Below are 72,089 nucleotides of genomic sequence, written 5' to 3' on the forward strand. Positions count from 1 at the left end.
ACCGGTTTACCTGTCCATGCCTCTTCTGGAACTCCCCCATCCAATGCCGTTGAGGGTGACCGATTGATTAAGTACACAGACGTACTTACAGCTTCCGCCCAAAGCTCAAGCGGTAGGCCTGCATGTAGCCGCATGCTTCGTGCTTGTTCCATGATTGTCCTGTTCATCCTTTCCGAAATCCCATTTTGTTGAGGTGTCCTTGGGGTTTTCCTTTGCCTCCGAATGCCATTGCTAGCACAAAAGCTTTCAAAAGCTTGGCTGCAATATTCGCCTCCATTGTCGGATATGAGGCATTTAACCTTGGTACCTGTTTCATTCTCCACAAAGGCTTTCCAGCTTTGAAATATGGAAAATACATCGGATTTATTCTTCATGACATAAACCCATGTTTTTCTAGTCGCATCGTCTATGAATGTTACATAGTACAATGAGCCACCAAGTGATGGTGTACTTGCAGGACCCCAAACATCAGAATGAACCAACTCAAGTTTTTAATTTTTTCTTTCATTTCCTGATTTTTGAAATTTTACCCTCTTTTGTTTACCATAAACACAATCTTCACAGAACTCTAAGTCCACTTCTTTCAAACCTGGTAGAAGCTTCTTTGTTTGAAGGATTTGCATTCCTTTGGCACTCATATGCCCAAGTCGGTAGTGCCACACCGCACTGTCAACTTCTGTAGTTGCTGCACAAGCTGAAGGTTGCGTGCTAACAGTACACAAGTAAAGTGTACCGACTTTTTCACCCTTGGCAACCACCAAAGATCCCTTTGAGATCTTCCACCGTTTGTTTCCGAATGCAATGTTGTGACCTTCATCGTCCAATTGTCCTGTAGAGATCAAATTTTTGCGAAGAGAAGGAACATGCCTAACATCTTTAAGCTTCCATTCATTTCCGTTAGCAGTTTTGACAGAAACTGTACCTTTGCCAACAATCTCACAAGCTTCATCATCTCCCAAGTATACATACCCAAAATTACCTTTGGTGTAGTCTTGGAAATGTTGCTTGTGTGGTGTCGCATGGAATGAAGCCCCGAAATCTACTATCCAGGAATTAGACACATTGTCTAATGAGAGAATTAGAGCATCTTGCTCTACTTTACCTGCCACATTGGCCTCCGATGTTGGCTTGTTGTCTTGAGACTCTGTCTCCTTCTTCTTCTTCTTGGACCAGCAATCCTTCTTTACGTGGCCCTTCTTGCCGCAGTTCCAACATTCAAGAATTGACTTTGTGCGTGACTTGCTCCGCCTTGAGCGATCACGACCCTTTTGGTTTTTGAACCTCTCCTTAAGCCTTCCTCTTGTTTCCACTGATAGTGCAACACTTGATGATTCTCCTGTGCTTCTCCTTCGCATTTCCTCGCTTAGGAGAACACCCACAACATCATCAAACTTAAGAGTATTTGTGCCAGAGATAGAATTACTTACAGCCATCACAAGGCTGTCCCAACTATCCGGTAGAGATGATAGTATAAGGAGAGCTCGCACTTCGTCATCGAAATTGATTTTCACTGATCGAAGTTGACTTATGTTTGTGTTAAAGTCATTTAGGTGTTCTGCAACTGAACCATTCTCTGCCATCTTTAGATTGAACAAGCGCTTCATAAGAAATACCTTATTGGATGCCGATGGTTTCTCATAGAAGTCGTCAAGTGACTTCATCAAGTCCTCCGTGGTCTTCATCTCCGAAACATTGAAGGCCACCTTTGAGGCCAAGCTTAACTGGATTGTTCCCAGTTCCTTTCGATCAAGGACAATCCATGCTTCATCTGCCATTGTTGCGGGCTTCTTCGCAAGACTGCCTAGTGGCAAATAGAGGTCCTTCTGGTAGAGATAGTCTTCAATCTGCATCTTCCAATATTGGTAGTTTTTGCCGTTGAACTTCTCAATCTTGAGCTTCCCTTCCTCCACCATAACTCCCACTCAATTCAAGGAATTCTTTCCTTGAGATAATTTAGCTACGAGCAAACCTTGCTCTGATACCAGTTGTTAGGATATAAAACGTAGCTAAATAGATAATTGAGTAGATTACTTAATGGAGAGAGACAGATTTATATACACGAGATTATAGAGTAGAGAGAGAAAGAGAGAGAGAGTACACACGATATACGTGGTTCACCCAATGTGGGCTACGTCCACGGGAAAGCAGCCATTCAATGGCTTTAGTACTTTAAAACAAGAAGTAGTTTACAAAGGGATTATACCCTTAATGGAGCTCCCGCCTTGCTTCACTCTCACCACCTCACACTCACCTTGTTGAATCAACTTCACACTATGAAATGTGTGTAGAAATGGCCTCCTTTTATAGGCCAAAAGGGTTGCCCTCTCTTATGAGAGACAGCCATGTGTAGCCGCCCTTGTGCGAATAAGTCCAAATCGGACCCTCCAATCCGCCCATGTGTGGCCGCCCTTGAGAAGACAAGTCCGCTTTTGAATTCGGCCACCGGCCATTGACTTCCGACCACCGGCCACCGGCCATTGACTTCCGACCACCGGCCATTGGCCATTGACTACCGGCCACCGGCCAACGGACCGATTGTTTTCCGACCACTTTCCGGCCGCCGTCCGGCCATAATATTCCGGCGAAAAAAAAAGTCTCGGAGGCCTTTAAAGTTGCCCCTGATTCTTGTCCGTGAAAATTTTGGTTTCCTGTGAGTGATTTTCCTTCACGCACGATGGCTTCTCCTCATAATGGGGGCCTTACAAATGTGCGCTTTTACCACAAAAAATTACAAGGGTAAATCAGGCTCCATACTTAACAGATATACCGGTTTGATTTGTCCCCAATGGTCTTCCATATGGTACATGGGACACTCCTCAAGCATGTCGACTCCATAGGTGATACTAGGGTCTATGTCCCCTTCGCAATCTACATAAGTACTAGATGACTCACAACCTATTCGGTTCATAGGTGTAACTCTTGGATGAGGGGGTTGCGGTCCTAGCACTGGAGGTGGCAACGGTGTGGTTTGGACCACATTTTGGGTTCTAGGGACCATGCGCTGTAACGGCAACTGTTGCTCCATGGGTGGGGTAGGCATCAATGCAGGAACTCGTGGTGAGTCTGCCCAATCTATAGGCGGTCTATTTTCCATGATGCGTTTAAGCATTAGGCAATCCTTCGCTTGATGGCCATACCTACCACACGCGTTACAAGTCCCGTTAAACTTTACTCTGAAAGTAGAGCATTCACTCCTAGTATGTGGGCCCAAGCAAATTGAGCACCATTGTTGCTCCGTTCTTGGATACATATGAGTGTTTTGTGGAGCACGATTACCCCTAAGGCTTTCTTGGATGGCCTTGGTGAGATCTGCCAGAGTCATCTCAGATATTGTTTGCTCTTTCACGATTGGCTTTATCTTCATTGGCTCATGCCCTGATGCTTGCGAGCTACTTGACTTCGGCTCGGCAGACACTCTTTCTCCTGCAATCATTAAATTATCCTCCAATTGGATTGCATTCATGGTGACTGCTTCCCAAGTAGTGATACCTCTAATGACTAGGCCATTATAGATACTTTCATGTCGTAGTCCCCTAATGAATCTATCGAGCAATTGGTTGTTGTTGAATCGCTCGTTTGGATTGCATCGAGAATTCAAATTCTTTAGGCGACTAATGAAGTCTCTCACGGATTCACCTTCTTCTCGTTGGGCTTTCTGGAGCTGAGAGGCTACACCCCAAAGTACTCCCTCTTGTATGTATTCTTTTAAGAACAGTCTCCTAAGAGTAGAGTAGATCGTTTTCTCTTCTACTCTTAAGGTTCTATACCAATCTCCAGCCTTTCCGCTTAGAGTCAAACTCAAAGCCTTACACTTATGTAGCTCATTGTGCTCTTCCAAGGAATCGCACACATGTTCAAAGACTTTCATATGCTTTCTAGCATCTCCGTCTCCACTGAATTTCTGTGTGAGCTTAGCTACTTGAACTGCCTTGCTCCTAGGCTCTCTATCAGGTGCACTACGCATGTTTTCCGCAATAGAGCAATCGATAGTTTGAGCAAATGCTGCCAAATCTCCTATTTGAGCAGGTATAATGGGTGTATGTGCTCCTGGAACCACATGTGAGATGGGAGTTGGCCTTGGCCTTGGCATACGCGCGGCTCTTGGGTCTCAAATTTCGTATGGTGGTGTACCAGACGGTGGTCCAAAGTTTACAGGCGTGGCCCTAGGCATAGGGGGTGCCTAATATGGCATGTTATTATTAAATGGCATGGCTCCACTTATATAAGAGCTTGGATAATTCCATTGTGGATTGTAAGCTCTTGGAATAATCGGAGGTGTAGGAGCTACATGAGGCTGAGGTACGACAGGTGCACATGATTGATACATACATGTAGGTATAGTTGGGGGCACTGTGCTACTAGGCATCGGCACCGTGTTAACAAATGAACTCCATGGTGTACTTCTTGTCATGCTCACCATTGGGATATGCATGGTAGCCGTAGTGTCATTAAGAGAAAGATGAGCTAGATCTGGGAAGGTAAAGCTGCCACTTGTGGGCTCAGATTGTACTGAGGCTCCTGGCGAAACAACATATGGAGGATCAATGGGGCTCACTGAGGGAGTCTCCATTTGTGACAGGGTTGGTTGGTTGGCCTTTCCCGTATCCACGAATCTCATTAGGCCTGTTGAAGGCATGTTGATCCCTGTGTTCTGTCTTTCTAACTCGACAATCCTATGGAGGACATCACAGACTTTCTGTTGTTGCTCATCTATGCTAGTAGCACCCGATGTGGATTGTAGAACATCTAACCAACCCACATGATAGGTGTGTCCTGTGTACCGATCAGTTAAAGCTTCTGCCTGGCGTGCTGGAGGTTTCCCTTGAAGTGGAAGCATTATTACTCCCCATAGCTTGCCCCTCCGTGACTGCTACCTTGGGAGCACTTGGTTGCTCGGCTAGCATGATTGTTGTCATAGGAGCCTTTGCTTTCAGGGCTCGACTTTGTTTTAGCCTTCGTAGGTTCTCAATTTCCCTCTCCCTTGTTGCTTGCATATAACGTTCGATCTCTTGTACTTCGGTAAGACTCCTACCATCGGGTAGTAAAACCTCAGAGGGAGATAGTCCTAAAGGATCAGGAGGTGCAGTGGATGGAACATTCACATGCACACTCTCAAGAAGCATAGGGTCCATTTTAGGCATGAATGACAAATTTACTTCCCCACTCCCTTCATTTATTTCATTAACCGCATGTTCGGAGCGAGTAGCTCTATTAAGGATCTCTTTTAAGCGGCTAAACACGCTGGACCCGGGCCGTGGGCCCATGGCATGCATGTCTTGACTTGAACTATCAGGGTTTGGTGTAGGATACCCCTCCATGACTTCGTAGTTAGAGGAAGAATCACTAGACGCGATATGAGGATCTTGGGTCCCACTACCTTGAGTCCCGGCCGAAGGTCCAGAACCTAGGGTGGAGGAATAATTGGTGCCCGTGTAGATGGAGGCACTACCAATATGCTCGTGCTCTAACACTCGTCCAGAGCGTAGGTTCATATGACTTGGATCCCCTAGAAGTGTCAGTGAGGGCCCGTGAAGGCTGCTCACCTAGTAATTTTGGGTGTTTTGCAACCCAAGTCTTTTCTTATTTATTTATTTTTTGATTTTTTGGTCTTTTTTTTTCTGACCCAGCTATAGAATAGAACGTATGATAGCTCAAAACGAGCGTCTCGATCAGAGGGACGTGCCGTGCTTTACAGCCCTCCGTTTGGTCACTTTATGCCCTCGGAATCCCTAAAACCGTCAATTTCTAGTAGGAAACTAGGCCCAAATTAGAAAGTCTAAGGGTGCAAGTGGGAAGAGAAGGGAGGAGAGTGGAGGACTTGCCCCATATGCTCTCATTCCCTCTTGAGGGGGTAGGGTATATATATAAGAGTGAGTCTAGTATATATCGTAGGACTGAGGCTTGGGCTTGGGCTTGGGGAAAATGATCCTGATCCCGATCAAAATTTTAGTGTAGCCCCCCAGTCACTCACGCTTAAATATTTTCAGTTTTTTTTTTTTTGGCAATGACCGTGCGCGGTTTAGGTGACCCTTTCTTGGCCACACACACTCTCGCCTACCTAACCTCCCAGTCAACAGCTCACAGACAGCTCACTACCTTATCTACTTACTAACAGTGCTGCTAACCACTGACTAATCTGTTAACTGCTTACTGACAGTGAGCTAACTGTCCACCTACTTCCTCTCTCACTACCTTGCTGTGCAAAGACTGTGGGCAGCCAAACTTTGACAAAAAACTGTGTACAGACTGTGTGCAAACAGAAATTGCTAACTGCCTTCCTACTTATTCATTCACTGCAAACAAGCTAACGACTACTAATTGTGCAAAGACTGTGTGCAAACAGAAAACACAACATTATGCAGAAATCACAGAACTTGCAGACAACACAGAAATTAACAACTTACAGAAAAACAATTCATTCCTCTTCCTCTTCCTCTTCTTTCCTACTACAAACAACTCATAGGAGAAGCACAAAGTGCCTCTTGGGCTTAGTGCAGGGCCATTCCCCGACAGCGGCGCCAAAAATGTGCGCTCCTTGCCACACTGTCAAAGCAAGGGACTTGCCGATACACCGTGTGCGAGCCACAAATGGCTCCAAGCACACAACAAGACTAATCTAGCAAGCTCAAGAGAGCAAAGGGTGCGTCACTCACCGCTCTACGCTCGCCTTCCTGGTGGATTCCTCGCCGCGATGAAGAAGAAGCTACAGTCGTGCCGCGCTCAACCGCTTCACCGCCGTCGTGCCTTCGTAATGCTCGATCGCACACACACTCTCCCTCTCTCTCTCTCACACATACACACACACACACACACGAGGAGGTGAAGAAGAAGAAGATGGAGATGGAGATGGAGCAAGAGCACTCTTCTATTGCACAAATGAGAGAATAAGTGAATTTTAGGTTTAGTTAGCTTTTATATGAGCTCACCCCATTCACACTTGGGCGCCCATGCTTAGCCAACTAATCCCTTGAATGTCCCAGTTAGAGTGCGCCTCTCATCGGCGATCACTCTTACCCTTTTCCTATTGGTCCGACAAGCCCGGTACCTGACTCTACCAAATACATAATACACATCCGTCGTAGGTGATGGGGTGTCCGTGAGCCGTGAGGGTTAACATCTCTCAAATAGCAGGACCACTACATGACTTAACTAAGAAGAACGTTAAGTATGTATAAAGAGCAAAATGCTTTTGATAAGCTCAAGGAGAAGCTTACCTCCCAGCCAGTCCTCATGCTTTCGGATCTCTCAAAACCATTTGAGGTCCAATGTGATGCTTGTGGTGATTGCCTTGGAGCAGTTTTGCTTCAAGAAGGGCATGCCATAGCATATGAAAGCCGATGACTCAACACTGATGAACGAGTCTTGGGCATTTATGAGAAAGACCTTTTAGCTGTTCTACATGCCCTAGACACATGGAAGCACTACCTATTGGGGACTCCATTTATTATGCGAACCGACCACCAAAGTCTCAAGCATTTCATGACGCAAACTAAGCTCTCCGACAAACAAATGAGGTGGATAAATTTTCTTTCTCAATTTAATTTTCATATTGCTCACATTGCTAGTAAGCACAATCAAGTGGCTGATGCACTTTCACGACGACCAAAAGTTAATGCAGTGTCTATTGCTACTCACAATGACCTATCTTCTATGATAGACGAGTATGCTACCGACCCTGATTTTGGAGACATAATATCAGCTCTTGCTTTGGGGAAGAAAGAGGAACCATTCACTTTGCAGGATGGTTATCTTCTCCATGGCAATAGGCTATGTGTCACACATTCCCTTCGTGACAAAGTTATGTATGAATCCCATGCTCCTCCATATGCGGGGCATAGAGGTATTCAACCTCTCTCAGAGGAGTAGAGACATACTTCTATTGGCCTACCATGAAAGTGGACATACAAGAGTATGTTTCAAAATGTGTAGTATGCCAAAAGACCAAATATGATAGAGGAAAGCAACCTGGATTACTCCAACCATTGCTTATCCCAAATTCACCATGGGAGAGTATATCCATGGATTTCATCTTTGGATTACCCAAGTCTATCCATGAATATAGGAATATGGACAATAGTCGACAAGTTTAGCAAACAAGCACACTTTATTCCCGTCAAAAAGACTATTAAGGCACATCAAATGGCAACTCTCTTCATATCTCATATTTTCAAGCACCATGGATTACCCATATCCATCATGTCAGATAGAGATCCTAGAATGACCAGTAATTTGTGGAAAGGTCTCTTTGAAAATCTAGGAACAAGATTGAACTTCTCTTCGGCCTATCACCCACAAACGGATGGCCAAAGTGAGATAGCCAATCTTACAATACTTGATCTACTAAAGACTTATGTCACAGAAGTAGATCAATGCTCACAATGAAAAAAGTACTTACCACTTGTAGAGTATGCTTACAATAATACTGTACATACTTCTATGGGAAAGGCACCTTTTGAGATCATTGAGGGAAGATCAAAAAGTCCCTTGCTACTTAAAGTACATGGGAAGATCTTCGCCGCCGATGAGTATAGCCGTGACCTACAAGAATCTTTTCAAAAGATTAAGGAGGCTATATCCATCTCTCAACAAAGGCAAAAAGCTGTTGCTGATAAGCACAGAAGGGCCTTAACATTCCAAGAAAATGATTGGGTCTTACTTAAGTTTCCTAAGGCTCGATTAAGGCAAACGATGGGCAAAAATCCTATGGGCCATTGAAAGTATTATGCTAAGCTAGCAAAAAGATACTACGGTCCTTTCCAAATCTTGAAGCCTATCAATCAGACGACTTAACAACTCAAATTGCCCAACCATTGGCTCATACACAATGCTTTTTATGTGAGCCTACTTAAGCCCTACAAAGGAGAGCCACCAAGTGAACCAATTATTGAAGATCCACCCGAAGTTAAAGACCAAGAAGAGGTGCTACGACCCGAAGCTATCCTTCGGCATGAAGACAAGGTACTAAGACATGGTGAGATTATCCGACAGTATCTTATTAAATTCAAAAATTATCCTTTTGAAGATGCTAGATGGATGCAAGGAATACAGCTTAAGGATAGTATGAACCTTGTCAATGCTTACAATGCTACATTAGAGTAAGCAAATGTACAATTTTTTTTTGAATGACTCATATTTTTGTCTTAGAAGACTGATTCTCTTTTTATTGTGCACAAATTTAAATAGTATGCATGCTTAGAATCATGTTTGTGAGGACGACGTCTCTCAAACACCAAGTAGAATTTGTCACTCTACTCTGGGAGAATGAAATGGACTAAAGAGCAGACATGCTTGTGGAAGCTATAACTCCCAAGCACCAAATGGATTAGTCATCCATCTTGGAAAGATGTCGTAGGGTAAAAAGGGATCCTCTACCTGCTAAGTAAAATTGACTAATGACTACGACTTTATCTCTTCTACCTCATAGTCGAGGACGACTATGATTTCAAGAGAGAGGTAATGTCATAAAATCTAATATCTAACCAACCCAAATGATTTTCTCATATTAAACTGATCACTTAATGTGGGAGAATAAACGGGAACAAGGGTTAAGATATAGATGTGCTTATAGATCTATTTCAGCATGGGGCCAATGGTAAAGGGGCCCAAATGAGAAAAGGTCTATCAAAGAGCAAGGTTAACCAATGGAGCAAAAGACCTTAGGGTTGTCTTCATTAAAGCCTCCAAAGGTAAGTGTTAAAATCCTTAAGGACATAGTCTTTAATTTGTACTCTTTAGTCACTAAGGTCCAAGCAGGAAAGGGGACAGCTTGCTTAAGCTAGGGCTGTGCTTAAGCAGGGGGCCTGCCTGCTTACCAAGTTCAAAGTACTTGCTACTAATGAGGAGGCGAACCCTACAAAGGAGGGAGGTGGATAGTATGAGAGCACCTCACCAATGACCCATACTCTTATGAAAGGAAAGGGGCCACATGTCAAGTGTAGAGGCACATTACTCAAGCAGGCAATGGGGCAGCTTGGTTAAGCAAGGGCTGTGCTTAAGCAAGGGGGGTGCTAGCTTAACCTCACAAGAGAGAAAGAAGAAAACTTGTCAAGAGATTACACATCTTGCCCCAAAGGGAGCCAAGCTCTCATTGGCTAGAGGGCTACATGGCCCAATAAACTTCAAGGAAAGCCTAGGGAAGGGGGTCGACCTAGCTAGCTCTCTCTCTCATTTGAACATCCCACGAGCTCTCTCACTGTCATTCTTCGCTTCACACACTCTTGTGAAGCAAGAACTCCATCTCCTTCTCCAAGCTTGAGAAGTTGAGTGCCTACTACCACAAGCTCTTGGCTATGGATGCAAATCCACACAAGAGAATACTTATGCTTGCTTATTAATCTCTTTAATCTCCATTAATACTATGCTAAGCTATGCTACAAGAGCTATGAGTGATTATGTGCAAGGGGTTATTGCTTTCTCGTAGAGCTACTTCTACTTCTCTCTTCTTCCTCACTCCCTGCCAGCTCTCCTCACCTTTCATGGTGTTTGAGGTCTTGGGATTGAGGCTGGGCATTTTCCAAGTTCATGCTAATCATGTTTATTGTTGTTACCATGTTAATGCTTGGTGAGTGAAGCTTACCATCTTCATCTCATCAAGAAGGTCTCAAGGAACACAAACAATTGTATTGTAAACAAGTCTTCCATCGTGGAAGAATCTATAATACAAATGCCTATTGGAGGGGGGACCAACTCCAACTAATCCGGTCCTCTATTGGTGTCAATTTCTCTAAACTCTCACTCTCTTTTACAAGTATTGCTCATGCCATGTTAATGAAGTAATGTGTTACTGTTTCTCTCTTCATCCAAGCACTTTCTTTCTCACTATACATCTACACATGAAAGAATGCTCAAGGAAATGCTCAATATGTTATTTACTTTCCACTCCAACTCAAGTTAAAAGGATGATTCCATTACAGTTAACCTGTTGCACACGGTTATTGGAGATTTTTTTTGGGGGTTTGCCCCGACTGCTTATCTTGGAGATATAATTTTTTGGATGTGGTGTTACAAATCATTGGGCGGATACAGTATTTTGTTTTTTGGATTATGGTAAATCGAGGCTTGGTTCGACTGCATACAATTATTAGATGGTGTTTTATGGTTGGACTCAAGGTCTGCAAAGGGCTCATTGCCACTTAATTTACTAAAGAGACATATAAGGTAAGTATTGGGGGATGATTTGAAGCCATATACCACGACGGGCTTAAACTATATCTGACCTAAAACTAGAACGGGCTTGATGCTTTGAAGAACTATAAATGGAATTAAAAAAAACTTCTTTTAAAACTCATATGGTGGAGCTTTTATAACTTATAAACTGATAAAAGTATCAATGGATGTTTCAGACTCTTGGATTAGAAGGGGTGATGGCCTTCTAATCAAAATGATCTTCTTTTACTAGAGACTTTGGTTTTTTCATATATTAAAAAAGAGAAACATTTCTTAAATACTTTGGACTCAGCTTGTAAAGTTAATTTTTTTTTTGTAAGATGGATATGGATAACAACTGATATGATCCATTGATACCTGTAAAACACATTCAAGGCTAACTGAATTGTTGTTTTGTTTGGATGGATGCAGGGAAGGACTTTATCTTATCTTGGAGGTTTTTTTTTGACTTTGGCAAGCTATCCTACACTGGATGAAACATCCACTTATGATTTGGGAAGTTCTTTTACTATCTATGTACTGAAAAGGGATCTCTTTTTACAAATATTGTACTTAAATGATTCTAATACTGAATTGTTTTTGTACTTATTTGCTCCTTGTTCCATTGCCAGCTGTCCTTTGAATGTAAAAGTTCAATTATGTTTTATTATCTAAGATTAAAACAACTACACACATACACACACACACACACACACATATAGATATATATATAAGAGAGAGAGAGAGAGAGAGAGAGAGAGAGAGAGAGAGAGAGAGATTTCTTAGCACAATAGGCTCCCAAAATGTAGAGCACATGTAGTTTTTGGTCGGGTTGCGAAACACAGAGATTAGCTTGTCTGGGTACTTGGTTTTTTTCCAAACTTGAGACTTTTGTCTTTTCCATGTGAAATTTTCTCCTAGCGGGTTTGAAAAACACTCCTAGGTGAACAAAGTAGTCAAAGGTGGCCTTCCATTCTCAACAATCTAACAACTTGTTTTGTCTTTATGATATCAGGATCAGGATGGAATTTGAAGGCCTATAAAGTTTTTCTCAGTGAAGGCCATTCTTAGATTTGACCTTTTTGTTGAAAATCAAAAGCGTCCTTCCATTTTCAGCAAATTAGAAGTTAGAATCTTGAAGGCGCAAAATCAAAGGGGGACTGATGGAGAGAGAGAGAGAGAGAGAGAGAGAGAGAGAGAGAGGATCCAGCAATTTTTCAAATCAAAGCTTTTAGAGCGCGAGGGGGTCGTGACAGCGCCGTAATTCATTAGCTGAACACACTGCAGTGAAGCACCCCACGACTCCACGAGAGAGAGAGAGAGAGAAGAGATCTATGTTCGAGACAATGGAGGCAGAGACGCAAGGAGATTGGGTTGCTATGGTGACCGCAAGGGCACCCACCAACATAGCTGTGATCAAGTACTGGGGCAAGCGCAACCAGAAGCTCATCCTCCCCATCAACTCCAGCATCAGCATCACTCTCAACCCCCATGACCTCTCTGCCACCACCACCGTGGCGGTTAGCCCTTCCTTCACTGCAGATCGCCTCTGGCTCAATGGCAAGGTACCTTTTCTGCCCCTTCTATGTGCCCACTACATTGAAACATATTTGCACAAGCCTTCTGTCCTGCATGCATACCCAGAGCTCATTGAACATTTGCTCATTTTTGTCAAAAATATGTCATGGATGTCTTTCCCAACCTTTTCCAAGAATAGCTTACTATTTATTGGTGGAATTGCACCCAGGATGAGTGCTTGTTTGGAAAACTTAGCAAAGTAAGGGCTTAATGAACAGGGAAAGAAGACTTTAGAGTAAGTGCAGGTTCAAGTATTCTTATTGAAGCTGTTGCCACACTGCTCCTTTGTTAGCATTTCCATATTTGGGCATTTAAGGTTCAGTTCTTCTGTTTATTAATACATTTGCACTTTAGAAGTCATCATGCTTTTTTTGTGATCTTTCCAAAATTACACATCGTTGGTGCTACCTTCTCTTAGCCTTGGTGGAAACAGATACTTTATGAAGCTAGATTTCCTAAAATTGGAAGTTGAAGCCCATGATTGAATTATTTTGTGTGGATTATAAAAGATTATCATAGAGGTGTAGTGCAATGGCCACAGCTTTACTTTCCATGAGCGATTGAGATTCTTCAATTTGTTTAGTTGATTGATATTACCAAAGAGTCACTGAGAGTAAATTTAGGTGCTGAGGATCTGTGATTCACTTTTTTTCACATCGAGAGGATATTGCTGTTGTTTGTTGCAATACAAATAATTGCCAAGGATTAGGCTCATGAAGCTTTGAGAGGATCTGGATATTTGGGTAAGATCTGCATTTACTCAAAGGAACACTTGTTATTCAATTCCAGGCTGAATGCTGAAATCTTCGAGTGCTTTTGTTATTAAATACCAATTTTTTACTATCTTGGTGATTTTGTTGAAGTATTTTCCGTTTCTTGTTGTTTTCAATTCATGATATGTGTTACCTAAAGTATGGTGTTTTAACGCGTCAAGCTTTATCAGCGTTTTGTATCATTGTATTGGTAGGAAGTTTCTATAGAAGGTGATCGGTATCAGAATTGCCTACGAGAGATCCGATCAAGGGCAACAGAGGTTACAGATCCAAAAACTAGCAGGATTATAACAAAGAAAGATTGGGAGAGCCTACATGTGCACATTGTTTCAAAGAACAATTTCCCCACAGCTGCAGGTTTGGCATCTTCAGCAGCAGGTTTCGCATGTTTAGGTATGCCAAAGGTGTCAAGTTTAGTCGCTTTTATTGCATGGTATTGTCTTCGGCTTATTTTGTCATGATCGCTTTAAATAGTTCACATGCTGTCTAGTTCTCCTTTTGTCTCATTTTATTCTTTGACCAAGGAAACAAGTCCTTTAAATAATCAATAACGTGTTGCTTGTGCTGTAAGAACTAGTCTGAAATGCTAAGTTAGTATGACGTGCAAGGTACCAAGGTATTTACTTTTGGTAGATCGTGTTACTGCTCGTCTTACTCATCTTACATAAAAGAGCATATAACTTAGGAGTCTCTTTAAACTAATATGCAGATAATAACTGTTATGAGCACATCCGGCACTAGTGGAAAGTTTTTGTTTGTAATAAGAAAGCCCCCTGACTGGCATAGCTAACGTGGAAATCTTGTGAGCTGGGAGAATGATCCTTGACAGCCTTTGTTGGATAGGATTGTGTGACATGCATACAAGTGAAGTAATTTGGGTTTACATATCTTCGTGAATAAGACTTTGCTTTGCTAACATGTGGCAATTATTGCATAAGCAAGTAGTATATATTTGATTTACATCTATATCTGAGTGAGGTATTTCCTTTGGAATAATAATAACACATAATAATTAGTCAAGTCACTGTCAAAGGCTAATCTTGACGCCCATAGCAACCTCAAGGTCAAGCTTGCTCCTTCTTGACTCCTTTTTTTTGAGGCCAAGTTTGCTTCGACTCCAAATTTTTCTGAGACTGATTTTTTGATTAAGGTAGTAATGATCTTGACCATGGTGGATTTCAAATTTACAGTAGCTGTATTGGTCATGGCTCGAATGCACTTGCCTTTACGTGGATCAGTTTCTAATTGACGTGATTGTATTTGATAACAGTGTATGCTCTTGCACAATTGATGGGAGTACGAGAAAGATATAAAGGAGAGATTTCATCAATCGCAAGGTGCAATATATTTATGGACTGTGTTTTCTTTCTTGTTGAAACTTCAGAGCAGTGATTCTGGTTGAATAGAGTCAAGCCTCAGGAGTGTGTTGATTTAAGTTCCCAAAGAACAATTGCGCAAGCAGCTGCATGCAATGTGTTGTGCATTTTGCTATGCATAATATCAGTGCACTTTTGCTTGAAAGAGGGGTTTTTCGTTTTGCTTGATGAAACATTTCCTGAAGCTTTTTGCTTGCAAGCAGGATTGGATCTGGTAGTGCCTGCCGGAGTCTGTATGGTGGATTTGTAGAGTGGGACATGGGAAAGGTAGAATTTTGTTTATGACCTTTTAGTGATCTTTGAAGTATTGATATACATCAAATAAGATAATTTTGAGCTGTTTTATAAAATGTAGGATGATGATGGTAAGGACAGCATTGCTATCCAGCTTGCAGAAGAGAAGCATTGGGAAGATCTTGTAGTCATAATCGCAGTGGTATGTGTTGCTCATTCTTGGAGGGCCATTTGCCCCTTTTGCATGCAAATGCCATCTGTTTTGCTAAAGCTGTTGTGTTATAGACGTTCATACAGCTGGTGCCTTTTTCACGACATTGGTTGTGTGAGGTCATTCAAGGCATGGTGGCGGTCTCTGCTTGTGGTTTAGTCTATTGGCTTGCTTGTGGTTAGGTCTTACTTTACATGTGCAAGGTGTCTCAATATTATAGACTTGGTTGTATATGTCTGTCAAAGTTTGTTGTTTCAGTCTTGTTGCGGTCTTTTGAACAGGTGAGCTCACGTCGGAAGGAGACCAGCAGCACATTGGGGATGCAAGACAGTGTCAACACAAGTAAGCTTTTACTTCATAGGGCAAAGGTGAGTGAGACTTTCTTCCCTGCCCAAGTTTAATACAGTCTTGTTTTTTTTTGGCAAATTAAAGTAAGATTGTCTTTGCTTGTATCTTACACAGGAAATTGTGCCAAAAGTCATGGTAGAGATGAGAAAAGCAATCAAGGAGCGTGACTTTGCAACTTTTGCTCGCATATGTTGTGCAGATAGCAATCAATTTCATGCAACGTGCTTGGACACATCTCCCCCTATATTTTATCTGAATGATACTTCTAAGAGGTAGGTTTCATTTCTTATTCATAATGATGACAGAGCAGATAATATTCAAACTGTTTTCTAGCACAAATATAGACCCACACACACATTTCCTTACATATTTTCCTTTGCTAGTGTTGTAGTCATCCACCAAATGGATGACTCGCCAAAAAAAGATCACAATTGTACGTTTTAGACGACACGAGAGCGGTGGAGTTCTGCTCTAGAGAGTGTTGGCCCTCAAGTTGAACGCCTCTTGTGGTATTTCTTTTTAAAGTAATCAGCGGATTTTACATCTGTACGAACTTGCACTCCCAAAATATTGAGTTTACAACTGAGGTGGTGCCTCATATTCGAAGGCCCTTGGCCGAAAAGCAACCTAGGCTAAAAACAGCCCTTTCAAAAGCTTTGGTTTTAATAATGGTGCCCGACAACTTCAAAGTCAACTACTTTTTTAGTTGGCGCCCAGAAAAAGCTGCCTACATGTGTGAGCTGCCACGTCATCACTGTACGGTCATTTCTGCGTTTTGCGACGCAATTTGCAGACTGCAGCTGTGCTTTTGATCCCTTGCTTTTGGGTACCACATGACCATAAAGAGATAGAGAAGGAGAGAGTTCGAGCGCTTTGAAGCACACACGTACACAACCGAGAGTGCACTCTATGGGAATCGAGGCACATAGCTGCTTTGGGTACCACATGACTATAAAGAGAGAGAGGAGGGAGCTTGAGATCTTTGAAGCACCCACGTACACGACTGAGAGTGCACTCAATGGGGATCGAGGCACAAAGCTGCTTCCCGGCCCCCAACCCCCCCAAAAGAGATCCTTCTATTAGTTAATAAAACTGCCCATTGGGCTACAAAAGTCCCCATCAAGAGGGGGGGCTACATCAGCGTGAGGGGAGACTCTCCCAATGAAAAACTGAGATATGTAAAATGTAGGCTAAATCAAGATATGGGAAGGGGAAACAACTACATAGGTGGCCCATGGACCATGGTGTAGAAAGACCCTAGACGCCATAGTAGCAGAAATGCCTCGCGGCGTTCCCGCATATGGTCGGAGCTGCCTCTCGAACTGACCTCGAAGTGTGTGGATCAGCTCTAGCCGGATATCACGAACAGTCTTTGTCGGTGGGACAGGTCGAGTTTTGAAAAGGCAAAGGCAACAGGCCCACCATATGAACCAAAGTGTCAGGCCGCAGATGAGCTCCCAACACCACTCTATCATTGCTCCACTTTCTGGGGGATGAGCTCTGTGGCAGGTTGGAGTGTAGGCCGGCCCTCTTGAATCACTATCATCCTGCTGATGCAAGCCATCTCAAAACGAAGCGTTGGGCCGGTGATTGTGGACCAAGCTGCAACACCCCAAGTGTACTGGTTGGCTATAGAAAGTGCTGGCATCAGCCGAAGAATCCGGAGCCAAACCTGTTGTGCCATGGATCAGTCCTACAGACAGTGATGTTGAATCTCCAATGAGTGGCCACATGTTGTGCATGATGCCGAGAACCCGTTCTGCATCAACAAGCTCCCAACTGCAGTGCTCTATGCGCAACTAGCCACTGGCGATTCTTCTCGGCTGTTTGCTGTCCCACAAGCACTTCCAGAACACTGACAAGAACTTTGTTGTGAGACCCTCCTACCAGTGAAGTGCTATAACCGGCCTGTACACCGTAGAGGGGGGGCTACATCAGCGTGAGGGGAGACTCTCCCAATGAAAAACTGAGATATGTACAATGTAGGCTAAATCAAGATATGGGAAGGGGAAACAACTACATAGGTGGCCCATGGACCATGGTGTAGAAAGACCCTAGACGCCATAGTAGCAGAAATGCCTCACGGTGTTCCCGCATATGGTTGGAGCTGCCTCTCGAACTGACCTCGAAGTGTGTGGATAGCTCTAGCCGGATATCACGAACAGTCTTTGTCGGTGGGACAGGTCGAGTTTTGAAAAGGCAAAGGCAACAGGCCCGCCATATGAACCAAAGTGTCAGGCCGCAGATGAGCTCCCAACACCACTCTCTATCATTGCTCCACTTTCTGGGGGATGAGCTCTGTGGTGGCAGGTTGGAGTGTAGGCCGGCCCTCTTGAATCACTATAATCCTGCTGATGCAAGCCATCTCAAAACGAAGCGTTGGGCCGGTGATTGTGGCATAGTCACAAGGGACGCATTCCGGGACGGGGGAACGGGGGACGGGGCTGAAATGGATTTTTAGTGTAAAAAAGAGAGCGGGACGGCAAGTGGGGACGGGAAGCCCGAAAAAGGGCGTCCCCTGTTACTATGGATCATTGTGGACCAAGCTGCAACACCCCAAGTGTACTGGTTGGCTATAGAAAGTGCTGGCATCAGCCGAAGAATCTGGAGCCAAATCTGTTGTGCCATGGATCAGTCCTACAGACAGTGATGTTGAATCTCCAATGAGTGGCCACATGTTGTGCATGATGCCGAGAACCCGTTGTGCATCAACAAGCTCCCAACTGCAGTGCTCTATGCGCAACTAGCCACTGGTGACTCTTCTCGGCTGTTTGCTGTCCCACAAGCACTTCCAGAACATTGACAAGAACTTTGTTGTGAGACCCTCCTACCAGTGAAGTGCTAACCGGCCTGTACACCGTAGAGGGCGGTACTAGTTCAATTTACCTGTTAATTTTACACGAAGCACTGAGAAGAAAAGAGAACACAGATGTGTCGAGCGACTAGAATTTCACTGCGCACACGAAGACCGACACCTTGTAAGCCCCAAAGACTGGCGCTCCTTTCGGTATTTATTCAATTAAGAACAGACGATCCGGACACGTCTATCCAAACCTGGCGAGGGCTGAAATTGCAGGTTTCTAACCCAATTTCGGCAGCAGAACGACGCCAAAACTTCTTTAGGTCAAAAGTACATGTCTAAGATGGATTCCCTCGCAATTTAGAAGCTTTCGGGTGAGCTGTAACAGAATTTCAGTGTGCTGTAATTCCCTGTTTTTCCACTGCCAGGTGCCCAAAGCCCTGTCTAAGCATGCCAAGGCCTTCGCAAGGCTCCCTTGGTGTTCTCTTGTAGTTTAGGTGCGAAACCCTAAAACCTGCAGCAAAACACAGCAGACTGTAATTCTTTGTTTTGGATCGTTTTTAGCGGAGCGAACACGTCTGCGCGTGTCCCAAGGGCTCCCGCATGCAATGGGATAGTCCCCTTGTGATTTGGACGAGTTTTCACGCAAGAAAACTCTCCAAATTCGCAACCTTTCGCAATGGAACTGTGCGTACGTAGCAATTAGCTAATCTGATTCCTGTTTAGAAGGCTCTTGCCTTGGCAAACGCACATAAAACCCCCATAATTGTACATAATCAACTGAGAAGCCCAACTAGTGGGGCATTACCATATGTGCAAAGGGGAGAGAGAGATGCGTGAGAGAAAATCATCGCGCTACATGAGACTAAGGAGAAGGCAAGCTTTTCATTAAAGCTGTGAACTTGCATCCACTACTCACACACACATTATAGGGCCCTGTCTAAGCATGCCAAGGCCTTCGCAAGGCTCCCTTGGTGTTCTCTTGTAGTTTAGGTGCGAAACCCTAAACCTGCAGCAAAACACAGCAGGCTATAATTCTCTGTTTTGGATCGTTTTTAGCGGAGCGAACACGTCTACGCGTGTCCCAAGGGCTCCCGCATGCAATGGGATAGTCCCTTTGTGATTTGGACGAGTTTTCATGCAAGAAAACTCTCCAAATTCGCAACCTTTCGCAATGGAACTGTGCGTACAACAATTAGCTAATCTGATTCCCTTATGCTCAAAAATCAGCCTGCACCCTCATTTGGGCGCTCCTTCTTGCTGAGGTGTCTTGTAGGTTGCTCTCCAACTGCCAAGTGTCCAGTTTGCCCCTTTGGTTTAATTCCCTAGGTTTCACCAACTTATAATGTTGTAAGTGACTTGCCGAGTGGCCCAAATTCCCTTATGGCGCGCACATGCCTCTAGACTCATCATAATTCACTGCTAACTGGCCCAACCAGTCCCAGACTGACCGATCTAGATTCCTGATGTGAGAAACTCGTTCGGCCGCAATCGTTTCACACTGGGCATGCAATGTCCACTTGCACCTTGTCAAGGGTTCCAGGGAAAACAAGTAAAAATAAAATAAATAAAAATATGTAAAGAAGGCAACAGGAAAATACACCTCCCGGTGACACACCCCACCCTTGAAATACTGCGAGCGAAGTCACTTGCATGCCAATGATACATGTTGATATCTCTTGATATCACATATATTCTATGATGGGAATCCAAGATATACATGCTATCGAAAATGTAGCGTTGGACGATTAGACAATCCGACCAACCTGGCTTCCATATATATATCAAGCGGAGAAGTCTTCCGGTGTTCTCTCAAGCACAAACTTCTCTAGCCAAATTCTGTATGGAAAGAGTAGATACAATTGCTTAACCACTCCTTTGAGCATCATGAACCATGCCCTTACCTGGCTTCAAAGAGCTACATCAAGTCACTGTGGGTTCCATCTGAAAGGCTTCTGTCACGTGACACATCCCAACCCTATGTGTCCTTGGACAAACTACACCACAACAGGGTTTAGTCAGTTCAGTCAAGTCAGTTTAGATTAGCAGTGATCTGGCACTTTTGTGAGTCTATTCGTAGACCGTGCATGCCCAGTCACTTAGCATAGATACATATCCTCCGGTTGCACACAGCATGATCATCGGAATTCCCATCAGAATCCATTAGCATCAGTTAGGGGAATTTTCCGGTGCATTTAGCCTATTTTCCTATTTATTGGGATTTTCACTTATTATTTTTAAGTGACTTTCCAACAAAAGTAGGTAGGGCAATTTTGCTAAGTTAATATATAAGCAAACCCAAGTTAGCACTTTCTGGAAGAGGCAGCAGGAGCTTCCCGCTCAACAGGCAACTTCTCAACAGTACCTCAGAACCTTGGCGTTTTTGGAATCCCAACCTCGCCATACCCCCAGTTATCCCTAGCGTTTTCTTTCTCTAGCAGCAGAGCCATCAGCCAGGTGTTTTTTCGTGACCACCAACCAGTCGCGAATGACAATGATAAGCATGATGATTTGGATGCCAATGATTTGGATGACAATGACAAGCATGATGATTTGCATGATCAAGATGTGATTTCTTACAAGCATGATGAGTTGCATAAAGATGATGTGATTGTTCACAAGGATGATGTGTCAGTGGATGCTTTTTCTAGCGAAGCTAACCTTGTTGTAGATTCGATCAATCACCAAGAATCGATCGTGGCTTTCGAGTCGAGATTCACAGATCCCCCACAAGAAGATTCGATAGATCCGAAGAAGCGATCTTGGCTCTCGAGCCTTGGTCCAAAGAACCATCACAGGAAGTATTGTGTGTTCGCATGATTGATACGCACGCATTGTTCGAGTGTTTCATTCGTGAAGGTTTCCTGTATTTTAGTCAGCATCGTTATGTGATCTCTTTTCCTAGGCATGACATATTGTATGTTGAGCACGTTTCTCTGATGGATGAGCACGAATGTATGCGGATTGTTCATGAAAAGCTGAAAAGTTTGTATGTCAGGAAGTCGCATTCCATGTCTCTTCCTTGGCATGACCCAGTTTCTGAACGAGCACATGATTGTATGAGCACCAAGCATGGGCATTTCCATTTTGATTTGCCACAGTTGATTGATTTCGATCAAACAGAAAAGATTCGAGCGCATTGTTTGCATGTGTTTGATGAACGGTTTGTCACTCCGTCTCTATGTTCATCTACATTGCATACACAGTCAGTAGCAAAGAAAAGATTTTTTTCCTTCACTTTACATGGAATGGGTATGTTCATGGTTTTGTGTTGGAGATGGTTTCAAGAATTTTCAGCCATGGAGATTCTTGAAGACGAAAGAAACAGATCTCTAGAAGAAGTTGACGTAAGAAAGGAGATTCAAACGACTTTGTGTCGCTTTCGGCGCGGCCCAAAGAAGCAAGCGTTGCAGACCTTTATGAAGTTCAAGTATCGCACGACCCACACCTCAGAGTGGGCCAGTGAAGAGTCCCTTCCAAGATTTCGGATGCTATTGGCGATCTCCCTCGACGCCATATAGTTCTGTACCAGTACCTCACTTTGAAAAGGAGGGATGTTACGTGACACATCCAAACCCTATGTGTCCGTGGACAAGCTACACCACAACAGGGTTCAGTCAGTTTAGATTAGCAGTGATCTGGCACTTTTGTGAGTCTATTCGTAGACCGTGCATGCCCAGTCACTTAGCATAGATACATATCCTCCGGTCGCACACAACATGATCATCGGAATTCCCATCAGAATCCATTAGCATCAGTTACGGGAATTTTCCAGTGCATTTAGCCTATTTTCCTATTTATTAGGATTTTCACTTATTATTTTTAAGTGACTTTCCAACAAAAGTAGGTAGGGCAATTTTGCTAAGTTAACATAGAAGCAAACCCAAGTTAGCACTTTCTGGCAGAAGAGGCAGCAGGAGCTTCCCGCTCAACAGGCAACTTCTCAACAGTACCTCAGAACCTTGGCGTTTTTGGACTCCTAACCTCGCCATACCCCTAGTTATCTCTAGCGTTTTCTTTCTCTAGCAGCAGAGCCATCAGCCATATGTTTTTTCGCGACCACCAACCTCAGCCCTTAGCGTTTTGCTAATGACAGCCTTGCTGAATTTTTTCCCAACGATTCCAACAACCTACTAACGCTAGCAGATCTGCAAATCAAGCACACTAGCGTTTTTGGATTTCAGATGCAGAACTGCCTGGCGTTTTTGGATCAGCAGCAAGTAACCTCAGCGTTTTGTTTTCAGCCATAACCCACTTCAGATCCACAGCGAGCTCAGCAGTAGCAAAAACGCAGAATTCAGCAGTTGGATTCTCGCAGTTTTCAGCCTATGACACAGTAGCAGATCAGCCCCTAGACGGTTGCAGATGTTCCCCCCATTTTCAGCCATAAAAACGCAGCCAAAACAGTCATTTTCAGCCACCGAAACAGTCCCAGAATTCAGCGATTAGAAGATCTCGGATTTCAGCCATCTCCGTCGTCGTCATCGGCATAGTCCCATTGCATCAGTCCATTGCATACGCATTGTACACCTTTGTGCAATCAAAGTAGACCACTCTCGCCGACGAGAGTGGGGCCTTCGGAGGAGGGTTTTACAACCTCTCGGGTGTCGTATCTCTTCTCTCTCCTTCTCTCAGTCTCATTCACTTGCACACACAATATCCACTCGCTTTGTTTGTGATCATAGCACTCTCCATAAGACGGAAAGCTCTCTCTTTCCCTAAGAACTAAAAGGAACCTTGAGCAATAAAGATCACTAATCTTGAGAAAATACAACATTCATTCCGTTGCACCTTACAGCTTCAAGATATAGTTGCAATAGCTGAGGTGATCAACCAGTTGATACTCTTCTATTGTTTTAGCATCCAACGATGGATAGTTCTTGAACTTTACCAAATAACCTTTCGTCTAACCTTCCTTTCTTTATATGCCAATATTTGTTCAAGAACAAAGAATCTCATCCAATTCTTCCATTTCGGGTTGTTACCTGTAAGCTACATCGCGGATCTTTTCTGAAATTTGAATAGGACCACAATATCGCATGCTGAGCTTAGGAAACAAACGTTCCTTGCCTTTCCTTTTCCTTAACTTGGCCTTTTCAAAGCACAAAAGTATCCAATCACTAAGTGAAAATACAAGGTAACGACGGTGACAATCAACAACTTTCTTTTGCTTCGCCCGAGTCTTCTCGAGAGCAATCTTTATCTTCTTGTATGTGTCATTGATATCTTGCACATATTTGTCTGCCTCAAATATCTTGTCCTTAGTTTGCAAAATGGGTGGGACTTCTTCCCTCCTTCCACTATCTCAAATGGTGCCTTGCCTGTTGACGTATGCACAGTGTTATTGTAAGCATATCCAACCAATGGGAGATGGTGTTCCCAAGTTGCCTTGTGCTTTGACACATAACATTTGAGCACTCAGCAGATCTTGCCTCTTCTGATTGTCCATGAATTTGTGGATGAATGAGAACTTTAGCATGCCCATGTTCTCAAACAATGCCTTCTAGAAAGACTCGTCATACGTGGATTCCTGTCAGTGACAATTGATTGAGGCATCCTGTGATACTTAAAGATATTGCTCATGAATATCTTGACCATGTGTTTTGGCTGTATCTTCTTCCTAGGAATGAAGTGAGCCTGCTTATTGAACCTACAAATTGTCAAAGGTGGCAGCAGAAGATGCAATGAGGACAAGACCTGGCTCGTATGATTCGGTGGGTACCTCGACTCCTATCTAGAACACCTGCAATGCCAAACACATGAACAAGGCATACCTGTGGAGAAGAGAGATCACATAGGTAGAATGAGACAGGACATCTGAGAATGAGAGAGAGAGAGAGAGAGAGAGAGAGAGAGAGAGAGGATGATAACAATCTGCTCATACAAGTGACCAAGGGTGGTCCGGCATAGAACTGACATGCCAATGGATAGACCCGAGGACACACACTACTGCGAGTGCTACTGACACTACCAACTTCTCCTGCACACGAGGCCACTGTCACGGTCTTGTCATGGGTTGCCCTAGCCTCCTGTGGAAGTGAGGCTCTGGCGGGATCTCCTCCTAGCAAGAGAACTGATCTGGAGAGAAGAGGTGAACATGTCTCGTGTGGAGAGCATGGGACCTCCTCTCATGTGCCCGCACCTCTGCTGTGGTGCTGTGCAACATGGCGATGATGTCGTCTCCGTAGTGAAGCTCTGAGGGAAAAAACGCTAGGGAACGGACCTGCTGCCCATGATGTGCTGCCCAAGGAAAAACGCTGGGGCTGTACTGATGTGCATGAAAAACGCTGCCTGATCCATGCATAAACGCTGGCTGATATGTGGAAGAAACGCGAGGCTGCCAGCGTGAGAAAACGCCAGGCTGCCCCCTTGGAGAGGGCGCCCCTGACTGGGGCTAATCTCCACTAGTCAGAAGAGATCCCCCCCTGGCTGCCTATATAGGGCTGATCTCAGCCTGCCCGACCCAGCCCTCAGCCCTCACGACCTTGGTAAATGGAAAAAATAGGGAATAGGTGTGGAGAGGGCACTGGATGCACATAGGCTCAGGGGGAAAAATATACAAGGGCTGGGGAATGGTATTCCTAGCTTGCAGGGCAACTGGAGACCATGGAACCAAGCCAAAACCCGAGCTAAACATGGCTAGACATGACCCGACATGAGAGAACAACCTCACACTGGCCGGGCACAGCCACAAAACAGCCCTCACTCCTAATCTACTACCAGAGCTACCACCGGATGGGAATATGAACTCTTAACACAAATCATAGTCTTAATCGCATCATTGCCTGTTTGCGTTCGTGGAAGATCAAACATAAAGTGCATCGCTATGCTTTCCCATGGCCTATCAGGGATCGGCAATGGCTACAACAATTCCAGTTGCTTTTGGTTGTCAAATTTGACTTTTTGACATACCAGGCATGATCTTACAAATGTTCCAACATCTTGACGTAAAGCTGGCCAATAGAAGAATGCTTCAACCCCTTTCACTGTCGCATCAATTCCATGATGCCTAGCATATGGTGGAGCATGAATTTCCATCAAAACCTTTGGCCGTAATCGTTTAGTAACGCATAACTTTCCATGCATCATGAGAAAGTCATTCTTAAGCATATAGTGCTCCTGATGTTGCCCATCAACAAGATGATTATAGATCCTTGAAAAATCCAAATCTTCATCATAGTGTCTTCATTTCGTCTAGTTCACAATGCTACGGAATTGACATTGCTGAAATTTGGGGCTTTCGTGACAACGCATCAGCCACCACGTTCTTTTTCCCTTGCACATGCACAATCTGAAAATGGAACATTGACAAGATGTTTGCCCATCGCATGTGTTTCTCAGACAACTTTGTTTGTGTGAGAAAATATGGCAAGGTTTGATGATCTGTTTGGACAACAAAATCAACCCCCAACAGATAATGTTTCCAATTGGTGAGAGCGTGAATAACTGCCAGCAATTCCTTCTCATAAACTTTCAAGTTCCTTTCGGTCTTCAAAAAAATTCTGCTCTCATATGCGACTACTAGGCCATTCTGCATTAGAATTGAACCAAGACTATGGCCACATGCCTCACAGTGAACCACAAAAGGTTTTGAAAGATCTGGCAAAATGATTACCCGATTTGAAGTCAAGTGCTAGAAGGCTAAAATTTCCTTGGCTGTCCACTTGAAAGTAACTCCTTTCCCTTGCAGTGCATGGAGTGGAGAAGCAATCTCAACAAAATTTGGGATGAACCTCTTGTAGTAGGAACATAAGCCTAGAAAGCTTTGGATGTCATGTACGGACTTCAAGTATGACCATGAACTAATTGCTTCCACTTTGGCGGGATCCATGCATACCCCATCCTTTGAAACAATGTGCCCAAGGAAGTGAATCTCTTTCAAAAAGAATTCACTCTTCTTCGCATTAATGAGTAGCCTGTTCTTCCATAATTCATTGAAAACTCCAAGTCTCGGGCAGCTTCAGTCTAAAGGAGACATCATTTATCTTTTCGGAAATCTGGAAAGGTCCATAGTATCTCATGCTAAGCTTTGGAAAAAGCCGCTCCTTTCTTTTTTTCTTTCTCAGGCGTGCCTTCTCAAAACATAAAAGCACCCAATCGTTCTCCTTTAATTTCAAATCGCAACAATGTCAATCTGCTACCTTTTTGTGTCTTTCTTGAGATTTCTGCAAAGCCTCCCGAACCTTGGCAAAAGCCGTGTCCAAGTCCCGCGTGTACTCGTCGGCTTCAAAAATCTTATCTTTTGTGCTTAAGAAGGGTGGAAACTTCGTAGCACCTTCAATAATCTCAAATGGCGCCTTCCCCGTCGAAGAGTGAATCGTGTTATCGTAGTTGTAGACAGTGTGCAGCATCTGGAGATGAAGAATCTAGCATTGTTGCGGATTGCCCAAGAAAATCACGGACTACTGCACAAAGATTATTGTCATAATTGATTGAGAATGCGAGAGTGGTCAGCAACATATCGAAGAGAGATTCCGATGCATTTAATAGCCACAAGAAAGGGTCCCAAGGTAAACAATTTTCAGCCAAGGGCAATGCTGTAGCAAAGCCTTCTGTGCCTCCCACAAAGAAACCCTCCACTGATGAAACTGACACGTCCAAGAAGCAATCTAAATCTTCTTCTGGGTGAGGACAGGGAGAGAAAAGGCATTTTTTGACAAATCTTTTGAAGAAAGGAAAGCCCTAAGAGAGACCAAGAAATGCTACATTTGTGAAGAGGAGAGACATTTTGCGAATGAATGCCCACAAAAGAAGTCACGGGATAAGGATAACAAGTCAGAGCATAAAGGAAAGAAGCCAAAGCTGAGTGCATGACTTGTCCCACATTTGGTTGGTGACCAAATGTGGGAATGAATGCCCACAAAAGAAGTCACAGGATAAGGATAACAAGTCAGAGCATAAAGGAAAGAAGCCAAAGCTGAGTGCAAGACTTGTCCCACATTTGGTTGGTGACCAACCAAACATAGATGCCTCGGAATTGTGCAGAGCTTGGGGCAAAGTTAGAGACCAGACAGTGCTGGTTTTCTTTGATCCAGGAGCCCGTGCAAATTTCACATCGCTAGAATTGGCATCAAAGTTGAGCATTCGTGCAGAGGAGATGGGTATGATAGGTGAAGCAGGTTTGGCATGCCCAGGTCATTCAGAGCCTGTTACTCCCATTTTGGGAAAACTTCGTCTGCACATTTAGAGTTATGTGGATGCGGAAAAATCATATTATGCCACTTGAGGGGTACCATGTATTATTGGGTATCCCATGGTGTTACAGGTTACATGCTATGGTGGATACTTATAACAAAAAGATTACCCTTATACATAGAGGAAAGACTCATGCCTTTGATGTAAAGCTTAAAGGCGAGTCTGTTCCAGTTGTTTCTGCTTCTGCTATTTCATCTGTAATAAAGAATCATCTTTCTACGTACTTGATCTTTGCAAAAGAAGTACCTGAAGTTGTATCTAATTTGTCTGCCTTAGATAAAGATAGGTCAACTTTCTAAGTGGTTTCAGTGATTGTTTTTCGCACTCTTTGCCAGGGGAGTTAGCTCATGAGAGACCTGAGGATCATACCATAGATTTTGTGCCAGTTTCTAGTCCACGGAATAGACCACCGTACAGGGCTAGTGCAGCCCAGTACAAAGAGATTATGAGTCAGGTCAACGAGCTTTTAGAGAAGAAAGTTGATTCAGCCCAGTTCACCCCCTTTTTGTTTGCATGTACTCCTAGTGCAAAAGAAGGATGGTTCATGGCGCATGTGCATTGACTACCACACTTTGAATAAGAATACCATCAAGAACACGTTCCCCATACCGAGAATAGATGACATTCTTGATCGGCTTGAGGGAGCGTCATTGTTTACCAGGATAGACCTAAAGAGTGGGTACCACCAAATACGCATTAGGCCAAAAGATGTCCATAAGACTGCGTTCAGGATAACATTTGGTCTCTCTGAGTTTCTTGTCATGCCATTCGGTCTCACAAATGCTCCCGCCACGTTCAATAGAATGATGGACAAAATATTTAGATACTCGTTCCATAACAGATTTTGGCACATAAAGATAGAAAGATAAAAGGTAAAATGATAAGGCGGTTCTTTGTTAAAACTTAAATTCAAGAACTATCTTGCATGGATGCGAAGTGGATGGAGCAGGAGTACCTGACAGATACTCCTCAGATTGTGAACCTTTACCTTGAAGCAGTTGGTTTAACACAGTCTATTTCAAAATTGAACCCCGAACTCAGCTGGGCGGAATTTGGTGCAGCGGGTATGCACGAGAGAAGAGTCGCTCCACTCCTTTGTCAATATATTGCCCTGATTTTTGATACTAAAGTCACTGATGTCTCTTTTGAGTTTCAGGGATACTGTGAGCTGACAGTATTCTGTTGTATGACTTTATGAATTGGAATTCCCGATAATATGATACCGATTTGTTCTTGACTTGTCTAAGTGCAAGAATTGATAGACAAAATGACTATAGCATTTCGGTCTGAAAGATCTCGATAGACGTCGTGGAGTGCAAACGACAATGAAAATGAATGCCCCTATAGCCTTGCACCGATCACACCGTCGGAAAGAACAACAGCTGCACCGTCGAATTCACCTGTGTTAAACACTTGTAAAGCTTGGAGAAAAACAGCTCTAGCGGAAACCACACTTGGAATTAGAAGAATTAGAGAAATGAGTGTATAGATTGGCTCGCGTAGATGTCCGTAGAGCATCCATATGCTTGAGTCCGATAAGGAATGAGCCAATTACAAGCATTTGAAGTTCGGGGGTTTTCAAAAAGCTCCAAAAAAGAGGTCTCTGGAAAGTATCTGCAGGTGTACAGAGAAATGTAGCTATTAAAGGGGAATTTTTTTTGCTCTTATCCCAAGGGATTTTCTCTCCCCTCTTAGCCGTCTTCATTTTCCCCTTTAGGCACCTTTTTATTGGTCCATTTTGAGCCTTTTTTGGGTAAAAAATGGGCTGTCAGCCATTTTTTGACCAAGGCTAGTTGGGGGGGGGGGGGGGGGGGGGGCAATGTCCAGGGACCAAAATATGGACAGGGTGCCTGTCCAGGCAGTGGGAACACAAATTGGGCGCCCCCTCCTCTCCCCAAAGCCCACGAGTCCTCTCAAGCAAGGCCAAGAAGCTCCATTAACTCCTTTGATACACCCTTAGGGGCTACCCACTCCCCCCCTTATACCCTCCAATTTTCACATGCTCTCCCCCATGTGGGGTTATTCCATTGCCACTTGGCATGCTCTCCCCAACTTTCCCATGTCCAAACTTGAAATATCTGTTTTGCCTCCAACCTGAGCCATTTTCTCGGAGGCGTAGTGAGTGACCCCGACCACCAAATATAGCACCGTAAAGCATGGCTTGGAGCTTATTACCCCGGCTAACTCCAAAAATTTCTAAACATACCATTGCTTAAAAAAACCATCAAGTCGGCCCACTTGCCGTCTTCCCATGTGCATCCGCCGCCACTTTTTAAGTGAAAAACCATCCACTTCAAGTGCGTGTAACTCATGATGTCGGAGTCCGATTTGCAAGTTATCAAGCACGGCTAGGAATGCTCATTAAAAACTATTTTTTGAAAGCTCGACCAACCCAAAACTCAACCAACAGCTTGACCAAAACCAAGCCTTTGTACATAAATTCTACAAGAGCACTCCAAAAACTGCATCATCTATGTACTCGGGGCTAGTGAGCAAGCTTTTTAGCATGGATTAGCAACTTCATTTCCACCCAAAAAATGTCTGACATAGCTTGCCAACCCCTCCTTGCCTGGCCTTAGTCATTCATGGCAAGCAGAGGTCCCTAGGGTGAATAACTGCTTCATTTCATCCCCAGAAACCTCGTCCACATTTTCAGATGTTTCCGCATTGTCTCCTTCTATGGATAGCATTTCATCAGTCACAATTGTCATCAAACGTGCCAGATACTTCTTCAATCTGTAACCATTAACACGGTATTTATGCTCTGCACCATTTAAGTTTGCCAATTGATATGTGCCATTTTCAAATTTATTTACAACAGTAAAAGGACCTTCCCACTTAATGTGAAACTTTTTCTGGAAAGTATTGTCGAGTTTACTATTGTACTGCAACACAAGATCACCCTTTTCAATTCCTTTATCCTTGACGCATTCATTGGCCTTCATCTGAGCCTTCTTTGACACTTCTTCATAATGACTCAAGGCCAAAATTCTCTCTAACTGTAACCATTGTAAATCCAACAACCTTTTCCGCTAAGCATCTCGCTACTCTTCACCTTCCAATGACAACCACTTAAGTGCAGGGATTTCCACTTCAATAGGCAATAAAGCTTCCTTGCCATAAATCAAGTGATAAGGAGAAAACCCTGTGCTTGTTTTGATAGCGGTTCTATAAGCCCATAGTGCACAAGGCAACTCTGAATCCCAAGTCTTCCTATGTATCTGAGTCATTTTTGTCAAGATATTCACTAACTCTCCATTGAATCTCTCATTAAGACCATTGCATTGTGGATAATAAGGAGAACTGTACTTATGTTGTATATTAAGCTTTCCACAAAGGAAATCAAACAACTCTCCTCTAAATCCTGGTCCCCGATGAGAAAGTAGTTCCAAAGGCACACCAAACTTGCAGCATATATCTTCGTACACAAACTTCCCCATTTCTTTACTGGTAATCTGTTTGACAGCCTTAGCTTCTGCCCAACGTGACAAATAATCCATTGCTGTCAGAATGTAAACATTTCTTTTACCAGTCATGGGTAAGGGTCCAATAGCATCAAGACCCCATTTTTCAAATACATCAAAAGCTAAAATCGTCTTTCGCAATTCAGGCTTCAAAATTCTCTTCCCCATCTTTTGGCAAGACAAACAAGACTTGCACCAATGGTTCACATCCCGCTGGACACTCGGCCACACATAGCCTTCTTGTAAAATCTTATGTAGCATAATTTTCATGGCAAAATGTCCTTCACAAGATCCTTCATGGTTCTCTTCCAAAATCTTATAGATTTCTTCTTTCCAAGGTACACGTCGCAATATCAAATCATTTCCTTTCATGTAAAGCACATCATCAAGCATTTTGTACTTTTTGACTCTTCTCATAAAAGCATACTTTTTGGATGATGGCAAATCTTCAGGTAAAACACGTGTAAGCAGAAAATCTGCTTCCTTTGATAGCACTTCTCTTCCATGATATAGAGGGGCATCAGCCTTCAACACAAACACACAAGTGATCATTTCTTGGACAGCATCATGAGCTTCTTCATTCTGAGATCTCTCAATATGTTGTAAACTCCATGTCTCAAACTTTTTAAGTAAAGATTTCACTTTGAAACACAAATTTTTCAACTTAGGGTTCTTATTCTTCCACACCCCCAATACCTGCTTCACCACTAACAAGGCATCTCCTTTGACTTGCAGGCGTTTAATTCCCAACTGTAAGCAAATGTGCAGACCGCCCTCAAGGGCCATGTACTCTGCTTCATTATTACTTTTCGCATCAAGCTTTAACCCTTGTTTCCTCACAAGATTTCCTTGCGCATCATAGACAACAATACCTCCAGAAGCAGCTTCATGACTTCTTCGATAAGAGCCATCAAAATATAACAGCGAAGCATTGGATATAGCAAGAGTTTCGACCTTCTTCCTTTGCACCACCTCTTCCTCAACCAAAACAGGAGTCTCTTTGTAAGCGAGTAAATCTGCCAGGGTAGCCCGAGTACTCTCTTCCACCAAAAAAGTGAATTGAAATTCGTGCAGTTCTAGAATCCATTTCATCACTGTCTTTGATATATTTGAGTTATTAAACAACTGAGGCAGCAATGAATAGCTGGTGAGAAAAGTGAACGACTTTTGCAATAGGTAATGCCTGAATCGTCTTCAAGCATAGACCATACTGATCATCACCAACTCAATCTCTGAGTACTCTTTTTCATGAGGGGTTTTAATCCTTCTAGCATAATAAACAGGCTTCATATACTTGGACTCCTTCCCTCTTTGCAATAGCATAGCTCCAATGGCATCATCTCCAACTGACGGGTTAACATAAAATTTTTTCTCCCAGTCAAGAGCTTGCATAATAGGCAGTGTGCTCAAAACTTCTTTGACCTTATCGAAAACTTCTTCACAGTCTTGTGTCCACTCCAATGGATCATTTTTAACCACTTGCTGCAGTGGGTACAGTAACTGTGATACCAAAGGTATGAATCGAGACAGATATTTAACCTTCTAAATGAAAGTAGCCAATTGTCTGAAGGAGTACGAGCGGAAGTGCGACGCGAGAGAGAGTGCGAGAAGAAGAGCACGACGATATGGTGAACTCGCTCTACTATATTGTGTAGAGCATAGTGAGTTCTTATTAGGTTTTTACAAAAGAATATGTGTACATACCTGGCGGCTCGCCCACTTACCTGGGCGACCACATTGGGCTTTATACCCCAACAACCTCCCACTTAAAGTCCAATGTGGTACTTTAAGTGTGAGAGAAGCTACTATACAAGCTAATATACAAGAGATGTAGAGAAGTGATGTACTACCCTACACCTAACTGCTTGCGAAAATGCGCAAAGCTCTCTGAGGGAAGTCCTTTTGTAAGTAGATCAGCAGGATTTTCTGTGGTGTGAACTTTGACAAGCTGAAGTTGCTTATTCTCGAACATTTCCCTGATGAAATGATACTTCACATCCACATGCTTTGTCTTTGAGTGATAAACTGGATTGAGAGCCAATTGTATAGCACTTTGACTATCACAATATAACACAGGCATCTCTTCTTTGATTCCCAAATCTGTTACTAGTCGATTAAGCCAAATTGATTCTTTGCATGCCTCTGATGCTGCAACATATTCAGCCTCTGTAGTAGACTGAGTAACACAATCTTGTAATCTAGAACGCCATGATACTGCTCCACCAGCCAATGTAAAGACATACCCTGACGTAGACCTTCGGTTGTCTAAGTCACCTGCATAATCTGAGTCAGTAAAACCCTTTACACTTAGCTCCTGACTCCCATAGCATATACGCATACTCTTTGTAGCTTTCAAGTATCTCAATATTCCTTTCACTGCCTCCCAATGTTTCTTGCCTGGGTTTGACATGTATCGACTTACTACTCCCACTGCAAATGCAATGTCTGGGCGAGTAGCAATCATTGCATACATCAAACTACCCACTGCAGACGCATATGGAATCTTATCCATTTCAGCCTGTTCTTCCTCAGACACAAGACAATCTTGTTTGCTAAGTTTCACATATGGTGGCAATGGAACACTTAGTGCCTTTCCCTTCTCCATATTGAAACGTTGCGAAACCTTGTCAATATACTCTGTTTGAGATAACCAAATCAACTTCTTTGATCTGTCTCTCTCAATGCGCATACCAAGTATATGACTTGCCTCACCCATGTCTTTCATGTCAAACGATTTTGCCATCTTTGACTTCAAAGCTGAAATTTCTTCCAAGTGTTTGCCAACAATCAACATGTCATCCACATACAAAATAAGGATCAGCCAACTACCATCCTTAGCCTTCTTTGTATATAGACAGTGATCGAACTCACTACGTTTGTAGCCTTGAGAAAGCATGTGGAATTTATGGTACCATGCCCACGGTGATTGTTTTAAGCCATAAAGACTCTTTAACAACCGGCATACCTAATCTTCCTTGCCTTTCTCAACAAACCCTTCTGGCTGCTGCATGTAAATTTCCACATCTAAATCACCATGCAAGAACGCTGTCTTGACATCCATTTGGTGCAACACCAAATCTAATATGGCAACCAATGCAAGAAAGCATCTCAATGTAGTCATCTTGACCACTGGAGAGAAGACTTCATCAAAGTCAATGCCTTGTTCTTGCTTAAAGCCCTTGGCAACAAGCCTTGCTTTGTACTTTGGCTGACTATCATAAGCGGTGATCTTATACTTGTAAACCCATTTACAAGGTAGAGCCTTTTTGCCCTGTGGTAATTTAACTAGCTTCCATGTCTTGTTTTTATGCAGAGCTGTCATCTCTGATTGCATGGCCAATTGCCAATTCCCGGAGTCCTTCATTTGCACTGCTTCCTTGTAACATGAAGGCTCATTGCAATCAGTCAACATGACATAGTTCATAGATGGAACAAACCTATCAGGAGGTCGCGTGACACGTCCAGATCTACGCACAATAGGTGGCTCAGGCTCAGCCACAACTTGTGGTTCCACTCTATCCTGTCCTTGCTCCTCTTGAGCCCTGACATTTTGTCTTGCACGTGCAGGTCCATCTTCTTGGAAGACAACTCTTCTAATCTCCTCAACCCTCTCTGGTTTAGAATGATATTTGGATTCATTAAAGTGAACATCATTGCTACGGACAACCTTTCTGGATTCGGGATCCCAAAGTCTGTACCCCATCTCATCAGAATTACCATAGCCTAGAAAGATGCACTTTCTACTCTTTGGCTCAAGTTTGTTCCTAAATTCCTTTGGAACATGAGTATATGCCTCACAACCAAAGACTCTGAGATGCTTGTATGAGGGCATTTTGCCTGACCATACCATCTCTGGCACTGAATCCTTCTGCAAAACCTTGCTAGGAGATCTATTTACAAGATGAACAGCTGTTGATACAGCTTCAGCCCAAAACCCATTTGGCAGCTGTGCATTAGACAACATACTTCTGACCTTCTCTTGTATGGTCCTATTCATCCTCTCAGCAACACCATTTTGAGGAGGATTGTAAGGAGCAGTAAGTTCACGTTTTATACCTTTTGACTCACAAAAGTCCTGAAAGGCCTTTGAAACATACTCTCCACCATTTTTAGTGCGTAAGCATTTAAGCTTCTTGCCACTCTGATTCTCCAGAAGTGTCACAAACGTTTTGAAAACACTAAACGCTTCATCCTTGTGCTTGAGAAAGTAAACCCATACTTTCCTCGAGTAATCATCTATAAATGTCATAAAGTAAGAAACTCCCCCTAGAGATAGGTTAGGCATAGGTCCACACAAATCACTATGAACAAGTGCCAACTGTGTATCTCTTCTATTGCTTCTATGCTTATGTGGCTGCTGTGTTTGCTTACCATACAGACAATGTTCACAGAATTCAAAATCATTAAATGAAAAGCCAGGCAAATAACCAGAACGAGACAAGATTTCCATTCCCTTCTTGGACATATGTCCTAACCGGATATGCCACAAAGAAACGTTCGGCTGCTCGGTTACATTGATTACATTTTTAGAGACATTTGATACATAAATCACGTAAAGTCCTCCAGACTTTACTCCATGTGCTACTGTCATAGAACCCTTGGATATCTTCCACATGTTCTGTCCAAAAGTGGTGACGTAGCCAGCATCATCAAGTAAACCTGTGCTGATCAAGCTCTTTGTAATTGCGGGAACATGTCTCACATTCTTCAGCGTGAAAGAACAGCCATTCTGAAACTTCAATTGAACATCTCCAACACCTAAGATCTCACATGTCTGCCCATTGCCTAGCCGAACATGATCTTTAGTGGTCACATAAGAGGTAAACCACTCCTTGTTTGGAGACACATGAAGTGATGCCTCTGAGTCTATAATCCAGTCACTCAGTGCATTTCCATCAGATGCTGTAAGAAGAGCCGAGTCCATTGTATTCTTCAAGAAGTAGATGTCTCTTGACACTAGACTGTCATCCTCTGCAATAGTGTTTGTCACATTTATTTCTTGAATCTTCACTGAGGACTTGTTCTTCTCACCATGGTCTTCAGCTTTCTCTTTGCCTTTTTCTGCTTTCCATTCTCTGCAGTCTCTTTTCATGTGACCCTTCTTGCCACAATGGTAGCATTCTATGTCACTCTTGCCTTTAGCACTGCGGGACTTGCTACGAGACTGATTCCTCTTTCCACCTTTGTACTTCCCTTTGGTCCTTCCCCTGACAACTAAGGTTGTTCCTTTGCCTTTGTTCATTGTCTTTCTATTGGTTTCTTCAGTAAGCAGACTTCCTTCTACACCTGCTATGTTCAAACCATCTGGAGGTGCAGAATTACTCAAAGCTATGCGAAAAGTGTCCCAACTTTCCGGCAATGTGATCAACAGGAACATAGCTCTAACAGGTTCATCAAACTTGACACCTTGAGCTGACAACTGAATATAGATTGTGTTGAATTCATTCAGATGATTGGACATAGGTGTCCCTTCTTTCATCTTCAAGTCAACAAGCTTCTTAAGCCAGTATACCTGTGAAGCCGTACTCTGCTTCTCATAAAGATCACTCAGCTTTAACCATGCTTGATAAGCCGACATCTCGTCTGCTACATTGAAGTAAACGCTTTTTGCCAAAGTCAGCATAATGGTAGAAAGTGCCAATTCATCCATTTCGCTCCATTCATCTTCGTCCATATCTTCTGGTTTTATCCCCTTGAGCTTTATAGGTTTTATCTGCTTCTTTTGTACCAACACGTGCCAAATCTGCTTCTTCCACAATGGGAAATTGGCTCCATCCAGCTTCTTGATATTGTAAAGAGCAGTGTCCTGTGATCCAGCCATAGCTACGCTTCACAGTAGTTTACTTTCCTGGGAAAAATTCGGCAGAGTTTCCCCTGTAAACTGACCTCTGAACCAATATCAACCTGTGAAATGAACCAAGAAAGCTTCAGATTCTGCAGAAATTTTGGCAGTCTCCTTTGTAAAATGGCTATGGTGTACTAAAAACAGACCAAAAAACAGCTCAAAAAACCACTGTCTCTCTAACACTGTAAGGTGTGGGTAAACCTGTCCTGCACCTGTACTGTCTCTGACTGTCCTGTAAGCATAGACTGCGACAATGCCTCAACGGCAGTAAAGCAAAGATGCAATCCCAACTGTCTAACTCACAGTCAATACATCCTAGCTGCCTATCTAAGGGTGCTCGAGGGATCGCTCCAAGACCTGTATCAGCGAAAGGATCTCAACATTCGAGAATCCCCCAGCTCAATAAAACCTCACTCGGCCCTCAACAAAGGCTGAAGTAAATCTGACAGTACATAGACTTCCCACAAAGTCATACATCCACAAATTTCCCACTGTATGCTGTAACCGTTGCGGCGGTTGTTTGCTGCGTGACTCACACCCAACAAACCCTCAACAGACATACATCATCTCTGACAATACATCCCATGTGGAAGTACCTGCAATGTCAGGATGAAATCTGGAATATCAAGCAGCAAACACAAGCTACGTGATGAACTAGTGGATGTCGCCTACAGCCTGTGTGTAGATGCGCCCGTGTCGTATGTGACGCCTCCAAGAACTGTGAGCCGTCCTTCGATGTGTAGATAGCCACAAATCAATACTCTGGGAGTGTCGATATCCTCAGCACCTGCAGTCGTAGGCCGAAAACCCCAAATTTGCAAAGTCGGATCTGCACCCGCTGAGACTACGTAGTTGAAAATGGCCTGCGCAGAACTTTGTCGAAGCCGAACGGTGACCGAGATGACCTCAGAATGAAATTCTGAGCACACCGAGCCCTACGAGCTCACCCACAAGATTTGGGGCCGTGTCTTTGCCTGTCGAATTTCACTCCAATCTGAGCTGGTGACTCTAGCCTCCAGCAGTGCTGCCCCGAGCCTCGATCTGAGCTCTGATACCAGTTGAAGGAGTACGAGCGGAAGTGCGACGCGAGAGAGAGTGCGAGAAGAAGAGCACGACGATATGGTGAACTCGCTCTACTATATTGTGTAGAGCATAGTGAGTTCTTATTAGGTTTTTACAAAAGAATATGTGTACATACCTGGCGGCCCGCCCACTTACCTGGGCGACCACATTGGGCTTTATACCCCAACATTGTCTTGTATCCTTTGGAGATGACAACAATAATAAGGCTTCCACTTTCTCTGGATCTGCCTCAATCCCATTTTTTGAAATCACATGTCCAAGAAACTTTACCCTTGGCTTCGCCAAATGACATTTTTTGGGGTTTAACTGACCTCCACATTCATCATACCTTGCAAACGTCATATCAAGCTTCTGAACATGCTCTTTCCTTGAACTATATACACAGAAATCATCTATGAACCCTTTGACAAACTTCCCAAGATATGGGGCAAGGACCCAATCTACTTTCCTTTCAAAAGCTCCTGGCCCATTTATCATACCTTGCAAACGTCATTTCAAGCTTCTGAACATGCTCTTTCCTTGAACTATATACACAGAAATCATCTATGAACCTTTTGACAAACTTCCCAAGATATGGGGCAAGGACCCAATCTACTTTCCTTTCAAAAGCTCCCGGCCCATTTGTTAACTCAAAAGGAAGGTAGCAAAAGTAGAAACAACCCCATGGCGTGATAAAAGTAGTCTTTTTCCTATCTTCAGGAGCAAGGATAAGCTGAAAGTATCCTGAATACCTATCACAGACATTGTATCTCTCAAAACCAGCCATTGCATCTAGCAATTGATCAATAAAAGGCAAAGGGTAAGGATCTTTCTTGGTCACCTCATTTAGTGGCTTGTAATCAACACATACTCTCCAATGCCAATCTTTCTTTGGGGTGATTACTACAGGGCTTACCCATTCAGCATTATCCACTGACACAATGAACCTTGCATCCAAAAGCTTATCCACTTCTTCCTTTAAGGCATTCATCTGCTCCTTGCTCATCCTCCTTAACTTCTGTCTGATTGGTTTTGCCCCTTCAACTAGCTCGATCTTCACAGGATCCCCAACAAAACCCCTTATTTCTTGATATGAGGTAATGAAAAGATTTGGAAACCTGTCCAACATTGCTAAGTACTCCCTTCTTTCTCCTTGTGTCAGATCAGTACTCAACATATTTTGAATCAACTCTTTCTTCATTGGCAGTTCCTGTTTAGGTTGCATCAACTCTTCAAGTTGCTCTAAACGGCTTGAAGCATTTATATTTCTTGGTAATTGTAGCACTTCACTAACTTCTCTCTGTTCCTCGTCCAACAACAAGAATGACACTTCACCCTCATCACTGGAACTTGAAGTAGTGCTACTTTCTAAGTCTCCAGAACTATCATCACTGGTAGTTTCGGATTTATCATTCTCACTTACATCTTCAAGTGCCATAGGTTGTTTGGTAGTCATATCAACCACCCTCTTTTCATCCTTCTTGCCATGCACACCGATTGTGCCCTTGCCCCAATCTTGCACGGCACCAACGGTTCTCAACCAAGGTCGTCCCAAAATGAGAGGAAAGGCTCCCAGACGGGCTGGCATAACATGAAAGTTCACCATAACTTTCACGTTAAAGACTTCAACTCCAAATTCTTGATCATCCCCAAACATTTCACCTTGGCATGGTTTGCTAGTCGAATCCGAAACCCAGAGCTTCCGCATGTGATGAGACCCAGTCTCTCGACACATGACTGTGTGATCACACAAGCTTGAGCACCTCCATCAATGTAGGCTTCTCCCATGCCCACACCTTTGTGCCAAACGTTCACCACAGGACAGATGTCGGGTAACTCTCCCACGGACAACACTCTGACTTGTCCATGCTTCGGCTCTTTTTTTGGATTCACTAATGACTTCCACTGCCTTTTAAGTTTGGGCACGATATTCATCAATTGTCCAAAAGTACAATCTACTTTCCTCCCAATCAGGTCTTCCTTTAAACTGTAAGCTGTTTGGCCTTCTCCCAAAGGAAAATCTGCCACTTCAAATCGTCTACGAGGCTTTCTCTTTCTCATGGCTTTCGCATCTTCACCCTCCTTCTCCTTCCCTTTCTTTCGACTAGGCCCTGGTGCTGCATAGCCTTCCCTTTCTCTTTTGCCTATTGGCAACACATCTGCGTCTTTCTTTTCTACCCGCACAATACCCACATGACCACCAGAGGTTGAGGCTTGATTTTCCTGTCCAGTACCTTGATCTCCCCATGTATCCAATGCATAATCATTGGCCCTGTTAGGGATCTGTTGAGGAAGTGGAAACATATCACCTCCCATCCTTATTGGTCCTGGACAATGAGTGCTGATATGACCAAGTTCCCCACAATTATAACAAGTTGGAATGAACCTTCCTCGTGGCTCAAAGCCACCTTGTCCACGATCTGCATTAGCATTAGGTTGAGCTTCATATGGCTAGGCCATTCCTCTACCACGGCCCCGACTGCGACCACGACCACCTCCACCTCCAAGGACATTGAGCCGTAATTCCTGCATCATGTTCATCATGTCATGCATATTACGTTGTAATTGCTCAGGGTCTACAGCTCTTTGAGTGGGTGGGACTCCAGTCTCTGCTTGATTTCCTTCACCTTGGCCACCATTAGCTTGACAGGAACCGCCTTGCCGTACTCATGGAGTCGTTGAGCCTTCCATTCTTTCTCCCTGGAAATCGCGATTGCCTCTTCGAAAGTAACGGGCCTTTTCAGCTCAACTTTGAACTTTAGACCTTTCTTGAGTTTGGCTACAAAACGGTCCTTCTTTAACATGGCCGGCACAATTTCATTTCCCAAAGCCGGAGCCCATTTATCCCATAAACGGGTAAACTGCATGACAAAATCATCCACGCTTTGATTAGCCTTCTGAGTGTACCCCAAAATTTCATGCCAAACTTCGTCAGGTGCTTCAATGGATCGGTATTGTGCCAGGAAAGCTTGCTTCACACGATTGTAGTCCAAAACCACCCCTAGGTTTTGTGCCTGCATCAACTCCTCAAAATTGTGTAACTAAACTTTTGCCTCATCCTGTAAACTATATTGCAACAGCCGCAACAATATAGCCTGGTCTAGTATATTGCTCAATAAGCAATTGACTTCCAACTTTTCAATAAACGTCTGTGCATTTTCATTAGGCAATCCATGAAACTGTGGAAACTCGTCTGCCATGTTTGATTGCCACAAAAACACTTACATGTGACGTCGAAAACTCAAGGAATGTCGATGGATTGCTCCAGTACCTAATCCACCTCACACTGGGTAACCTGGCCCCCAGTGCTCGGCTTCACAAAACCTCACGACTCTCACAAAGGCTGCAATCCAAATTAAACGACCGTCTCAAATACTATCCACAAATAGCACATACATAGGCGGTTGTCCATAAGGACCCACATCCCCTTTACATTCTCTGTCTGCATAGTGGACAAATTTTGCGAAAATTGGAGCACATGAGGATTTTTCCTCAGTGGAGGCACCAAAACGATGTGGAGTGCAAATTGGGCGCCCCCTCCAAAGCCCACGAGCCCTCTCAAGCAAGGCCAAGAAGCTCCATTAACTCCTTTGATACACCCTTAGGGGCTACCCACTCCTCCCCTTATACCCTCCAATTTTCACATGCTCCCTCCCCATGTGGGGTTATTCCATTGCCACTTGGCATGCTCTCCCCAACTTCCCCAACTTCCCCATGTCCAAACTTGAAATTTCTGTTTTGTCCCCAACCTGAGCCATTTTCTCGGAGGCGTAGCGAGTGACCCTGACCACCAAATATAGCGCCGTAAATCATGGCTTGGAGCTTATTACCCCGGCTAACTCCAGAAATTTCTAAACATACCATTGCTAAAAAAAACCATCAAGTCGGCCCACTTGCCGTCTTCCCACGTGCATCCGCCGCCACTTTTTAAGTGAAAAACCATCCACTTCAAGTGCGTGTAACTCATGATGTCGGAGTCCGATTCAAGTTATCAAGCACGGCTAGGAATTCTCATTAAAAACTATTTTTTGAAAGCTCGACCAACCCAAAACTCAACCAACAGCCTGACCAAAACCAAGCCTTTGTACATAAATTCTACAAGAGCACTCGAAAAACTTAAAGCATTATGTACATCTATGTACTCGAGGCTAGTGAGCAAGCTTTTTAGCATGGATTAGCAACTTCATTTCCACCCAAAAAATGCCTGACAACATGATTGCAATAAGGATTAGTTAATCGGGCATCTATGAGGTCCTGAGTGGATCTAGATGCGATTGCTAAATACGTTGCCGTTTAATCATGGTCTGAGATCAGAATGAATTTTTTAATGTGATTTGTCCTGTGATGTCAGGTGATGTCCTGTGATGTGACTGTCGATTGGTACATGTGTTAGATGTGTGTTCGTAGTGCATCGGTACTAACAGTCAGTGTCTGCTAAGACAGTTTATGGTCTGTGTCTGTTTTGCATGCGTAATCGAGGGCGATTACAATGCTTTCAAGAGGGGGGTATGTCGCAAACTAGTGATGTGGCATGACCTGTAACAAATTGTTGACGTGTCAAAGCCTAAAGAATGGAGCCAACTTACAGATGATGTGGCTGTCCGAGAGCAAAAACCCTAACCCTAATTTTTGCAAGAAACTCTAATTGCTGAAACCCTAACCCTAAAACCTGCAAACCCTAATTCTAGAAACCCTAAGAAGAACAAGTAACAGAAGAAGAAGTCCTACCAACTTATGGGGACCCCGTCCAATGGGGCCCCAAGTGACATAAAGGCTTAAAAAATAAAGCAGAACACGCTCAAAAGACTTTGCACATCAAAATATGATGATGTGGCACATGTACGGACGTTTCGGAATTTGCGGCAGATTTTTAGGAAAATCCCGAAATTTTAGGAAAGTGATTTTTTGGGATCAGCTTTTCATATTTGATACTTTTAGGCTTTGGGCCTTTAAATATGAGCCTTGGGGCCCTCTTTGACACTCTTCAGCGCGCAGATTGCAGAGGAGGTGCTCCCTGGCTGTTGTACTTTGCGAATCAGCAGTAATATAAAGAAATACCGAAAGGGGCGCCAAGGTTTAGGGCCTATACTCTCTGGGGTGGAATTCTGCCACTCCGTGTCGCGTGTCGTCTCTCTCTCTCTCTCTCTCTGTTCAATTGTTATTGAAGTGCTATCTGTTCAGTCTGTTCTTTTCTATTGGCACGTGTGCCCGTCTTGTGACACGACCCAACACAACCCTAGAGTGGGGCAACAGAATCGATGTAGTAGTCGTCCTAGAAATCCCGCAATCTGTTGACGTGGCAGTCTCTCAGATTTCACACGGAATGGTTGATGTGGCATTGCCGTACGGACCCCCGCAATTTGCGACGCAAAAAGAGCTGGCAGGTTGTACGGAAATCCTACGTTGATTTTTTGCAGCTTCTACTCTACGCAAGTTTTTAGTAAAAGCTTTGGGAAAAAATTGCTTTATTTTGAAAAGGCTTGAGAGCTTTTGGATTATTGTTTTTGGGGCTTTGCTTTTGGCATCCCTTGTAAAACCTTTATATACTTTATATACGTGGGCAAGGCTCCCACTCTGCAGAGCATCTGGACGTAGAGTCTGAGAGTGAGAACCCTCCCACTCTCTTGTACTTTGAACGCAGATTAATACGAAAAGAAATAACGAAAGGGGCCACAGAACTCCGTCGGGCTGTGTCGAATCAATTGTGAACTGTGAACTGTTTTGAAGTGAATCTCTGCTGTGTCGCGGTAGAATCTTGACTTGGAGTGTCCAAGTTTGTTACAATTGTACTCCTCAAGATTCGCACACTGTTTAGCATTCAACTCGTGCCATTCTGTCATCACACCCACTTCAAAAGTGTTTGTCAACCATGCAGGTGCAAAAAGCTGTTTGAACTGGACCCACGTTGTAGGGGCTTGACCCTGATTCAACAATGCGGTCCACCATTGAAGCGCAAGAAAGTGGCAGCCTTACGTATTTTCGAAGACTCTGTAAAGCTTCCTCCAGCATAAGGTGCATCAAACTGCTATGTGAAGGTCAAAGCCTTCAATTGATCCTTAGTTCCCCTGAAAGTTTCAAACTTCATTGCTTGCCCACCTTCCTTGTAATCCGTAGGCTGACTCAAAGGAGTCAAATTGTCATAAACAGGCTTGCGTAAAAGTGGTATTGTTCATCTCAGCACTCACATCACCTGTTTTACTTGTCATATTTGCATTTTGGGCATATGGCTGCGAAAAACCAGCCATACCAAATTGTGTTTGAGGCATTTGAAATTGACCATAGGCACTCTGAAAACCTGGTTGGACACGTATGTTCCCATACATAGGTTACCCATGCCTGTTTGGATTGTCCCAAACACGTTCAACTTGTGGAAGGTCAAAAGCCATAGCTTGAAACACTGAACCACCTCCAAAATAACCAGGATAGGAAGTAGGTAACGGAAGGTTCTGATGCATAGCCTGCTCATTACTCCCTTGACCATTCACGAACGGCTCCTGTTTAGGTAAAGCAAATTGCTTGGGATTAATGGCACCGCTGGTTGCTCAATCACATGGGCTTTCCCTCGAGCATCAAGAGTCCTGTGTGCATTGGAAATCTCCTTTTCCTGCAACGGCTTATGCATGCCTTGTGTCGCAGCCTAAAAATCTTGTGCCGGAGCTTGAAATTTCTATGTAGGAGTGTGTAAGAACTCTTGCATCCTTGGTTGTTAGCCAACTACAAAAACATTTCCATGCAGCTACGCAGTTGAGCTCTAAACAACCTGTCCTCTTCTTGAAGAGTTGAAGGAACTTTCTCTGTGCCATGTGAGGAAGATCCTTCTTCAGGTACTTGGTCTCTCTTCTTTGCCATTATGACAAGCTCTGTGTTGCTTTCACCCACAACAATCCACACTGCACTTTTTGAAGAAAAAGTGACTATCTAGTCGATGGAGTGCTATAACCGGCTTGTACAGTGTAGAGGGCTGAAACCGGCCTGTTCAATCCAAAAAGGGCGGTAGACTTTACTTTAAACCTTGATTTAGCTTTCACCCATTATTAGTCGTCTATTTTACCTGTACTTTCAAGACACAACAAAGGGGAGAGGGATACAGGTTGCTAGATTGCACCTGTATGAGTAGACGGACACCAGATTGGCCCCTAACTTAGGCGCCCCTTTCGGTATTTCTTTATTGTTCAAAAGAGGGAATAAACGCTGTGGTTCCCTACAAGGTGCCCCGCACAAACTCGGCTGAATTTCCACTGTTCCAGCCCGATTTCGGCAGCATAACTGTACTAGAACCCTTCACGGTCAGTATTCCCACGCATTGATTGACTTTCCCGACGCATACGGGCACTTTGCAAAACCTGGCGAGAATCTGCAGCACGCTGAATTCTCTGTTTTCAGCCCTGAAAATGCGCCAGATCACCTGTACAGCGGTCCCCTTGCGTCCCCGAACCTCCTGTGGGTATTAGGGTCCGTTTAGGGCCAAAACCCTAAACCTGCAAAAATACACAGCAGGCTGTAATTCACTGTTTCGGGCTCCGTTTTGCATGCCGGTCGCATCTGTAGCAAGTCCTCGAGCTCCCGCACCTGTAGGGCTACTTGCCCTTTGAATCGGACGAGATTTCTGGCGTGAAACCTCTCCGAATTCACCTGTACTTGCGGGGGGATTAGCCGCTAGCTAACCTAGTACCTGTGCAAGAGGCTCTTGCCTTGGCAATCGCGCATGAACCCACACAACTGTACATTGGTCAAATGAAGAGCCCACTAGAGGGGCATAACATACTGCCAAAGGGGAGAGAGAGGGCAGTGCGTAGCGTGCAGGGCATCACTCCTGGCACCGCACTGTGCATAAGAGGGAAAGCAAGCACTCCATAGCTCTTAACCTGTGACAAATCTGAAAATGAGGCTCTCCCCCTCCTAAATTCAGCGCCACTTCTTGTTGCATGAGGCAAGTGCACCAGAAGGTGCCACTTGGCACATTTATAAGCATTTTCCCGTTTCGGGGTTGCTGTCTAAAAATATCCCAACCGGTTGCCCAGTTGACTTCACGGCAGAGTAAGAAAATGTTCCCCTTGTCATTCCGGAGATAATGACGTCAACACATTTTCAGGTCCCAAAATAGCAGTTCCCTAAATTTTAGGAGATGCTGCCATTGTATCTTTCTAGGTCATCCGACCCTCTTTGTACACTGCAGCCACATCCAGAACTGAAATGTAGCCTCTGTAGCAAAGGATTCCACTTTGGCTAGTCAATGACCCCACTTGGCTAACCATAGTCCTTGTCCAACCTTAGTGCTCTCTTGCCCTCAGGCCTGGACTCCCTCCGGACAGTTCCACACTAGCTATGCAATGCAGGGCAGTTAGATTTCCCGAGGGGTGTTTCCAAAAAGTGAAAGTAAATAGATAATAAGAAAGAAATCAACAAAAAGGATAGATAGTAGTCACACGTTGGTGACATACCCCCCTCTTGAAATCTCAAACGTCCTCGTTTGCATCTATGTCGTACATGCTTACTGTCAACACTGATGTATTCAACACCTGTCGACACATATACGACACATACATGCTCATTGTCAACCTTGGTGTATTGAACACCTCGTCGACTCATGTATTGCGTGCGTGTGAACCCTGTCCCAATGACATAGTGGTAGCTGCACACTCTGCCATTGCTTTAAGTCACTAACTTTTCAATGACAAAATGGTAGCTGCACATTTTGCCACTGTCTTATAGTACACGTTGGATCCCGTAACACTTTCGAGCATACCCAAACCGACAGTTTAAGAATGCAGTTACACATGTACTCTTCAATAGAAGCAATCACTGTATCCTTGACAAACTGACAAGAAATACTCACTTCTATAGCACTTAGCAAACTTTTGGACATTCCATAAGAGCAATTGCCAAACTGACAATCTGTACAGCTCTAACATTCATGTAACATGTATTTGATTTGAGCTCACTTTAAATACCATGTACATCATTTGTTTCAGAAGCCATTGTCACACTGACAATGCATTTAGCTTTGAAACTCAAGGGGTCAAGGTAGGTTGCAAATCGAAGGCTTCCAGGTAAAGTGATAACACAGTTGGTGACTCTGCAAGTTCACCTTCTTCCATCCACTTCGCATCCATTGGTGGATAGTTTCTGAACTTTACCAAGTAACGCCTAGCAACCTTGCCTTTCACTTTCCTTTCTTTGTGTGCCAAAATCTGTTCCGGGACCAAGATCTCGTCAAGTTCCTCGACTTCCGGCTGATCTTCAACTGGCATATCTTCTGGCACATCACCCACATAGGGTCTGAGAAGACTCACATGAAACGCATTGTGAATCTTCCAATTGTCAGGCAATTTCAGCCTATACGCAACATCACTGATTATGTCGCATACTTGAAAAGGCCCATAGTAACGCATGCTGAGCTTTGGAAACAGTCTTTCCTTGCCCTTCATCTTCTTTAACCTTGCCTTTTCAAAGCGTAAAAGCACCCAATCACCAAGTGAATATACCACTTCACGACGGTGACGATCAGCTGCTTTCTTTTGCTTTGCCTGAGTCCTTTCTAAGGCCACTTTGACCTTCTTGTACATTTCATCCATGTCTTGAACATACTTATCTGCTTCAAATATCTTGTCCTTTGTATGCAGTATGGGAGGAACTTTCTTGCCACCTTCAACTATCTCAAAGGGTGCCTTGCCAGTTGATGAATGCACTGTATTATTGTATGCATACTCCACCAATGGCAAATACTGCTCCCACTTTCCTTTATGCTCTGACACATAACACTTCAGCAGATCTAGGACAGTAGAATTTGCCTCTTCTGACTGCCCATCTGTCTGAGGATGAAATGACGAAGAGAATTTGAGCGTGGTGCCCATATTCTCAAACAAGCCTCTCCATAACAAACTTGTCATGCGTGGATCACGGTCGCTAACAATCGACTGTGGCATGCCATGATACTTGAAAATATTGCTCATAAACAAGCGTGCCATCTGATCTGGTTTTATCTTCTTCCTGACAGGAATAAAATGAGCTTGTTTGCTGAATCTGCAAATAATGGTCCAAATACCATCGTTTCTTGTCTGCGTTCTCGGAAGATCAAAGATAAAATCCATAGCAATACTTTCCCATGGTTTATCTGGAATAGGTAGTGGTTGCAATAACCCTGGTGCCTTTTGCCTGTCAAACTTGACCTTTTGGCATATTAGGCATTCTCGCACAAAGGCATCCACATCTCTTCTTAATGTAGGCCAGTAGAAGAATGTCTCAACCGCTTTAACTGTAGCATCGATACCACGATGCCCTGCATACGGTGGGACATGACTCTCTTCCATAACTTTGCGTCGCAATGGCTTTGTGACACACAATCTGCCATGCATCATCATGAACCCGTCTTTAAGAAGATAGTGTTCATGACGTTGTCCTTGCATTAGCTGCTCGAAGACCCTTGCAAAATCTTCATCATTTTCATACTGTTCTCTCATATCATCAAGTTCATGATGATAAGGAATTGACACAGCTGAAATTTGTGGCTTCCTTGACAAGGCATCAGCCACAACGTTCTTCTTGCCTTCCACATGCACAATCTGAAAATGGAACATGGACAAGATATTTGCCCATCGCATATGCTTCTCAGATAACTTTGTCTGTGTCAAGAAGTATCGCAAGGTCTGATGGTCCGTTTGGACAACGAAATCTGCACCTAGCAGGTAGTGTTTCCAACTTAAGAGCGCATGAATCACAACCAGTAACTCTTTCTCATAGACCTGCATGGTCATCTTTGGCCCTTGCAAAATTCTGCTCTCATAGGCTACTACCCTGCCATCTTGCATTAGCACTGCACCAATGCTACTACCGCAGGCATCACACTGGACAACAAATGACTTCCTAAGATCTGGCAACACAATGACTGGATCTGAAGTCATCTTTTCCTTTAAGAGATTAAAAGCTGAAATCTCTTTTTGTGTCCATCTAAAGGTGACTGCCTTCTTTTGAAGAGCATGTAAAGGTGAAGCAATCTCAGCGAAATTTCGGATAAACCTTCTGTAATAGGAGCATAGTCCCAAAAAGCTTCGGACATCATGCACCGTCTTCAAATTTGGCCATGACTTGATCGCTTCAACTTTTGCAGGATCCATTCTGACACCATCCTTTGAGACAATGTGTCCCAGAAAGTGAATCTCTTCCAAAAAAAACTCACTTTTCTTTGCATTGATGAGCAACCTATGACTGCGTAGCTCTTTGAACACAATGGCCAAGTGATGCCTATGCTCCTCTTCATTCTTTGAGTAGACTATCATGTCATCAAAGAATGTACCAACAAACTGCCGGTGTGGATGGAAAATTCTGTCCATCATCCTATTGAACGTAGCAGGAGCATTTGTGAGACCAAAGGGCATCACTAAAAATTCGTAAAGGCCAAAGGTCGTTCTAAAAGCAGTCTTGTGCACATCCTCTGATCTAATGCGGATCTGATGGTACCCACTCTTTAGATCTATCCTGCTAAACATAGCTGCTCCTCCTAATTTGTCCATAATATCATCAATTCTAGGTATAGGGAACCTATTCTTGATGGTATTCTTGTTCAGTGCACGGTAGTCGATGCACATACGCCATGAGCCATCCTTTTTCTGCACCAACAACACTGGAGAACAGAATGGAGATGAACTGGGCTGAATCAGCCCCTTTTCTAACAACTCCTGTACTTGGCCCATTATCTCTTTCTGCTGAGCCGCACTAACCCTGTACGGAGGCTTATTTGGTGGGCTACTGCCTGGCACCAAATCTATCGCATGGTCCTCGGGTCTCTCTGGCGGTAATTGAGACGGTAATGAATCGGAAAAACAGTCACTATACTGTTGTAAAAACATTGACCTTTCTTTATCTAGCATGGATAAATTTGATTCATCACAATCTGACACTTCACGTGCAAAAACCAAGTACGCAGAAAGATGCTTTTTCATTACAGAAGTAATAGCAGAAGCTGATACAGTAGGAATAGACTCCCCTTTAAGCTTTACATCCAGAATGTGAGTCTTTCCCCTGCTCTGTACAGTGATCTTTTTGTTGTAGGCATCCATGATTCCCTGTACACGAAACAACCAAGGAATACCTAACAACACATCACATCCGTCCAGTGGCATGATGTAAAATTCTTCAGCATCTACATAGGACTGGATATGTAGACGCAACTTTCCAATGATGGGTGTCACAGCCTCTGTATGGCCAGGACATGCCAAACCTGCCTCTGTTGTATACCCCATCTTTTCAGGTCTGATTCCCAACTTTGAAGCCAATTCTGGGGAAATAAAGTTGGCTTTGGCACCTGGATCAAAGAAGATAAGCACTGTTTGATCCCTGACCTTTCCCCATGCTCTGCAAAGCTCACTTGCATCTGAATTTGGCTTGTCGCCCACCATATCTGGCACTAGACCAGCCATGGGCTTCTTTCCTTTCCTGTCCTCCTTGTCTTCAGAATCAGCTGGCCTTTTCTTTGTAGGACAGTTGTAAGCAATGTGGCCAGGCTGCTCACATATAAAGCATTTGTTCTCTGTCCTCAGGACCTTCTTTTGCTCTTCTGACTTGCGAGGAAAACGTCTTTTCCATTTCTTTGCTGGTCCTTTTTCTGATTCAGCCGTAGCTTTATCTTTCCCTGCGTTGGCTGACTCCTGAGTCCCTTTAGGAGCCTCATTGGGAACGTGCTTCTTGGCTGAATTTTTCTTGCTTGATCCTGCCTTGACGCCAGTGTTAAATTCACAATCTTCTCCCTTGAGCAAACCATTGCCAGTGTTTGCTACCTCGATGAGCTGCGTCAAAGTAGTGACTTTTGTCTTCGTACAGTACTTTCTCAATCCTTTAGGCAGGCCACAACAGTATTTTTCAATCTGTTTTGTCAATGACACAAACCTATAGGAAGTTACTGGAAGTAGAGCTTTCCAAAACTTCCGATTGTAATCATCCAGATTTCTGCAAGTGGCAGCATTTAGCTGGTGCCATTCTGTCATGACATCTGCTTCAAAGTCATCAAATAACCATGCTGCTGCAAAAGTCTGCTTGAAGTAAATCCATGTGGACGGAGCTTGCCCTTGAAGCAATAAAGTTGTCCACCATTGTCCCGCATTCCCTGTCAAGAAAGTGGCTGCCTTGCGGACCTTTGAAGCCTCTGTAAAGTTTCCCCCTGCATAGGCCTTGTCAAACTGCTGGAGGAATGAGAGAGCCTTCTTCCTGTCATCAAACCCTGTAAAGGTCGTGAATGACACACCTTTGCCACCTTCTTTGTATGGAGTTGGCCTCTCCAGCGGCGTTAAATTGTCATATGGAAGTGACTGAAACATGGGAACACTATTAGGGTTCATCTGTGTTCCTTGGCCGCTATTAAATTGACCTGGAAATGCCATATTTGGCTGCTGATTTGTAATTCCAGCCATACCAAAATTTGCCTGTGGCATCCCAAATTGGCCCTGAGTGCTCTGAAACCCTGGTAGCATGCCTGTGACACCATACATGGGGTTAGGCATCATCGTTTGAGCACCCCCAAACACTGTTCTTGGCGTGTAAAACTGATTTCCAGGTGCATGACCAGCCATGCTCTGGAATACCGATCCACCTCCAAAATAGCCAGGGTGTACTGAAGGTGGTGGGAAGACCTGTTGCATAGCCTGTAAGTTGCTTCCCTGCCCATTAGAACCAACTATAGGCTGCTGAAAGGTGGCGGGCTGAACTGGTACAGCCTGAAAGACTGGCATCTCAGCCACCTGTTCTTGCACCTTAGGCATAGGTTGTGGAGACTGCATGTTCTCCGTCAAGTGTACAGGTGTTTCCATTGACTGTGCGGTATGAATCACATGTACTCGAGCCTTAACAGGCTTTTGAATATGATCCAGTGACCCAACTTGCTGAGACGGAACAGGAGGTTGCAGAAAAGCTAAAAACCTCGGATTCTGCATTACTTGTGTGAACATAGCCACAGCAGTAGCTAACTGGGTCCTGAATATATCGTCATCTGTCTGTGGTGGTCTTGAGGACTCACCCACTTCATGTGTCTGTTGACCCTGTGAAGAGGAAACCTCTTCAGTCACATCATCTGGTCTGTCAGCCATAATTGCAATTCCTTGTGTCTGGTCTATGATCCCCTGTGTCTTCAAGCCCAAAACTGCCCAAGGCTCACTTCTATGAGAAAAAGTGATTTAATCCCGTCGATGGAACCATGAAACCGGCCTGTTCAATCCAAAAAGGGCGGTAGACTTTACTTTAAACCTTGATTTAGCTTTCACCCATTATTAGTCGTCTATTTTACCTGTACTTTCAAGACACAACAAAGGGGAGAGGGATACAGGCTGCTAGATTGCACCTGTATGAGTAGACGGACACCAGATTGGCCCCTAACTTAGGCGCCCCTTTCGGTATTTCTTTATTGTTCAAAAGAGGGAATAAACGCTGTGGTTCCCTACAAGCTGCCCCGCACAAACTCGGCTGAATTTCCACTGTTCCTGCCCGATTTCGGCAGCATAACTGTACTAGAACCCTTCACGGTCAGTATTCCCACGCATTGACTGACTTTCCCGACGCATACGGGCACTTTGCAAAACCTGGCGAGAATCTGCAGCACGCTGAATTCTCTGTTTTCAGCCCTGAAAATGCGCCAGATCACCTGTACAGCGGTCCCCTTGCGTCCCTGAACCTCCTGGGGGTATTAGGGTCCGTTTAGGGCCAAAACCCTAAACCTGCAAAAATACACAGCAGGCTGTAATTCACTGTTTCGGGCTCCGTTTCGCATGCCGGTCGCATCCGTAGCAAGTCCTCGAGCTCCCGCACCTGTAGGGCTACTTGCCCTTTGAATCGGACGAGATTTCTGGCGTGAAACCTCTCCGAATTCACCTGTACCTGCGGGGGGATTAGCCACTAGCTAACCCAGTACCTGTGCAAGAGGCTCTTGCCTCGGCAATCGCGCATGAACCCACACAACTGTACATTGGTCAAATGAAGAGCCCACTAGAGGGGCATAACATACTGCCAAAGGGGAGAGAGAGGGCAGTGCGTAGCGTGCAGGGCATCACTCCTGGCACCGCACTGTGCATAAGAGGGAAAGCAAGCACTCCATAGCTCTTAACTTGTGACAAATCTGAAAATGAGGCTCTCCCCCTCCTAAATTCAGCGCCACTTCTTGTTACATGAGGCAAGTGCACCAGAAGGTGCCACTTGGCACATTTATAAGCATTTTCCCGTTTCGGGGTTGCTGTCTAAAAATATCCCAACCGGTTGCCCAGTTGACTTCACGGCAGAGTAAGAAAATGTTCCCCTTGTCATTCCGGAGATAATGACGTCAACACATTTTCAGGTCCCAAAATAGCAGTTCCCTAAATTTTAGGAGATGCTGCCATTGTATCTTTCTAGGTCATCCGACCCTCTTTGTACACTGCAGCCACATCCAAAACTGAAATGTAGCCTCTGTAGCAAAGGATTCCACTTTGGCTAGTCAATGACCCCACTTGGCTAACCATAGTCCTTGTCCAACCTTAGTGCTCTCTTGCCCTCAGGCCTAGACTCCCTTTGGACAGTTCCACACTAGCTATGCAATGCAGGGCAGTTAGATTTCCCGAGGGGTGTTTCCAAAAAGTGAAAGTAAATAGATAATAAGAAAGAAATCAACAAAAAGGATAGATAGTAGTCACACGCTGGTGACAAGGGCAGTACTAATTCAATTACTTGTTAACTTTATGTCACGTGCACATCTAACCCTATGTGCATGTGGACAAGCTATCTCAGGTCTTAGGGTGCAAGTTAACTCGTAGGATAGATCCGAGCCGCTTACCAGCGAGGGCTAGGGCTGAAATCTGAAAACGCTAATGCTGATCTTCTGCCAGAGCTAGCGCTGGGCTGAAATGGGCAAAACACAAGCTGATTTGCAATCGCCAAGCTGCTGCTGAAAAATGCTGGGCTGATCTCTGCAAGTTGCTAGCACTAGGCTCATTTGCCAGAAAACGTGCTCCTTGCTGCCTTTGTAGGTGAGATTCACAGGCTATAAACCTCCTAAGGCTTAGGTAGGGCAAACCGTCCACCAGACCCAACAAATAATTCATTAAAAATGATTTATCAATAACTTTGACCAGAGGGTCAGTTTTTGGGTGAAACTGTCGCACATCTACCCACCTGGGAATCCGATCGACGCGGGGAATGTCTTGTTAAATTCCTCTAACTTAAAACTATATGCACGTCATGCCAGATTCCCACCATAGTGTAACAACACTTGTCAAAACGTGTGTACAAACCATTTATGCAAGAGGGTTCCAAAACTGGAAAACCTAATCTAATTGTCTCATCTAGACATGTAGCTCCCGCGAATAGGCTCACCAAATTGTCAGCACTAATCCTCCTAGGATTCTAGACACTTCTGTCTAGGAGGAAGGTGAAAAATTAGCTTTGGAAGTTGATGAAGCATGTCCACGTGGCACACAGAGCCATGTGCATGTGACAAATGGATCTCTTATGGCGGGCCTTGGAGGCCTCAGAGTTTTCTCTACTGTCTTCTTGGAGTTAGCCTCCCTAGCTTTGGGTTATAGGAACCACCTTCAACAGGTGGGGATTGTCTTCTGTAGTGGTTGAGACCTGTTGCTAAATCAGCTTTATCTGAAAGAAAAATAATTCTATTGAATTATTGGAATTATAAGTGAGAGGGATTTCTTGCTTTGAACACCATGAAAGATAATTCTAAATGAACGATTGAAATTATAAGTGAGAGGGTTTTTCTCACTGGAGACATCCGAGTACAAACATCCGAGTACAGATATTTCTGGTGCGTCATTCTGAGTAATGACGGGAGCACTGTAAGCGGGAATATCTGTAAGGCACCAAGAAGGGGTACTTTTGATGTGTCACAACGGATGGGTGACAGGGAGCATCGGGAAGAAGTATTCGACCATCCGGGAATGGACATCTCTGATGCGTCATAGGATGGGTGACATAGTGCATCAAGAAGGAGATTGTACCGTAAGTTCGGTGAGAAAGGACTAGGTGATGGGTATTCCTGATGCGTCACAGGGTGGGTGACGGGGGCATCGAAAAGGAAATATCCCATAGTCGGGAGAAAATTCCAAACTGTGTTAGAATTGTGCACAAGGATGAGCAAGCACTTGAATGAAGATGGGTTCAAAGGAACTTTTGAGGAAAAAGAGTTGCTTTCTTAGAAAGTAGGTTGCTTTTCGGGAAAGAAGATGCTTTCCTGCGAGGAAGTCTATGTCTGCATTACGTCTGTGCATGTGGTTGCATTCAGGGACGCCTGTGAAGTGTTGTGTAAGCATTCTTTTTTAACTCATAAGGTTTTATTGAGTTTTTAACAGCTTCATTCATTTTTAAAAGTGGCCAGCCGCCCACTTAATAAGTGGGCAACCATCTAATAAAAAAAGGCACCATAAACCCAACGCCCCATCTTCTCTCTCTGTTTAGCTAGTGCAAAAGCGACCTCTCCTCTCTCTATCTGAGGCACCCCCACTTGCCCTATTCTTGCTAGGAAAAGCAAGTAGAGTCCCCTATTCTTGCCGGCTCTAGAAGGGTATAAAAGCAACCCAACGCTTCTCTCTCTCTCTAGGATATGTGCCAGCCCTAAGGGACAGAGTCTCTGCCGCTCCAGAGGCAAGAGAAAAAGCCAGCACTAGTAGCAAGGAGTAGCTGTTGCAGAATTTCAGCCGTGAATAAAAACGTCGCCGGTGATTCCCATGGCTGCTTCAAGTGTTCCAGACGTCGCCCGGATCAAGTAGGCAGTTTCCATTGCGAAGAAGAGCCTACGGAGAGCGTTTCCATCGTGACAAGCTGCTGTGTTTCACTGTTTTCAGCCCATAAACGTCATAGATGGGGCTGATTTACGAGAAGGAACCCGAGAGCACACCTCTTCAATGTGTAGGAGTGGAAGAGAGGATTCTCTGTTTAGAGATCTCTTCCGGGGAGTTGCTTTTTTGAGAACCAAGTTGCGTTTGCAGTGTCAAGATTTCAAAGGTAATGTTTTCATGCTTTGATTTCTGAGTTTTTTTATTGCAGGGGTACTTTCTCTGCGAGAGGGAGTAGGAGCAGAGGAGGGCATGAGCCTCTGTAGGAGAAAAGCGCTCCGAGGAACTAATCTGAGAGTGGTAGACTCTCAAGTTGGGATCTGGAAGCTGAGAATTCCCAAGGGAGGACTTTGCGTCCAAGAAAGCAGAGTTGTTCTGCCGGAAGAGGATTCTAGGAATAGAGTAGGAAAAGAGTTGCGGGGATGCCATACTCTGAGACTGGAAGGTGAGATCGAGAGGCGAGAACCTTGGTTCTCGAGGATTCAGAATAAGGAACGGAAGTTCCTTGGAGTAGGGTTTTGCCGTAGGAATAGGAAGCTGAGGCTTCCAGGAACCATCGAGTGTGATTCTAGAACGAACGTGGTAATACGTTCGGTTCAAGTGCTTGTATAGACTTCTACCCTGTAATAAAGATACTTTTTTAGGGGGGGGGGGCGGGGTAGCCCATCTTTTGGTCCCAGTAGTGTGTTGATCTTCTCACTCTCTCTCTCTATATTAATTTGCACCAATATCAAGTGATAAATTCTATTGTATTCGAGTATATTTTATATTGTTATGCGCTTTCGTTTGTGACAAGACCTCCCTTGTAGCTCCGGGTTAGTGCTCCTGGTGGTTCTACCACTTGATTTGATTTAGTGGATCTCTTGATGATTCTAGTTGCTTCTTATTTATCATCTTCTTCATCGACTGGTACCTTACTTCTGCGCCTCCTCAACTCCATGGCTTTAGATGTTACTAGTTGGTGGGCTTTCGCTTGATATCGAGGAGCTCACTTGGCAGCAAGTTCCTTACTCATTGATAGTACTGGGTGCTTTCTGGTTATCCTGGGATTTTGGAGTGCATTTCAGAGCATGCTTTTGGTGGGGATTGTCTTATCTTTCAAAGGCAGATTTCATCCTCAGCTGGCCAGCGCAAGCGCATATTTTACTCGCTTTAGGAGAGGTTTTTTCCCATGGCCTTTTCTGCTTAGTTTCTCAGTTTATGTGCTTGTGGCTAGTCGTATATGGTTTTGTCAGATGTTGCCTTCAGTCATGTACACACTCTCAGAATTAGGACCATGCAGGATTATAAGCATGGTTGAACGTTGGAATAAAGCAGAGGGGACTCCACAGGTTCTTCCATGACCTCTTCTTAAATAAAGCATTGATTGTAATAATATATATTTTATTTTTGAAGTACCTTACCAAAAGATGTTATGTAGGCCGCTTATACTTTTGATGCTGGGCCGAATGCGGTTCTCTTTGCACCTGATAAAGCCAAGGCTTGTGAGCTTTTAAGTCGATTGCTATTCTATTTTCCCCCGGCTAGCGACAAGAAAATTTCAAGGTAAGCAATTATCCTAAATTTGGATGTTGGGACTAATTGTTCATAATGTTTTAGATTTTGTCTATGTCCTAAATGGCTTCAGAAAAAGTAAATTCAGTACTGCAAGGAAATGGTAAAGAGAAGAAAATCTAACATAAATGTAGACAAAGAAGGATACTAATGTAAAATGACACACATTGCATGCATGCTTGGCCATCTCATTATATAGACATGCTAAGTCTCTTGACTTTCCACTTTCATGAGGCTTTTCATGTTCCTAGACTCCTTCCACCCACGCATTTGAGATGATTTGAAAGGGTTTTTATGTAAATTTTCTGAAATTGTGGAGACCTAATTATTCTTAATGTGTTATGTTTTACAGCTATGTCGTAGGAGATGTGGATATGTTGGCTTTCAAAGAAGTGGATTCTTGCTTTCAACCGCCTGAGGCTGAAGGAACAAACTGTACACGATCATTTGGGGAGCTGGACCATATTCTTTGCACCCGTCCTGGTGAAGGCCCATTGGTGCTTAAGGACCATCTGGTTGATTCTAGCACAGGTCTTCCTATATGATTCGACTTTTTCAAAGGAATTTACACAATATGTTGTGCTTAACCACTTTGTCATGAGAAGATTATACCCAAGTATATTGTACTCTTACAATCGAAGATAAAACACTCATAATTGCACAAGGATTTATGTTGAGAATAGGTAACCTCAGTGATTTTCTTGAATTTTGAGGAAATTCAACTGCATTCTTCTAAAACTAAGCTTGCAACATTTGTGGCTTTTCTCTCATAGGTATGACTTCCTGGGCCAATGTGCCTGTCACATATCTAATGTATCACTTCTTGGAAAACAACTTTCTTTGACATTGATTGCATTGCAAAGACTATTTTGATTCCATGGAGTTTCCTTGTTAGTTAAAATGTATTTGTTTGAAGGGTGTTCATTTGCTTAATGGTTTAATTTGAAGTTAATTACTAAGCTGTTGCACGAGTCTCCTCAAGCATCTCTGCCACAAGTTTGAGGGGCAGCTTGGTTTTTTTCCTTTGCTTTTCAAATCACTTCAACTATTGTTGGACAAAATTTTCTTGTTATATGTTTATCTTTTTGGCCTTATTTGTGGTCAATAGAAGCCAATCTGTTTTACATTCCCCTATGAGAAGAACTTAATCCTCTAGAAGGACATGAAGATACATTCAAGCTAAGCACAATTACCTCTTCCAACCTATTTTTGCAAAGGTGGTATGAAAAAAAAATTGTGGAGAAGATGCCGGTCAATTCCCTTGGCGAATGAGCATCAACATATGGTCTAATGGTTGATGATAGTAAGTCACCACCTATCCTCCAAGAGTTGCATCCAAATCTATGGCCTTGATAGTTACTCCAACTACACCTAACTAGTAGAAGGTCTCACGGTGAAAGAACGCCGCTTTTTAAGGCTTGAGTTTGTTTGGAGCTTATATATTTGTGCTTTGACTTAGGGATGACCACTAAACGAGATTGATCCATGTGCCATATATTGTACCCCTTTCTAGAACCTCGGGCATTTTCTCCTTGTAGGTTGGAAGCCACACTGCACTAGGCATCTTTTTGACCTCTTGTAGTAGCTTCGTAGGGGTCAAAGGTATTCAAAGCATGATCAATCCGGCTATCCCATCCCTGAAGAGACCAAGGAAGTGTAAGGACCACTTGGGGAAGTTGAATCTTAACTTCTTAAGAGGAAAATCTTGAAGCTATACTACAAGGAGAGAGAGAAGTCCTTAGATCAAGCACTTGCTTGACCTTTGAACTCTTACAAGTTTTGGTGGGTAACACTTTGATGTTGGCCGGTTCTCTTTGAACCTAATAAAGCTAACCTATGAACTTTTAAGTCGATTGCTATTTTATTTCCCCCCGGCTAGCTACAAGAAAATTTCAAAGTAAACAATCATCCTAAATTTGGATGTTGGACTAATTATTCATAATTTTTTAAATTTTATCTAATCCTAAATGGCTTCAAAAGAAATTAATTCAGTGTATCTATATTGCAAGGAAACAGCGAAGAGAAGAAAATGCTAAAATAAAGGTAGAGGCAAAGAAGGATACTAATGTAAAATGGCATATATTGCATACATGCTTGGTCACTTATTTATATAGACATGCGAAGTCTCTCGACTTTCCACTTTCATGAGGCTTTTCATGTTCCTAGACTCACCCTTCACTCACGCATTTGAGATGATTTGAAAGGGGTTTTATGTGATTTTTTTGAAATTGTGGAGACCTAATTATTCATAATGTGTTATTTTTTGAAGATATGTCGTAGGAGATGTGGATATGTTGGCTTTCAGAGAAGTGGATTCTTGCTTTCAGCCCCTTGAGGCTGAAGGAACAAATTGTACATGATTGTTTGGGAAGCTTGACTATATTCTTTGTACCCGACTCGATGAAGCTAATTAAAGGTTTCTTTTACACATAATGTATAACATGATGCCGTGCTGACTGGTTTACTGCAAGAAAAAATGGAGTATACAATGGTATTTTGTTTGCGCCGGTGATTTGTTTTTCAAGCTAGTTTATTGCATCATACTCTATTTTTGATGTGAGTCTAACTGGTAAAAGGTATGTGCATAATTTAATGGTGTTTGTATGGCTCACAAGCCTTGCAGTAACACACCTTGGCCTTTTTGTTTTGATTGCCCTACTTAGCAAGCTAAAGGTGGCCCTCGTTTTGCACAGACTGTTTATTTGCCTCGCATATGGTATACTGCACTGATAATGGATTGTGTTTTGACACCGATTGCTCGTGCTTGGCCTTGCTGATTACTGGCCGCTTGTTAATTTATATTGGTAACCAATATGTGTTTGGATTACTTTGGGGCTTTGTCTCAGTTATCTTGATATTCGTCTTTTCTGGAAAAGATATGGCTCGTGTTTATGGTTAAAAAGTAGGGGGGATACCCCATATGATGTCAGCCAAGGCAATGGAAACTTTGTGCGGTTTTTTAGAACATTGTATGCTCTGCCCAAAAGGAGCTCTAGTTGCATTTGAAATATTTTCTGACGTGTTGTGTACTAACGGTGTCGCTATCCTAACTAGGCTGCACATTCGGGATTTTTGGCTTTATTATCGCATATTAAGAGCTGTCGTTTTTTTAAAAAAAAAAGAGAGAAAAAAGAAGGGGCTTTGAGGCTCGTGAAGTTTGTTTTTTTTAAAACACCTATTGGCTATTGTATTTTTTCATCCATGCATAAGTGAATTTTATTAAATATTTTTCAAAAAAGGAGGTTATAAAGAAATCACAATCATGTGATTGGGATTGATAAATTCTTGGGCTATTTGTTTGAAAGATCTTGCAGTAGGAAAGGACTAAACATTTGGGCCTGATTTTGGGATTAAAACACCTGGATTAGAAGGGGGAGTGGCCTTCCGATCAAAATCAAATGTATGTTAATATATTATATAAGGTCTTAATAAAATTGGGGTATATAAAAACCATATCTATTAAAACTATATTTATTTGCTCTTATCCTAAAGGAGTGATGACCTTTGGATGACTTGCCATAAAATTAACTTTAAAAAATAAAAAATACACCTTTTTAACAAAAACTGATTGATTTGGATGATGGTATAGGTTAAAAATGTTGTAAGTTGGACATTGATAACAATTGATATAGTCCATTGACACCTGTAATACTCATTCAAAGCTAACATAATTGTTGTCTTGTTTGAGTAAATGTAGGTGATGATTCTATCCTTTCTTGGAATCTCTTTGGCTTGGCTATCGTCCATCCTTCATATATCAAACTAATCCCACTTTTTGAAGCAGACAATACTAGTGTTCCTTTTTATGATGTTACTAGAATGGGACCTCATTCTTATTGCAATGTACAAAAATAAATCTAAGATTGAGTTGTTTTTGTGCTACCCCTGGTCACTTGTCTAAAGCCAACTGTCTTTTGAACTTTATGGTCCTTTTGTGCTTATGTATTTTAGTAAAACACACACACACACACACACACACACACACACATGTACATAGATGGGATTTTCATTCCCAATAGCGAGAGCATGGAAACACAGAGACTATGGCTAGAACAAAGGTTCCCCACAACATGGAACAACATGGGGAGGAATTTTTTTAACCCAACCAAAGGTTAACATTGACCCTTTGAGTTGCATAGGGAGTGGCCTTGGTATATTGAATTTTGGAAACCATTCTCAAAGTGACTGATTTGCGTCCTACATGCGCTATAAATACAATATGTAGCCTATTCAACTTCGATAGGTCTGCATACGTAGAGAGAGTCCTACACCAAGAGGTTGATGGGGCGGAACAGAGGAAAGGTAACGACAAGGGATCGGAGGCAGATGGAGAGTTAATGGACATGGAGGAGCAAGAGCAGATAAGAAAGAAGAACAGCGCTAGCTGTCTGCCGTAAGGAGTGAGCAGCTCCGGGTCGAGGATGTGTAGAACAAGAAGGGCTTTTGGGAGGAGCGCGTTGATGGACAAGAAATTATAAGGAAAGTTGATGGCCACTTGGAGGGACGTAGACATGAGTAGAGAAGCAAGAGGGGAATATTGAGCAAAGCTATTGAAAAAATAAGTGTCAAGTAAATATCGAGAAGCGATGGGGGCTGCAAGAGTGGTGGAGATAAGGCAAAGTTGCTTGGCGGTTTTTTGGCAGTTCATCGTAAAACAACACGAATTGAGCAGAATGAGAGTAGCATGTGCAGACAAAGGATAACAAGTAACGAGCAGCTCTGGTCATATTTTTGCAGAGAAAAGCAAGAATTTAACAAAAATAACAAAGAATTTCTTAAAGGATTGTATGCAAGCAATTTACAAGGAGAAAGCGCCCTCTAATAAGGAGCGATGATGGGGGTTTTGACATAGGATAGAGCAGATGGGGAAACTTGTCAGATTAGGCATCGATTGAAGAAGCAAGTGTGGAGCCAAGACCTTCACAATGAGATTGCTAGTTAGAGACTGTTGGAGAAAAGATATGTATGAAAACTGTGGCAAGGAAGAAGCAACAACGAAGGGAAGGCCTTTCGGTAGTTGCAAATGCCTACGCTTGTACCTTGAAGACATGTGGCCTTATGCGACACCTTCAGATATTAGTGAGAAAATTCACACAAATGGGTGAGCTCAAGGACTATTGGAGAAACCTGTTGTGCTTGATGATATATGTGTCAAATGTGATGCCCTTACAAAAGCACCGTTTTATTTTTGTATACGGTGAGCTTTTGAGGTTTAGCGAGCCTACAATTGGCTATTTGGCATGATCTAAATCATTGGACCCTGACTAATATCGAACGACCAATTAGAATGACAATAAACAATATGAAAAGTCTCATGTAATCTTAATATTATTGGACGGCCAAAAGTGACAAATATCGTGAAAAGTCTCACATAATCTTAACACTACTTTGGTACCAAAAAGGACACTTTAGTGTCCTTTTTTCATGAATTTTATAAAATGGTACATGAAATCTAGCACACATCTCAAGAAATTCTTTTGCAAATTTATAAAATGTTATTCAAAGTACTCATAGAAATTATAATCCCTCACTTTTGATCATAACCTCAATATAAGTAGCTACACTCATGAAAAGAACCTATGCAAAACAACATTCAATGTTTCAATTAAAACTCGTACTCTAACCTAAGAGAAAAATGAGCAGGGTGCATGCAATAATCCGTGGTAACTACTTATATATGTGTTTGATATTTTGCAATTGTCATGTGAAAAAAAATCCTTTGTGACTATAATTAAATATAGAAAGTCTTGGGGTCAAATATGCAACATTCACAAATTCAATTAATGGTCACAAAAAACATTTAGTTCATATAAATTTACAATTTCTTTTGATACATATATACTAGATCTATGACTCCATTACATAAGGTGATAATTTTTAATGATTATGCAAGCCACATTTGGTGATTTATGGCATATCCAAAAAACTGCGCATGTTGTATTATTTATCAAAGATAAGCCTTAAAGTCCACTTTTGGATTTTTTTGTTCATCTCACTTATTTGTATACAAATGCCTCATATGGACACAATTGGGAGATTCACACTTCCATCAGTTTTTCATAGCAATGTTTTTGTTTGCAAGAAATTACGCACTACAATTTTTGTTAAAATGAGGTTAAATTACAAAATGCCTATGAGTTTGAACCCTTGAAAAATGCTTAGTTGATGGGTATTGACCTATAGATACATTATGCACCTTAGGTTTTGTCCCATAACCTCATCATGTTAGTGAAAGAGGCCTTGAAAGACCAAAATTTTCCTCTGTCAGCATTTTCAAGATTTTGGTCTTTTGATTATAACAAAATTTAGTCTCATAATTAGGTTATGAAGCTCCATTTCTTGCTACAATAAGTTTTTTCCTATCCTACACCTTGAAATCTATGAAAAATCTTATTTTGATGAGAAGTTATATTCAATTTATGAAAATTTTGTTAAAACTGCACTAAATTTCTATGATTTTTCATCTTAAAACTTATCATTATAATCTTCATTTGATATTAATTTTGCCAAAAGTAAAATTTGGCTATGTTCTTCACCTCATAGATGACCTAAGATATGAACGTGACCTATAAATTGTTTTTCTAGATTCACCAAATAATTAAGACAAGTTGCTAGGAAACAGGATACTTTTGTGTCTCAGGACATTTGAGTGTCCGATTACAGAACTAGTGTTAATATTATTACACATGCAATTGTGATAGATCACATTGACCTTTTGATCACCTACGCTGACTTATATACAAAGGGCAAGAGATGGAAACTCACAAATAATGAGAATCAAGAAAGGTTTATGAAAGCATGGCAATGATGAGCACAAATATCGAAGCGAGAGGGATTGAGATGCAACCACTCCTCCAACTCACCAATACTGTAAGGTCTATTATCTACATCCAATTCCCCATGACTATACATTTGCTTGGCGCAACACATAAATGCTATGGGGCAGGGCATGACTTTCGTTTCTTATAATTTTTGGAGAGACCACAATACCAACTCTCCACCATACTTTTCTATGGCAGTTTTTCATGACGTGCAATATATAATTAGCATTTTCAGTTTGTGAAGCTTCATTGCAAGCAAAAATTTTAACTATTCACATTGGTTTTATGTAGCTTGACACAAACATTTTTCTTCGCCTTGGGAAATTGGACGATACTCGTACACAATTATCAAGTCGGTAGTGCATTTTAATTTTTTATAGTTTGTTGACACTTTCTGTATTATTTGATGTTGTCAATGCTTCCTAAGTTTACTTTAACTACATATTTTTACTAGATACACTCTTATTTTCTCATAGTTGGGCAATTCAACTTATGTATTGCAGTACTACTCAATGCACGTTGTACATGTTTACTTTATTCCCAGGTAATTGATGTCAATCTACGTATGTCCTTGTTTGCAATGCATTGTAACCCAATGTTCTCCTCTACAAAACCATCCTTTAGCACGAGGATAACACTTTATCCTAGCATTTTCCTCCTCAGACATGTTGTGCATGATCAACGTCCAAAATGATGCATAACTCTCTCTCTCTCTCTCTCTCTCTCTCTCTCTCTCTCTCTCTCTACGAGGAATAACGAAAAATTGAGTATGCTTGATTTACAGTATGATAGGTCCCCGATCTAGAGACTAAATCTCCAATATTACTAGACTGAATGGCAATCTGCAAACAACCACCAAAGTAGGTTAAAGAGTAGGGTTTAAGCAAAATGATTAAGCTGCAACCCTTTGCTCGATTCAATCACCCCCTTTAGTAGCCCTTTGTTGTATAGTTGACTCTATGGGACACAACTTTCTTCTTCCCAACTCAAGATCAGTCAGTTCTATTCATCCGCTCGTGTTCTACAACAAAAGTCAAGGTGACAACTAACTACGTAATCAATTGCGCTCGAAGATCTATCATAACAGGTACGAAAAAGAGTAGTGCCTTGGTCTCATTGCCCAAACAGTTGCAGAGAAAGCAGTGAAATTAAACCATTTTACAGACAGCTGTAGAGGTAACCAATCATCATATATAAAATCTTCCAATGCACTTTGTACTTGTTTACTTTAGTGGTAGATGTTTGATGTCAATTTGCGTATGTCCTATGTTTTATGTGAGTGATGTGGGGTTTTCAACCATGAAGAACGAAGCCCTTGTTGCTGCAGCTTGCGATAATGCATGGGGGTTGTGTAGTCGAGGTGCCAATGTGTATGTGAGGGCCTAAATCCTTGATTGGAGAGTGTGTCTCTCATTAAGAAGGTCATGAAAATGGGTGGTGATCTCTTTTTTCACCCCCCACATGATTTTTGGTGATGGAAGCTACAAGAAGCGAAGCTCCCTTGTACGCATGTATTTGCGACCTAGATCTACAATGAAAGCCCTTTGTTATCGTTGTGAATGGGAGATTTTTTCCCCATGTTCCTTATGTTTTTTTCTAAGATTTTTAGATGAACATCATGAGATTTTGTATAGCTCTTTATTGATGTTCTATAGCAATGCCCATCAAGTTTTTTTTATTAACTTGACACTATGTCTTTCCATTAAAGGGAATTACTTTTATACTTCTCGAGAGTTTTTTTGACTATATAAGGAGTCCTTAGGAAAGGGTTGGATTTTTGGTGCAATTGTGGACCATTGGATAAAGCTTGCGGATTAGTGCCACATGGTGAAAAACTTCATTTTTTAATATTTCTTTTAGGTCTTTGTGAGAGATGTGGACATTTGTGTACTTCTCTCTTTAAAGAGGGCCATTGATTATTGGGTCACACACAATCTTTCTCGTACTCTTCCACCTCTTTGGCTTTCTAAAAGAAACCCTTAGTGTTGTGTTGGGTTAAAGAGACTTTCATTGTTTTAAGTGCATGATGGAGACTTACCTTTCATTTCACATCCTAGCATGTCTTTATTTTTCTTGCATTCTATTGTTTTAGAATGCTAAAGTGAAGCTTCACCTTGCATAATTTTAGTAAATTTTACACACACACATATATGTATTTTTTTTTGCATTCTATTGTTTTAGAATGCTAATGTGAAGCTTCACCTTGCATAATTCTAATAAATTCTATACACACACACATATATTAATTATTTATTTTTATTTCACCTTTCATTTCACAACTTCACATGGATTTACATTTCTTGCATTTTATAGCTTGATTCTAGTCAGTGTTAATGTTCGAGAAATTAAGCGGCCGTTAATCGAGTTTCCTCCTCCCAAAGAAGAAAACCGAAAATACTAGCAAAAATTTTGAGATTTGCATAATTTTGGACGACTTTCTCACATATTTCATTAGCTTTTCTTCCGTTTAACATGGTTTGCAGCTAGCTAGTCTTGATTTTCAAATTTCCAATCGGCTCAAAACTAAGCTGAGGCAATCCTTTCCTAAACATTGGTACCAGTTTAATTCAACCTAACAATTTTATCGCTTTCTTATTGTTTTTGAAAGTCGTCGTGACCCTTTCACTTGTTTTTCCCTCAATTTGCGACAATGCTTCCAAGTGGTTTTATGTTTTTGAAATCTATTATAGTTTTTGTGTTTTAAAAATTAGTCACTTTCTTGTTTTCTCTCACAAAGAAATCTTTTATTGGCCTAAGAAGGCCATAGAGGAGTGGTGGAGAAAACGGGCAAATCTCTCACCATCAAAAGTTTCACTATCACATTAAATGTAATATAACCTTTTTTGTGCTTTAGTCTTTTCATCACCATTTGATTACATACAATATGATTTTTTCTTCATTTTAGTGTCTTTAAAAGGTGTCTCTATACTGATGCTAATGTGAGGCATTAAAAATGTATTAAGAAGATCCTCTCCCTCTCCCTCCCTCCACAGCTAGAAAAATAGATTCTCCCTAGCCGGTGAAAATAAGGGTAACTTGAAATTCTTCCGACTTTTAGGTCAAAATTTGAAGCTTTTGCCGGTAATAACACAAACTTGTGTAAATTTCTCGGTTTTCTATAAGACAAACTCAAAATCTAATCGAGATTTTACAATTTTAACCAGTTAAAATACATTGACCCCCGGTTTTTTTCAAACACTACCTACGTCCCCCTCCCCCCCTCTCTCCCTCTCTCTCTCTCTCACACACACACACACACACACACACACCAGTGTTCGAGCCTTGATCCGGTTAAAAATCCAAATTAGCTGCTTGAAGGGAGGGAGAGAAGGAGAAAATCTGCTTGGAGAATTTATAAAAATAGAGTGAAATTGCAAAAAAAATCCAATTATTTTGTCAAATTTCCTCTTTGAATCTACCCCAAAGAAAATTTTGTATGTTTTTGAAAATGATTTCTCTCTCTCACACACGCACACACAATTTATTATAGCTAAAAATATTTTCTTCTTTAGGACACCGTAAAAACTTTACCTTGTTATTAAATTCTTCTCATAGCCTTATGTTGGCCATAGTGAACTCTCACTTTGTTTTTCTTTTTGGCCTCCTAAAGGCCTTTGCACCCCAAGGGTGAAGGTCGTTCACAATTCTTTGCTAGAGAAGTGTCATTAAAAGCTTTAAAAGCCTTAACCTTTCAGATGCTAATCTTTAAAGCCTGCATTCACTTTTTTGGGCATGCTTTAAAAAGAATTTAAAAAATAAGGATAAGAATATGTGGATAAAATTTTGGGTTGATTCTTCGAGATGTCTCTTTGTCGAAGGGAGGATAAAACAAGCAAAGTTAGAGGGAGGTCGAAAATGGTGGGCTATATCATAGAACTAGGAGAAAAGGATTTCCTTTTTATATATATTTACTCTCGCATTGCACGTAGTGAATAGCTCGCAGGTGGAGTTGCACAGCCCGAAGATTTCTCTCTCGCTTGGTGAGGTGGCGAGGTTGAGGTCGCTCACTGCGTGGTGCTTATTTGAGACGTGTCGAGCTTGAAGTGCTAAGTTGAAGTGTGGGATCTACAAAGTTCGATCTAATGAGAGTAGATCAAGCGAGTTTGATCCCATAATGTGAAAAATTGATAAAGGGTCCTTTCATTTAAGGACTTTAAAAAAAAATCATCTCACTAGGGTAAATGTCCCGTTTAGAGATGGTGAACTTGAACTCGCTCAATGTCTATGGATTCTACACAGATTTGTGCTTGGAATAATGTGAATGGGAGCTCCTGTGAAGGGCTATCTGCGGCATAAATTCTGACGACTGAATCAGTGGTTCTGACAAAAAATGCGCAGCCACATAACGACTCGCCGTGTAAAAAATTTGCGCTCCATTAGGAAACCCTTCAAGAGGGAGATTAGGTACTGTGATGACAACAGGGATTGAATAGTCCCATTGCCCAACCATAAAACGATGCGTCAAAAATTTGTTGACCAATACACCAACAACGATGTGTTTAAACTGGAGCCAACATTTGTGTTTTATCGAAGCTACATCCGTCTTTGAAGAGGACCCCGTCTTTTTATTAGGACATTTATCCTAAATTGTTTTAGTATTTTCTATGCTTATTAAATCTATATTTTTTTATTAAAATAAATATTAATATTATTTTGTTTAAATTTTTAAAGTATCTTTTTTATTTTATTATTTTTATTACATATAGATTTTTCACAAAATGTGAGAATTACCAATTCTTTCAATTTTATTATATCATATGTCTATTAGACCTACCTTCTCCTATGAAAACGTTAAAATTTTCTTTGTTTAAATTTGACAATGGACAATAAATTTTTATATTAAAATACAAAAAAAAAACATGTGATTGTAAGCACTCATTCATACCAGCTCCCCTAACTCTCATACCCCTTGATACCCCTTGATGATGGTGATGGTTCTTACCTCTAGTAGGCCTTTGTGACTCTTCAACTTGTATTTTTACAAAAGGGGCTTTCAAAGTCTCTTCCCTACTAGTGTTAAAAGCTAAGGTCTTGTAGTTGTAATTTGGCCTCCAAATAGGATTGTTGACTTATAAAACCATAGTGATTTCTAAACTAAAATAAGTCTCGTACATGGCCTCATCTCTTATGGCTCTCACTGTTTCCTGTTTCCTGTTTCTAGAACTCTCCAAGCTTTCATGTTCAATTGTGTATACTTTTTTCCAACTTGAAAACTTATTGCACATAAAGTCCTCATGTTCAACTCCGTGATGCAACCATGGTTCATGTTTCAACAAGAAAAACCATGGCTCATGAGAGAAGAAGGAAAAGGCTTCCTTATCCAACGTCCCAAGAGATTTGAATATTTCTCTCCTCTTTATACTCAACTAGTCATCTAGAACACCACATTCAGCTTTGTTGTGAAAGCATTCACACTATAGTTGCATAGTGTGTGACGTTTAAGACTTTTAATGAACATTGGCTCTCAACATGGAACAAAAGAGAATGAGAACACACACGTTAGGATTTAGAAAGAGAGATGGTGATTGAGATGTATATGGGTGTAAAATTATTGTCTACGTAAATACAACACACAAAAAGATTTATATGCATTTGTACATATGCATGTGTATTTTCACAATGTGTCTTGTGCGTGTATTGTGTTTGTATGTACGCACACGCACATACACATTTATACATATGTACAATCATGTGTGTATTTATACATCAAGTTTATGTGTATGTGTCATGTATGTATGTGCATATATATCCACACACACACATTTATACATACGAGTATTGTCGGCCGTCGAAGCTCTCTCTCTGACACTTCCTTTCATTTCACTTAGCGTTTAGTCTTCATCTTACAAAAAGAGGCACGTGTAAAGGGTTATGTACTCCGTCATATTATGTTAATAGATGTACATTCATGTGTGTATTTATACATCAAGTCTATGTGTATGTATGTGTATATAGATCCACTCATATGCACACACAAATTTACAGGCATTTATAGATATATTGGCATATCCCTACATACGTGGCACATGTACATAGTGGTTTTCTGCACATAATCACTTACACACACAAATATTTACATACTAAGATTGTTTTTGGGTAGCCTTTTATTTACATACTAAGATTGTTTTTGGTTTGCAAAAGGCTACCGGGGGTGTTGGAACAAAGGGTGCACTTTCTTAATTGTGTATGCACAAGTGGTAGATGTGGATATGTCTCATCATGGTTCTTTACAATGTTTTAGGTCCTTTTTAAGGAGCATGTCTCTGGCTTTGTGCGTTTAAGGCATGCGCATTGCAATTGTAGATCATATTTTCTCAAGGTTGGGGCGTGGGCTACAGGGTTGGGGGAGGCTTGTAGCGCATGTGGGAAAAAATGGCAAAGCTGTGAAGCGTGCATGTCACTGCAATGTGCATTCTCTCCACATTTGGTGCCTTGATTGGGGGAGGTGTTGGGTTTTAGGCTAAGTGGCCGGTGGCCATGGTCGGGTGCCCATTGTTCATAAAAGAAATAAGGAGGAAGAGAGCAATTGCTCTCTCATGCTCCATAATCATAGTGGTCTCCTTCTCTGCATCCCCTTCCAATTGGTATCAGAGCTCAGGGGCACCCAACCCCGAGCCCCGGCATCTCCCCTCTCTACCACGTGTGCAGCTCCCCTTGGCCAAAATCTTGAGGGCATCTGCAGCATAACAAATAGGGTTTGCTTGAGTTGCTTGAGTCCGAGTCGACAAGCAGGAGGAGCTGTTGTGATCAGGCCCGTAAGCAAAGGTTTGAAGGCTTGGGAGAACCTCGGGTAGCAGGGAGAGAATCAAAGCTTAAGAGCTTGGGAGAGAAAGTGAATTTGAGAGCAGCAGAACCGAAATCATTGCACACTTGAGAAGGCCGGGCAGGGAGCTTGATGCTTGCATTGAAATAGCAAGAAAATACAAAGGCTTGCAACAGGCAATCGATTGCATCTCAAAGCAGGGAATCATGACAATTGGATTGGTCATGAGCGGGCAGGCCATGCAAGAAACGAGGCATCGAGGCCTTGATCTCAGGCATTGAGCAAAGAGAGCAAGGCAACAGTTGTGGCACACACACACTCGCCATCTCGTCAATTGTCCAGATTTCGTGCACCTCGTCAATTCTGGAAGAATTCCACAAATTTGCAGTAATTCATAAAAAAATTTATTCTAAGCCTACACACTTTATGTGTGCAAGCCCCTGTTCCCATTGTTGAGACTCGACAAACCTTCCCCGATCCTTCGACCCCCCCCCCCCGACTCTCCGAATTCTCGACCGCTCACACCCGTGCAGCTTGAGTAGAGAGACCGAGTATGAAAGTAGACGGCAGAGAGAGAGAGAGAGAGAGAGAGAGAGAGAGAGAGAGAGAGAGAGAATTTCAGTCCTCTTTATGTGTGAAGAGAGAGAGAGAGAGAGAGAGAGAGAGATAGCTGAGAGAGAGATAACGAATGAGCAAGTGAGAGGTAGAGATAGCGCTCTCTTTTGGGGCGTGTGTGTGTGTGTGTGTGTGTGTGAGTGTGTGTGAGCGCAACATGCACCAACTCTTGGCGATTCCTCTCGGCTATTCAGCTAGCCACTCCCTTCCGACAGCGGGAGATGACATCGACATCGGCAATTAGAGCCGTTTCGACACCGACTGTCGCGTTTTGGCATCGGCTTGACATTACTTCCATTACGGGTGGATTTTTGACATCCGACCCGACATCAATTTCACACAGACGACATTTTCTTGCGATCGAAAAATGTACTTGCCACACGCACGGGTGAGGTGCCTCTACCATAGAGGAGTTACACCCGACATCCTCACTGAGTGCACTGATCGTGTTGTGCGGCACGGTTTTCGACTACGACATTTTTGGCGGCTATTTGACTAGCCCACTTCTGC

At 42.7% G+C, this 72,089-nt stretch overlaps 1 protein-coding gene across 1 annotated transcript; it reads left to right on the forward strand.

Moving 5' to 3' along the window:
- The first annotated feature begins 12,308 nt into the window (after positions 1-12,308).
- LOC147462930 (diphosphomevalonate decarboxylase MVD2, peroxisomal-like) lies at positions 12,309-58,224 on the forward strand. The gene is made up of 10 exons (XM_086486123.1): positions 12,309-12,710; positions 13,691-13,889; positions 14,767-14,833; positions 15,076-15,139; positions 15,228-15,308; positions 15,599-15,685; positions 15,780-15,937; positions 57,109-57,157; positions 57,247-57,371; positions 57,733-58,224. Exons 1-10 carry the CDS (start codon positions 12,480-12,482, stop codon positions 57,923-57,925), a joined length of 1,254 nt encoding a protein of 417 aa, XP_086342249.1. The 5' UTR covers positions 12,309-12,479; the 3' UTR covers positions 57,926-58,224.
- The last annotated feature ends 13,865 nt before the right edge of the window (positions 58,225-72,089 follow it).

The sequence above is a fragment of the Adiantum capillus-veneris genome, chromosome 2 (genome assembly GCF_014529385.1).
Source record: "Adiantum capillus-veneris isolate H3 chromosome 2, ASM1452938v2, whole genome shotgun sequence".
Lineage (NCBI taxonomy): Eukaryota > Viridiplantae > Streptophyta > Polypodiopsida > Polypodiales > Pteridaceae > Adiantum > Adiantum capillus-veneris.

Coding starts and splice junctions, on each gene's coding strand:
- LOC147462930 (XM_086486123.1), top strand. CDS start 12,480: ATGTTCGAGACAATGGAGGCAGAGACGCAAGGAGATTGGGTTGCTATG. Junction 15,140..15,227: donor TAGAGTGGGACATGGGAAAG/GTAGAATTTTGT, acceptor TATAAAATGTAG/GATGATGATGGTAAGGACAG. Junction 57,158..57,246: donor AAGCAGAGGGGACTCCACAG/GTTCTTCCATGA, acceptor GATGTTATGTAG/GCCGCTTATACTTTTGATGC.